This window comes from Dryobates pubescens, chromosome 27 (assembly GCF_014839835.1).
Source record: "Dryobates pubescens isolate bDryPub1 chromosome 27, bDryPub1.pri, whole genome shotgun sequence".
In the NCBI taxonomy this organism is placed as follows: Eukaryota; Metazoa; Chordata; class Aves; order Piciformes; family Picidae; genus Dryobates; species Dryobates pubescens.
This window is the reverse complement of record NC_071638.1, coordinates 1,967,463-2,039,551: the sequence shown is the minus strand read 5'-3', so window position 1 is coordinate 2,039,551 and position 72,089 is coordinate 1,967,463. Positions and strand designations below refer to the sequence as shown.

Below are 72,089 nucleotides of genomic sequence, written 5' to 3'. Positions count from 1 at the left end.
ATTCCTAATGCAGGCCAGGATGTCATTGGCCCTCTTGGCCACCTGGGCACACTGCTGGGTCATGTTTAGGCGGCTGTCAATCAGCACCCCCAGGTCCCTCTCTGGCAGCTCTCCATCCACTCTGACCCCAGCCTGTAGCTCTGCATGGGGTTGCTGTGGCCAAAGTGCAGCACCTGGCACTTGGACTTGTTGAATGCCATCCTGTTGGACTCTGCCCACCTGTCCAGTCGGTCGAGTTCTCTCTGCAGAGACTTTCTACCCTCTAACTGACCAACATCTGCTCCTAGCTTGGTGTCATCTGCAAACCCTCATCCAGATCATCAATGAAGATGTTAAAGAGGATGGGGCCCAGCACTGATCCCTGGGGGACGCCACTGGTGACTGGCCACCAGCTGGATGTGGCACCATTCACCACCACTCTCTGGGCTCAGCCTCCAGCCAGTTCCTAACCCAGCACAGAGTGTTGCTGTCCAAGCCACGAGCTGACAGCTTATACAGCAGTTTACTGTGGGGGACGGTGTCAAGGGCCTTGTTGAAGTCCAGGTAGACCACATCCACAGGCCTCCCCATGTCCACCAGATGGGTCACCTGATTATAGAAGGAGATCAGGTTGGAGAGGCAGGACCTGCCCTTCCTAAATCCATGTTGGCTGGACCTGAGCCCTTGGCCATCCTTCAGGTGCAGTTATTGCCCCCAGGATAATCTGCTCCATCACTTTCCCTGGCACTGAGGTCAGGCTGCCAGGCCTGGAGTTTCCAGGTTCCTCCATCCGTCCCTTCTTGTGGATGGGGACCACCTTGGCCAGTTTCAGTCATCTGGGACCTCTCCAGTGAGCCAGGACTGGAGGAAAATGATGGAGAGCGGCTTGGCAGCTCATCTGCCAGCTCTCTCAGCACCCTAGGATGGATCCCATCCGGTCCCATGGACTTGTGAGTGTCCAAGTGGCTCAGCAGGTCCCGAACTAATTCCTCATGGATTACCAGGGCATCACACTGCTCTCTGACCCCATCACCCAGCTCAGGAGGCCACTCGTCCCGAACTCCTGCCTTGCTGTTAAACATCGAGGCAAAGAAGGTGTTCAGGACCTCAGCCTTTTCCTCGTCTTCAGTCACCGTGTTCCCCTCCAGGCCCAGTAAGGAGTGCAGGTTCTTCTTGTGACAGGTTAGGCTCTGCCTTTAAAAAAATTCTGAGCAAATCTACAGTTGGGTGTAAAAAGGAAACCAAAGATTAATTCTACATTCATTTCATTGGTCAGATGTGAGATGTACCATACCAGTATCTCTCACATTCCTTTCTGTCAGTTTCACTCCATCTCTCTCTGCTGCCATGTGTGCTTTGCAAGGGGACTTTGAGATAGGCAATACTAACTTCTTAACAATGCTTTGAGCTAACTGAAATTCTCCTAATGCTTTTCTCTTTTTATCTTTCCTTCTAATTAACCAGAGGAAAAAGGGAGGGGAGGAGATGGGGGGAGGCGAGGCAGAATCCTCCTCCCAAGGAGGATTTCTGGGTTGGGTTGGGTTTTTCTTGTGCAAATACTGTATATTTTTTATATATTCATTGCATTCCATTATTGCTTGTACAATACAGCTCCATTCGCTTCCCTGACTGGCCTCAGCTGAGCTTTTGTAATGTGGCTGGGTTAAACCACCACACCAACACCAGCTCCCTCAGCCTATCCTCATACCAGATGTGTTCCAGCCCTTGGATCATTTGTGGCCCTTATCTGGGCCCACTCCAGCAGCTCTGTGTCCTTCTTATGATGGACAGGAATTGGATGAATTTTTTGAGGTGGGGTCTCACAAGAGCAGAATGAAGGGCAAGAATCACTTCACTTGACCTACTGGCCAGACTCCTTTTCATAGAATCATAGAATCAGTAAGGTTGGAAAATACCTCAGAGGTCATCAAGTCCAACTGATCACCCAAAACATCATGACTAACTTAACCACGGTGCCAAGTGCCACATCCAATCCTCTCTTGAACACCTCCAGCGATGGTGACTCCACCACCTCCCTGGGCAGCACATTCCAATGGCCAATCTCTCTTTCTGTGAAGAACTTCTTCCTAACATCCAGCCTAAACTTCCCCTGGTGCAACTTGAGACTGTGTTCTCTTGTTCTGGTGCTGGTTGCCTGGGAGAAGAGACCAACATCCGTCTGTCTACAACCTCCCTTCAGGTAGTTGTAGAGAGCAATAAGGTAACCCCTGAGTCTCCTCTTCTCCAGGCTAAGCAACCCCAGCTCCCTCAGCCTCTCCTCACAGGGAAGTGTTCCAAACCCCTCCCCAGCTTTGTTGCCCTTCTCTGGACTCGTTCCAGCAAGTCAACCTCCTTCCTAAACTGAGGGGCCCAGAACTGGACACAGGACTCAAGGTGTGGCCTAACCAGTGCTGAGTACAAGGGCAGAATGACCTCCCTGCTCCTGCTGGCCACACTGTTCCTGATGCAGGCCAGGATGCCATTGACCCTCTTGGCTGCCTGGGCACACTGCAGGCTCATGTTCAGCCTACCATCCACCAGCATCCCCAGGTCCTTCTCTGCCTGGCTGCTCTCCAGCCACTCTGACCCCAGCTTGTAGCACTGCATGGGGTTGCTGTGGCCAATGTGTAGAACCTGGCACTTGGATGTGTTCAATCTCCTGCCCTTGGACTCTGCCCATCTGCCCAGCCTGTCGAGGTCCCTCTGCAGAGCCTCTCTACCCTCCAGCAGATCAGCTCCTGAAGCTGATAAAGTCCATGAAGATGCCCATGAGTGTGCCCCACTTGTGCCTGTAAAACTACAAGTCAATTAAGTGTACAGTTAAGTATGAGGCCACACCACCACATTACCCACTGGGAATGCCAGCAAGTGGAACAGGCTGCCCAGGGGGTTGTGGAGTCTCCCCCTCTGGAGATATTCAAGACCCACCTAGATGTGTTCCTGTGTGACCTGGTATAGGCGACCCTGCTCTGGCAGGGGGGTGGGACTGGAAGATCTTTCGAGGTCCCTTCCAGCCGCTAATACTCTGTGGGTGAAACACTCAGTTAAATACTTAACAGATTCAGTCATTTTACCAGTGCTATCCTAGAAACGGCCATCAAACATTTAGAAACATCTTCCTTATGCAAAGGAACCTGAGGTCAGATACACAAAGACCTCTGCTATGATTTAGCACACTCTTTGTTTCCTGTTTTCAACTCACTACCCAGGACAGAATCCTTAAGTCATTTGGTATTATTTCTCCTCCCAGAGAGCTTTCCAAATGGCTGAGTAGCATTTATGGGAGAAATATTTTGGGAACCACTCCATTGCCTGGATATTTGCTGGCCATTATTTTTTAGTATAAACACTAGTCCTTTCTACATACCTAGGAATAAAAGAATGAGAAAGATAAGGAAATAGCTTCAAATGTAGCAGGTCAGGATGACATCTTGATTTGATTTCAAGTAATAACTGCAATGGATTAGTAACAACAGCATGAACGTAAGAGTCGTAGAAATGAATGTGATGGTTGTGGGACAATGTGAACTACCAGTGGAGAGTGAGGGTATATTGTGGAAAAAAATACTGTTTTAAGAAGAATTTGGTTCATATGTTATTTTACACTTATTGGGTTGGGAGAAAGTAAGGGGCAGAAACCCCCAAACCCCACCAACAAATAAACAACACCCCTCCCCCCCCCCCAATAAAACCCCAGAAACAAACCAACAACCCAAACAAACCAACCCCAAAGAAAACAAAACCCAAACACTGATCTCAATCCTTCCTTGTTTTTATTCTCCCCTGCTGAGCTCAAAAACTGTCTCCTTAGTAGGAACATTAATTTCATCCAAAGGGATGCTGTGTTTTAAATAAGGATGATTTAAAAAACCAAAGCCTCAGCTGAGCTTTATGAAGTCAGACAAGATATTAATTAAAGATTACATTCTGCTAGCAATCCATCATGCTGCCTGCAAGGTGATTTTGAACTGAATTATTAGACTTAGGGAACACATATTTCTAACCAGTTCACAGTGCCATTTTTCAGCTGAACTGAAGAGAAACATCCCAGCCGTAGTGGGAATTAAAATCACTTTAAAAGTCATGACTTTGGGAGTATCAGTGTTTCAGCTCCTTCACTGCAAAATGGGACCAACTGCAGGCTGTTCAAGACAGCACCTAAAAAATAAAGCAGAAGAATGACACAACATAAAATGATGTAAAGAAAAAGGGGGGGAAAAGGGGAAAAGAGGACAAAAAGGGGGGGGGGGGGGGGAAGAAGGGAAAAAAAGAGTCAGAATGTGTAACTTGGCTCAGTTCAGCCAACCTGGGAACTGGCAGCAGAAAGCAGATCTCCTGGCCTTAATTTTGAAAATACCTGTCTCTAGCCCTACCTTTTCCAAATGAGAACTGACAGAAAAACAGCTGTTTGGTTTCTTCTTCCTCCTAAGGAAAATCTCACTGTAAACAAGATGATAAAGCAAAGCAGGATCTCATCAGGACTGAGACCACATAGTATCATAGTTTCAGTCAGGGTTGGAAGGGACCACAAGGATCATCTAGTTCCAACCCCCCTGCCATGGGCAGGGACACCCCACACTAGATCAGGCTGCCCAGAGCCTCATCCAGCCTGGGCTTAAACACCTCCGGGGGAGGGCCTCAACCACCTCCCTGGACAACCCATTCCAGGGCTTCACCACTCTCATGGGGAAGAACTTCCTCCTCACCTCCAGCCTGAATCTCCCCACCTCCAGCTTCATTCCATTCCCCCTAGTCCTATCACTCCCTGAGATCCTGAGCAGTCCCTCCCCAGCCTTCTTGTAGCCCCCTTCAGATACTGGAAGGCCACAATGAGGTCACCTCGGAGCCTTCTCTTCTCCAGACTGAACAGCCCCAACTCCTTCAGTCTGTCCTCACAGGAGAGGTGCTCCAGCCCTCTGATCATCTTTGTGGCCTTTCTCTGGACACCTTCCAGCACATCCATTGTGATATCACTTCTAAAACTCATTCTCCCCTATACACACTTATAATTAGAACTCATAAATATATCAGTTAGTTTGGACCCACAGGGCCTAAACAAGCAGCAGCAACAAGAATGAATTTCCATCATTAACACCAGAAGACAACACAACAGTCATGAGTGGAGGGAATGCCCTGTCTTACCATCCAGCCTATAGACTTTAAAATACCATGCTGATGACAGACTTCAACCAAAAGAAACAAGAGAAGTTAAATTCTCCAGGTATTGAATGGTGTCTCCTGGCTGCCAGGTAGCCACTGCTTACTTTCAGCTTACTAGACTCAGGCATCCAACCGCTTGAGAAAACCAAAGGAAACAAAGTGTGTCCAGCAGATGACTGAAGGAAACGTGCATGTTGCCAATTTTAACTCATTTCTTTGCACCTTCCAGCACCTCCAGATCCCTCTTGTAATAGGGGCTCCAGAACTGGACTCCAGGTGGGCAGGGCTATCAGTCTTGGTGCTCCAAGAGCTCATCTAGGACTCAAATGAAGATATTTCCTTCACAGTCCTTGATCCTGTCTCAAGGGCTTGCATTGCCCAGCATGTGGTAATTGGATGAAATAATCCCCAGGGAAGCAGGAAAGGTGTGTCTGAGTGTGGGTGGCAGGGAACGATTTAGGTTCAGTAGCAGCCAATGCAGCTGGGCTTGAAATGCCATGCTAATCTTCACAGAAAAGCTAAAACAAAACCCAAAAGCTTTGATGAGAAAATAAGTGTACATTTTGAAAAACAAACAAACCAACCAACCCAACCCACATAAAGGATGTCCAGTCAGTTTAAAGCAATATGGTTTTGATGAGCTTAGAGACACCCTGCATCCTAAACCAGTAAGAAGCCCAGCCCAGTGACAGCAAAAGCCCTTCATTCCTGTGATGTTCCAGCAGAATTACACAATCACTGCCGTTATGATCTCACTCGAACAAAGCTACATCTGCCAGCTATGACACAATGAATCATGAGTCTGGAACAAATCAAGGTGCAGTCTGACTATTTGCAGTGAAACTCTATTATCATACAGAGACCTTCACACAGATTACCCCCTACTATAGCTCCTGCAACCAGCCTATATAGCCACACTGCTTCAGTGTCCAGATGTTTTCAGATGCTTCTGGTCCCTTCACCAGAGCCTGTTTTTCCCACGATGACCTCATAGTCAAAAGAGTGAGTATTAATGAAACAGTCTGTAGTTAAGTAGAGGGGAAAAGGCATTAATAAAATAGTCTGTAGTTAAGTAGAGGGGGAAAGGCATTAATAAAATAGTCTGTAGTTAAGTAGAGGGGAAAAGGCAGGTAGGTGGCATCTATTCATCCTGTAAGGTGCAGCACTGTACAGAGTGATCCAAGCTCACTTTAAAGGAGTAAGTAAGCAAGCCCTCTGCCTACCTGGTGCATAGCACAGAGTAATTCCCCTGCTGGCAGCAGAATCAGAACCAATCTGCTTTGAGATCCCCTTTACTTCATTCAGGCTTGGAGGTAATAAACTGCCCTAGCCGTCCATGGTCTGAGTTAACTGCAGGTTAAACTCAGTGGTCTTAGGGTGGTTGTGGGTTTTGTTTGTTTGTGTTGTGGGGTTTGGGGTTTTTTGCTTTTAGTGTGAACAATGATGGATGACCAGTTGGGCAGGTGATCAGATAATCCACTGAGTTGGTGGAAACAAGAGGCTGATGATGTCCACCAGTGTTGAGGGGGAATTTCCTTGCTGTTTACAAGCAGTGGGAGATGTTTTCTCCCAGCTCAGCATCAGCTGGAGCTTTTTGACCTTGTTCTCAATTAAAGCTTGTCATCTCTAGGTTATATCACACAGGACACTTGCCCCAACACTTCATTACGCAAAACCCTCTGTACTTTCAAAAGCAAAAGTTAGCTGGCAATATTTCTTGAGTGTTAATGTTAATTAAAATATCATCTTTAACCTAAACCTGCATTTTTCCTTTCAGATCTGTGCTAAGGGCTCATGGGCGACCTTTTGCTCCTTCTCGTCTGCAGTGGGCTAGGTACTCTCCAGGGTTTGCCCTTTCATAGCCTCAGTGACACAGACTGAAGCAGGCACTCATTCCACATGGAAGAGAACATTGGCAGGTTGGATCACACTTCCTCTATCACACCCCCACAAAATCTCTGTTCTGAGCTGAACTACTGAAGTTTTCTTTTTTTCTTACAGAAAATCTGTGACATTGTTTTCCAAGCAGCTGTAAAAGCTCTGTGTTCCTTCGGAGGGCTCAAAGCATATTCAGTCAGCCCTGGCATACTTTAATCAGTATATCCATGGAAGAAGAATGTCCTATTTAGACTAAAAAAATGGCCATAACCTGCAGACACAGCTCAGAAAAAAATAAGAGTAGTGTTGAAACAATTGTTACAGGATAGCATTTTGGCTAAGGTTATAAAATGCTGGTGCCACAACTCAAAGTATTCTCTCATCCCTGGCTGTACCATTAAGGATGAGAAATGAAGAAGAAAATCTAACAAAAGCTGCTGGTTTAGAAGGCTGAGATGTACAGAAACTGCTAAAAACTCTAGTCCCTTATCCTCTCCTGTTGAAGGAGCAAAACATTGAACTTGTAGTGACCTGTGGTGTTCTGGTGGGGGAAAAGGAAATAATAAGAAAAGAAAAGGTCTAGAAATAAACTCTGGACTGGGTCAGGCTGACAAGGAGCTTCAGTAACATATCATATTCTGGAGACCAGCTAATCTCTGCTGGTAAACCTGAGAAGGCTGATTAAGTAGTTTTGGTGAACAGTGATGAAGTGGGTTCACTGCTGCCCAGCTCAGAGGTCTTTCCTAGCATTTGGATGTTTTCTACCTTTTTCTAGCTATTCTGATTTTAGATCTGATGTCTCTACCTCAGTGAAGCCAAGGGTTTCTTCATGTTTTAGTCATTTCTGCTCCACCTAAACCAAAGCCACTCAGCACAGTCCCTGAGCCAAGAACCTTTTTCCTCCTTCAGCTCTATCCAGCTCTATCTTACTTCAAAAATTGGTTTCATCAATATTTGTCATAGCAGATATCATTTGGATCATGCAAAGAATAACAGATCCTGTATGTTACAGTGGCCTTCAGTGTGCCATGACAAATTATCAGAGGATACAATGCAATACAATACAATACAATACAAACCTCTAACTGTTTTTCCTTCTGATTTTCTCTTCTTGTCCTACACAGGTCTTTTAACTTGCCCAAGCTCATTTATCACTCCTTTGATCTTCAAATCAACAAACCACCAAACTTTGGTTCTGTCCCAGTTCAACCAGGGATATATATATACTGCATTACTGTTTTGCTTCCATCCTGTAGGCCTCAGTCCCTTCAGAATGTGTTAGACAAGCAATAAGGGCTTAATGTTTTTCCTTATTAATGACAGAGCACTGATAAAAGATAATAACTAGTAAAATAAATGCAGGGCAAAAATTCTTCCTCTTTTAATCAATACTAGGAGTGATGATGCCTGACTCTCCTTACTAAAAGGCTTTCCCTGAGAGTGAGCATAGGGCACAGGAGTGCAAGCTTCTGGATTGCTTTTTGGCTGTGACAATAATGGTGTCCTTTAGCATAAGTCCTAACATTACTTTGTGATTTGAAGTTTGGAAGAATTGCTTTACTGAGGAAGCACTGAGATTCCATGATATCACACATAGCTTGAAGGATGTCCAGTATTTGGCCTTGCTAATGCCCCTGCCACTCTAGCAAAACATTTTCATGATCTTGGCTAATAACACATCTTTTGATACAAATAACTTAAGACACATTGTATATAGAGAGAGGGTTTGACATCTACGTTCCCTAAGCCTGTTATTTACTCTTGGCTTACTCTGTTACAGGCTTGCAAAGGAGAATCCAGCTTTCCTGCTTGTGTTTATTCTTGAAAGCACAGTATTGTGTAGTTTCATGGGGAGCTGGGAGAACCTAACTAGGAAGACAGGCATGGAGGAAGCAGGAAGTGTCTCCAGCATCATTAAGGCTATCACTGCCAGGCAATGGTATAAACACTTTTGTAGCTGACCAAGATCTATCTCAGCAATAGTTTTTCCTCCACTATGCTTACAGGAAGATAACTTCAAAATCTTGGGTTTCTGACAGCAGGATACCTTCTAATTTTCACCCAGAGTACATGTGTAGCTAACAAACACCCATTGCTTTTCCCATTACTCCTCTGTTAGTGCAAGCAGTACTCCTCTACTACTGCAAACAGCTCTTATCCATCCTGCTGCCTGTTACTCCACCATCCACAGACAGATAAATACTCCAAACTTTGTGCCAGCAGCAAATTCCATTAATGCATTCTCACTTTTCCTGCCTATATCACTAAGCAATTGGATAAACAGATGAAAGTAATTACAAAAGCAACAAATGGAGTTAAATTAGCACATTTTCTTTCAAAACATCTTGTCCCCTCCTCACTCCTGTTTCCTTCAGGACAACATCACATCAACATACCCAGACCGCTTCCCCCCTTGCATCTGTGCACCAACCTTTAAGGCTCATTTGTATCCTGGTGGTTCCTCCTAGCAGTGAAATTACACAACACTGCTGAGTGTTATACAAGTGTTTTGAGCATCCACTGACTCCACTGCACAATCTTGCTGATAAATTGTAGTGGCTCTGGGAAGAAACGCATCTTTGGCACTGCAAGGCATCCTTTATAAACTTCAAACCTTTCCTTAGAGAGAAGCAATTGTTTGTGTCTGCATGCATTCCCTCCTTAGGCCAAGAAATCAGAGACTTTTCCAAGTGTCACTGATTACATACACATACATCAGTCCAAGATTTATTCATCACACTATACCTATAGTTTCGGGAATGTCATCAACTAGCTACCTAGCAACTGAAAATCACAGGGCCAGATAATTTGTGCTGATCAGACACACAATCAGTTGATTAGCTCCAATTCATCTGGAGTTTTATTTCTTAATTTTTCAGCCACCTGTTCCCAGGAAGACTTCAACACTCCTCACATTCCTCAACAAGAAATAGCTCAGCTCATACCACTGAAATGTGCATAAATCTCTCTCTCTCAGGAGTGAAGATCTGTTCTGCTCATTACATATACAGGAGGAAGAGAAAAATATGAAAATCCATGCAGGAGTATCCTTGGGCACATAAAAGCTTCTTGAAGGACATGCAATATCCAGTGAACTCTGCAGCAGCACACGCCATGCCTGTGCACAGCAAGTACAAATGCTCATCACCATACTGTTTTCATCAATCGTTTTTCATCCTCTGCACTTGACCAGGCAGAAAAAGCCAAAGCACTGTATTTATAATTTTACCAAAAGGCTTTTCCCCATGCTTTGCATTCAGAAACAAAAACCCATTTAATTCTCTTTGTACTTTCCTTATTGCTGCCTCTTTTTCCAGTGGAAATAATACCTAATTTCTGCAGGCAAAGTTTCAGAGCTACAGCAGAAAAATGAAAATGGACAAAGAAGCCAGAGAAGCATTAGAAGGTTGGCATTCTTGATCCTCTTCTCCAAACACTTGAAAAGGAGTGTGATCAGTTCACAGTCTCACAGTATCACCAAGGTTGGAAGAGACCTCAAAGATCATCAAGTCCAACCTATCACCGCAGACCTCATGACTAGACCATGGCACCAAGTGCCACATCCAATCCCCTCTTGAACACCTCCAGGGACGGTGACTCCACCACCTCCCTGGGCAGCACATTCCAATGACGAACAACTCACTCAGTGAAGAACTTTCTCCTCACCTCAAGTCTAAACCTCCCCTGCTGCAGCTTGAGACTGTGTCCCCTTGTTCTGGTGCTGGTTGCCTGGGAGAAGAGACCAACCCCCACCTGGCTACAACCACCTTTCAGGTAGTTGTAGAGGGCAATGAGGTCACCCCTGAGCCTCCTCTTCTCCAGGCTAAGCAACCCCAGCTCCCTCAGCCTCTCCTCATAGGGCTGTGCTCAAGGCCTCTCCCCAACCTGGTGCCCTTCTCTGGACACCTTCAAACTACCAAGAATAAAATAGTCCCAAACTCCTACCATTACAGTTCCAAATTTTGCATGACTCCCTCTCTAACACATTATGGTCCTACAGCAAAAGGAGATCATATAGGAGAAGTTCATTTCTTTGGGTCATATCTATACAAGTTTCTTAAAATCATTACACTGGAAGAGATTAAAGTTGTGTCAGTCACACATGCAGCAAGTTTTAAACACTAAGTCATAGAGAAAGCAGCAATGGTTTACAGAGTTGCAGAATTGATTAGGTTAGAAGAGACCTTTAAAGTCGTTGCGTCCAACTCTAAACCTGACACTTCCAAGCTACCACTAAACCACATCTCTCAGCACCACATCTGTACATCCCTTTTAAATACCTCCAGGGGTGGTGACTCAACCCAATCACTCCCCTGGACAGCCTGTTCCAGTGCTCCACAAACCTTTCTTCTAATGTCCAGTTTGAACCTCCCCTGGTGCAACACATATTCATAGGTCATCAGGGAGAAATGCTCTCAAATGCAGCCTTGTATGGAGAATGTAGGGCACAGCTAGCCCTGGAATTGCACAATTAGCTGGGATACAGTTGCTTATCTATGAGGTCTGGTTTGCAGCTCCTCAACTCACAGTGATGAAGAGCCACTTACAGAGACTCCCACTGAGCTCAGTATTGCCTTTTGGAAACAGGTCACCTGACTGAGGAAGCAGAGATGTTTCATTGCACTGAATTCATTCAGGACTCAGAGAATGCATCTGTCAACCTTGATCAGCCTCTGCTGATAATCTGCAGACTGCAACAGAGCCAGGACAATCTCCAAGCTCAACCTTGGTACAGCACTGCCTTAGCATTAAATCACTTCATGCTGCATGAGGCTTGAGTGTCTTGATTAAACAGATACAAGGCTGCCACCATGGGTAAAACCAAGACAGTTTCCTCTTACCACATTCTGGAAGGCAGGCTTTGCCAACAGAGCCCCAGTAGTGAAAGTATCTAAGGTGCCTTAAGCCTCCTGATAATTTTTCTCAGGATTGTGCCTCACTTGTCAGTGCCAACTGTTTGCTGTCTTTGTAACAGCAGCCCTGTGCTAACACCTAGCTTTCCATGGCACCCAGCATGGAAGCACCAAGACCCCCCAACTTTCCACCTACTGCCAGAGAAGTCAAAAGGTGGCTGCAGACTGCAAGAAGAAACACCAAAAAAAGAGTAGATAAAAATAGACCTTACTGCCAACATTGCCCTTGCCTTGTAAGGAACCAGTGCTCAAAGCTCCTGCTTCTTGCAGTCAACAAACATTGGTCTTGAAATTTATATGGGAAAATGGAGGGACATTTATTTAATTCTCTGAGTGGCAGCAGAAGGGCTAAATAATGCCCTTCAAAAAGCAGGGGTATCAAGGGAACATAAGGGTATGAAGGCCATACTCATACAAAATATAAATGCTTACAAACCTATATACAAATCTTTCATATCATTTCAGTCATGGGGAATTCAGAGTTTGGCAGAAGCTGGGATCTGGAAGCCACTGTTCCTCACAGACAGGAAATGCCACTAACTGCCTGGCTGCATCCTGCTTCATGATCCTCTCTCTACATTACAAATAACAGCCCTCAATCATTTTCTTCTGTTACCTGAAACAGCAGTCTGATGTTCACAGCATAGCTCCACAGAGCATCTTGTTTTCAGCTGTGTGTACCTATAGATGAAGATAAAAATAGCTCAGGAGAGCAGAGCGAAGGAATGTTTCACTGAAACTTGTTGGCCTTATTAACATGACTCAAGCTACAATTTTCTGCAGAGCAAAAGCTCAGGCACCTAAATACACACCAAAATACCACCTACAGGTGAAGACCACCAGCTGCAGGCTGTTAATAGACTCTTGGAGGTATATACAGCTGGAAAGAGAGGATTTTCTCCTGCTAGCTCAGGGACAAAAAGGATGCGTTAAGGAGAGCGTGGGCAGCCATTTGAGGGAAATCATCCTCCCCCTCTATGCTCCCCTGGTGAGGCCACACCTGGAGTATTGTGCCCAGTTCTCAGCTGCCCAGTTCAAGCGGGACAGGGAACTACTGGAGAGTCCAACAGTGTGCCACAAAGGTGATTGAGAGACTGGAGCACTTCAACACAAGGAGAAAACTTTGTTACAGTGAGGGTGACAGCACTGGAACAGGCTGCCCAGAGAGGTCCTGGAGTCTCCTTCTCTGAAGGCTTTCAAAACCCACCTGGATGTGTTCCTGTGTGGCCTGCAGTGATTCTCTGATTCCATGAAAAGTGTCTGTGATTTGGCACTGAAAGAAATTATGCACAAAAACGTACACTAAGAAGTCCCAGCTCTGTTGAGTTCCTGTATGAAGAAATCATGGTACTCCAATTCTCCCAAATACCCCCTCAAGCTGTGCAACAGCACGGCGATGGAAGCTGGTCTCGGGCAATAGGCACCAGCCCCATGTGTCCAGTGGCTTTTGCAAATGGGAGACTGAGCCAGGATGTCACAGAAACTTCTCACACCTAAAACTCCTGCTTACAGTGCTGGCTGGAAGGACACCTCTAATGCCACAAGTCCCCTCCAGACACCAAGAGAAGCTTGTCAGGGGCACAGTTCCTCTTGGGACCCTTCTCAGCTTCAGCTCTTCAAAGTGCCCAAGCAAAGCTGTGAAAGAAGCAGGCAGTTCCTAAGGCTGTGACAGCATGAAATTGAACATTGCTGTTCATTAAGTGCTTTCAGGTGTCTGGGGGCATCACCCAGCCAAGGCTGCATTCTCTCTAAGACAGAAGCACTATCAGCACCCCAGGCAAACTCCTGCCCCTTTGTACTTCCATTAGAAAGGAAGTTAAGAAAAAGATACAGAAATGCAGATATTTTCTGACTTCCTGCAAACCAAATGCAAGAGGATGTCTCAAAGAATGTTTTGGAAGAGAATTCCTGTGGTACTGTGGGAGGACTTGCAGCAGGATGACTGCTACCTTATATTTCATTTTAGGACAAAAAAAGCTATATGTTAAACTGTAGGCATTCATGTTCTCAGGTAATATATTGACATTTCTACAATATATTTAAATTAAAATGGTAATAAATGTGTTTGGCTTGTTTGTCCTGAATGATATCTGAATGTGTGCTGGCAGGAAGAGCGTGCCTATGTTAATTAGCGTTAATTTGCATGAGATGAAAGCAGCAGTTGCTTAGCAGCCGTGAGATACAGGTTAGAATCTTATCAGTCTGATTTTTAATTCACACAGATTAACTAATAGTTGTGTGTGTGTCACCAAGACACTGCCTGAAAGTATAACAACTCCATCTGCATGCGGAGGTACACCAGCTCACTTTGGGGTTGCAAACAAACACACATCTGGTGAGGAAACACGGCTCCACACCCTGACAGCAGCTAGAGCTCAATAAAGGGAGCTAACACAGAATCATAGAATCAATAAGGTTGGAAGAGACCTCAAAGATCATCGAGTCCAACCTGTCACCACAGACCTCATGACTCCTAAACCATGGCACCAAGTGCCACATCCAATCTCCTCTTGAACTCCTCCAGGGATGGTGACTCCACCACCTCCCTGGGCAGCACATTCCAACGGGTAACAACTCTTTCTGTGAAGAACTTTCTCCTCACCTCCAGCCTAAACTTCCCCTGGTGCACCTTGAGACTGTATCCTCTTGTTCTGGTGCTGGTTGCCTGGAAGAAGAGACCAACCCCCTCCTGACTACAACCTGCCTTCAAGTAGTTGTAGAGGGCAATGAGGTCAGCCCTGAGCCTCCTCTTCTCCAGACTAAGCAACCCCAGCTCCCTCAGCCTCTCCTCTCAGGGCTGTGCTCAAGGCCTCTCCCCAGCCTTGTTGCCCTTCTCTGGACACCTTCAAGTGTCTCAATGTCCTTCCTAAACTGAGGGGCCCAGAGCTGGACACAGGACTCAAGGTGTGGCCTAACCAATGCAGAGTCCAGGGGCACAATGACTTCCCTGTTCCTGCTGGCCACACTATTCCTAATGCAGGCCAGGATGCCATTGGCCTTCTTGGTTACCTGGGCACACTGCTGGCTCATGTTTAGGTGGCTGTCAATCAGCACCCCCAGGTCCCTCTCTGTTTGGCAGCTCTCAGCCACTCTGACCCCAGCCTGTAGCTCTGCATGGGGTTGCTGTGGCCAAAGTGCAGCACTTGGCACTTGGACTTGTTGAATGCCATCCCGTTGGACTCTGCCTGTCCAGGTTCCTCTGCAGAGCCTTTCTACCCTCTAACAGATCAACACCTGTTCCCAACTTGGTGTCATCTGCAAATTTACTGATGATGGACTCAATCCCGTTGTCCAGATCATCAACAAAGATATTGAACAGGATGGGGCCCAGCACTGATCCCTGTGGCACCATTCACCACCACTCTCTGGGCTCAGCCTCCAGCCAGTTCCTAACCCAGCACAGAGTGCTGCTGTCCAAGCCATGGGCTGACAGCTTGGCCAGCAGTTTGCTGTGGGGGACAGTGTCAAAGACCTTGCTGAGGTCCAGGTAGACCACATCCACAGCCTGCCCCACATCCACCAGACAGTAACCTGATCATAGAAGGAGATCAGGTTGGAGAGGCAGGACCTGCCCTTCCTAAATCCATGTTGGCTGGACCTGAGCCCTTGGCCATCCTTCAGGTGCGCAGTTATTGCCTCCAGGATAATCTGCTCCATCACTTTCCCTGGCACTGAGGTCAGGCTGCCAGGCCTGGAGTTTCCAGGTTCCTCCATCCGACCCTTCTTGTGGATGGGGACCACCTTGGCCAGTTTCAGTCATCTGGGACCTCTCCAGTGAGCCAGGACTGGAGGAAAATGATGGAGAGCGGCTTGTCAGCTCATCTGCTAGCTCTCTCAGCACCCTAGGATGGATCCCATCCGGTCCCATGGACTTGTGAGTGTCCAAGTGGCTCAGCAGGTCCTGAACTAATTCCTCATGAATTTCAGGGGTACTACACTACTCCCTGACCCCATCTACCAGTGCCGGAGGCCACTTGTCCTGAACTCCTCCTGCCGTACTGTTGAAAATTGAGGCAAAGAAGGTATTTAGAACCTCAGCCTTTTCCTCATCTCTAGTTACATTACCCTCCAGGTCCAACAAGGAGTGGAGGTTCTTGGCTCTCTTTTTAACATTAATATATTTATAAAAATGCTTTTTATTATCCTTCACAGCAATGCCCAGTTTAAGTTCCAGCTGGGCTTTGGCCTCTCTAATTTTTCTCCTACATGATCTAACAACCTTCCTTAATCATATCACGAGTTGCCTTCCTTTCCAAAGGCAATACAGCCTCTTTTTTCCCCCCAAAATATACCTCTATAAGCAAAAATACCTCTACAAGCACTGATGCTTTTCCTTCTGAAGCCAACAGAAATGCTGAAATGAGTACCCAGAGCTATTGCAAACATTACAGAAAACCAGTTTCCCAGGTATGTTTCCCTTCACTAAAGGGCTGCTGAAACAGCATGACTGAAATAGTGTTAGATCCTATAGGTCTGAGTGGTGTGAGATGTGTTGTCTCCCACACAGACACCTGTACAGTGTCTGGAAGAGATTATCACCTTTTTTTTTAGGAAACTTGCAGGCCTGGCTGCCCAAGTTTAGACTAAACTAGACTAGACCAGACCAGACCAGACCAGACCAGACCAGGTTGGAAGAGACCTTCAAGATCATCATGTCCAACCTATCATCCAACACCACCTAATCAACTAAACCATGGCACCAAGCACCCTATCAAGTCTCCTCCTGAACACTTCCAGTGATGGTGACTCCACCACCTCCCTGGGCAGCACATTCCAATGGGCAATCACTCTCTCTGTGTAGAACTTCTTCCTAACATCCAGCCTAAACCTCCCCTGGTGCAGCCTGAGGCTGTGTCCTCTTGTTCTGATGCTGGTTGCCTGGGAGAAGAGACCAACATCCGCCTGGCTTCAACCTCCCTTCAGGGAGTTGTAGAGAGCAATAAGGTCACCCCTGAGCCTCCTCTTCTCCAGGCTAAGCAACCCCAGCTCCCTCAGTCTCTCCTCATAGGGCTTATGTTCCAAACCCCTCACCAACTTCGTTGCCCTTCTCTGGACATGCTCCAGCAAGTCAACCTGTTCCTAAACTGAGGGGGCCAGAAATGGACACAGTACTGAAGGAACGATGCATCAGTGCTAAGGATGCCAAGACTGTTAATTACAGACAAACTGCTGGGATGGCACAAACTGCCCCAGCCCAGCACAATTAGACAACGTTTTCCACCATCGCTCCCTTTTGTGCCCTTCGCTGATTCCTAGTTTTGTTTTTATTATTTCAAGCTGCACATTGGAATGTCTCTGTTTGTAAATGTATCTCTCTATCCCATCAGGTTGAAACCTGAGTACTGCGGGGAGCAAAATAGCTGTGGTGCCGAGAAAGGAGTCTGTGTCCCCTTACTCACTCCGTTAATTTTGCTTTGGGTTTTTCTTTCTTAGACACACAAAAAAATGTCATTTAAAAAGAAACATACAGGTCTGAGGCCCATCCCAATATCTTCCAAAATAGCAACCCTACACCTGACCACCACAGTCTGTTTTCTGTCTAGCCTCACCCCATATCAAAGGTTTTTGTCAGCACAAGTGTGATTAGCACTACTGGATAATGGTTGTAATCTGATGGCCACTCACTTTGCTTGTAAAGATCATAGTATCATAGTATCAGTCAGGGTTGGAAGGGACCACAAGGATCATCTAGTTCCAACCCCCCTGCCATGGGCAGGGACACCCCACACTAGATCAGGCTGGCCACAGCCTCATCCAGCCTGGGCTTAAACACCTCCAGGGACAGGGCCCCAACCACCTCCCTGGACAACCCATTCCAGGGCTTCACCACTCTCATGGGGAAGAACTTCCTCCTCACCTCCAGCCTGAATCTCCCCACCTCCAGCTTCATTCCATTCCCCCTAGTCCTATCATTCCCTGAGATCCTGAGCAGTCCCTCCCCAGCCTTCTTGTAGCCCCCTGCAGATACTGGAAGGCCACCTCAGAGCCTTCTCTTCTCCAGACTGAACAGCCCCAACTCCTTCAGTCTGTCCTCACAGGAGAGGTGCTCCAGCCCTCTGCTCATCCTCGTGGCCTTTCTCTGGACATGTTGCAGCACATCCATTGTGATATCACTTCTAAAACTCATTCTCCCCTATACACACTTATAATTAGGTCACCAACCTGGTCTATTCTATTCTATTCTATTCTATTCTATTCTATTCCATTCCATTCCATTCCATTCCATTCCATTCCATTCTATAAGGTTAGAACTCATAAATATATCAGGTAACTCACTTTCTTCAGTTAGTTTGGACCCACAGGGTCTAAACAACCAGCAGCAACAAGAATGAATTTCCATCATTAACACCAGAAGACAACACAACAGTCATGAATGGAGGGAATGCCCTGTCTTACCATCCAGCCTATAGACTTTAAAATACCATGCAGATGACAGACTTCAACCAAAAGAAACAAGAGAAGTTAAATTCTCCAGGTATTGAATGGTGTCTCCTGGCTGCCAGGTAGCCACTGCTTACTTTCAGCTTACTAGACTCAGGCATCCAACTGCTTGAGAAAACCAAAGGAAACAAAGTGTGTCCAGCAGATGACTGAAGGAAATGTGCATGTTGTGAATTTTAACTCATTTCTTTGCAAGTGGCTTTAAAGGCATTTCACACTTTGCTCAAGCATTCAGAGGATGCACACATTTTTCAGTCATTATCCCACACCCTTTCAAACCATAAGAACAGCTGCAGCGTGTCATAACCACTCTTTAAGTTAAATAGACACCAAGAAACAAAGGGTAGTTCAGAGCACGACAGCACATTGCAAATGAGATTCTAAACTGGCAACTGGCAATTAACAATTCATAGAACACATTTCAATATACCATCAGATTGACCTGAATGATTCACAGGGACCTGGAAGCATGTTAACTGCAATGTTTTCTCATCTGATTTGAAATACCAACTTTTCTTTTTTCCTTCCACTGATTTAGGCCCCATCCTTTAAAAAGGATTATCAAGTGATGACCTTATTGCTCTCTACAACTACCTGAAGGGAGGTTGTAGACAGGCAGAGGATGGTCTCTTCTCCCAGGCAACCAGCACCAGAACAAGGGGACACAGTCTCAGGCTGTGCCAGGGGAGGTTTAGGCTGGAGGTTCGGAAGAAGTTCTTCTCAGAAAGAGAGATTGGCCATTGGAATGTGCTGCCCAGGGAGGTGGTGGAGTCACCATCACTGGAGGGGTTTAGGAAGAGACTGGATGGGGTGCTTGGTGCCATGGTTTAGTTGATTAGGTGGTGTTGGATGATAGGTTGGACACGATGATCTTGAAGGTCTCTTCCAACCTGGTTTATTCTATTCTATTCTATTCTATTCTATTCTATTCTATTCTATTCTATTCTATTCTAAATACCATGTAAGGGCATGAACCCAGGTGGATGCAAGTCAAGGTTTCCCCTTTCTAAAGATTTCTGGCCACAGTAGTTCTTTCTGCTGGCAAAAATGTCCTCCTTTAGCAGATCATTTACCAACAGCCTAGCAGGGAACTAACTATGCCTAGGGCAGAAAATTATGATTTATTTTTTTTTGCTTTCCATAAAGTTAAAAGGAAACATTAAATCCAGGTAATTCCTTTTAAAAGTATTAAGCTCACAATGACCTCTGATTTAGTGTCTCAGGTAGATTCTCCCTGTATGGAATTTAAATTCGCTTTCATTTAAAAATTGCTGTAAATATTTTCCATATTTCCTCAAGCTAAAACTTTCCTGCTTTAGTGACAGCCTTCTTTCCAGAGCATGAAAGAAATACCAGGATATATGCTCCTGCTCCTTCTCCCTCATTATCTCTTGGTAGTGTGATGGTTAAGCAACTCCAAGACATTTTAAAAGCTGCACTACCCACAGGCATCTGGGGTGAAGGAAGCTTTTAAACTGGGTCAGAGCCTTTTAAAAGACATTATCTCAAATCATTGAAGGGCTGGCCAAAGCATGCTTTAGGACAGCATTTTAACACTTCCACTCTTGCCATAGTGCATTTTTACTTTTAACTCTGACATTTTAAATCAGGCAGGGACAGAGTTTTAGATGGCACAAACCCAAGCATGGTCTGAGTGGCCAGGCATAGATTTGTATGAGAGATCTTAGTATTAGGACCACAGACTGCAGAGGCAAAGGAAACTAAAAGAGTCATCATACAACTCTGAGGGGTAAGGAAACAAACTGATTCCTCTGGGAAAGTGGTTGAGTACGTGTCCAGAGAAGGGCAACAAAGCTGGGGAGGGGTTTGGAGCACAGCCCTGTGAGGAGAGGCTGAGGGAGCTGGGGTTGCTTAGCCTGCAGAAGAGGAGGCTCAGGGGAGACCTTATTGCTGTCTACAACTACCTGAAGGAAGGTTGTAGCCAGGTGGGGGTTGGTCTCATCTCCCAGGCAACCAGCACCAGAACAAGAGGACACAGTCTCAAGCTGTGCCAGGGGAAGTTTAGGCTGGAGGTTAGGAAGAAGTTCTCCTCAGAAAGAGAGCTTGGCCATTGGAATGTGCTGCCCAGGGAGGTGGTGGAGTCACCATCACTGGAGGGGTTTAGGAAGAGACTGGATGGGGTGCTTGGTGCCATGGGTTAGTTGATTAGATGGTGTTGGGTGATAGGTTGGACTTGATGACCTCGAAGGTCTTTTCCACACTGGTTAATTCTATTCTATTCTATTCTATTCTATTCTATTCTATTCTATTCTATTCTATTCTATTCTATTCTACTCTACTCTACTCTACTCTACTCTATTCTATGCAGCAGACTCAACAGCATCCAAAGCAATGCAAGTGACAACAAAGGGCTGTCCACCATCAGTACCCCAGGTAAACCTGGCCACAGAGAGCAGAACAGGGTAAAACAAAAAGAATTCAAAAGGAAAAGATCAGATCTGAGGAAAACACAGTAACATCTAAAGCAATTTTTTTTTCTTATGAGATGCATCATGAGCAGCAGGCAACTCATTATATTTGTTTTAAAAGTATAAAAGCATAAAGCAGCATATTTCTGCTAGCCTTCACTCAACTGAGCAATCCTTATGCCAGTGAAATTCATTATTCTTTTCAGAGCACAAGATATTTCTTACAGGAAAGCCAGAATGAAAGCTCCAGGAATTTTCAACCACTATATGCAGACACAGACTATTTGCCCTGGCATTTAAAAAAAGAACAAAACAAAAATACAGTGAGATTAATGAGAAAATGCTTCTTTGCAACAGACAACACAATCAGAGGAGAAGGAAGGAGGAAACCACCAATACTTCCCAGCTGCATTACAAGGTGAAAAAATACCTGCCAGCAGAACGCTGCACTGTGACAGTCAAAGCAGTAATTATCTATCTTCCAGGCAAAAAAAAAACCCATGAAAATAATCCATTTGCCCTAAGGAATGAAGCAAACATAGCAAGAGATGATAATGCTAAGGTGAGGATTACCAAGAAGGCAGAGCAGCCTGCAGAGAGTGCTCATAGCTTGTCTCTAACTGCAAGCTAAAGAACGCTGGCTAGCCCCCAAGCTCTGCCATGTCCGTAAGAGCTGCTCATTGTGAATGCTAACTGACAGAAATTTTGGACAAAGGGGCAGCAGAGGTTCACAGAAGCAGAAACTTTCTCTGTATTAGATGCATTTCAGCAAGGAAAATTATATGAGTCAACACCTAATGTAGTATTTAATATATCATTTGAACTGTATAAATATAAGAGGCTGTTGGCGTTCGAGGATGACGGTGGCGAATGAAAGCACAAATTACTCGCAGCAGAATGCTGCTAATTTGCACATCATTAATCTTCCTGCCCCATAATTCAAACACATAATAACAGTAGTCTCTCCTGTGTTTCAGCAGCAGCTGAACAATGCTGCTGTACTCTCACATTATGCATTCAATTCCCTCGGAGGCAGGGCTGATAATACCAACCATTATTGAAATTGCTTATCTTTGCCTCCTTGGAGTTCTTATAGAGCTGTGTCTGGTATTAGCCATCCAGATGAATACTCTGTGCCGTCCTTAAAGGAGGGTTGTGGGGGTTTGGGGTTTTTTTTTTCAAATGAAAAGCTTGAGACAAGATAATTCCCTTCATTCCAAAAATATGGGCTTGTGAATGGGAAATGTATTTGTCTCTGTTGAGCAGCTTTCTGTGTTAGGGTAGCAGCTTGAACAGGGCAGTAAATGCCTCTTCGTGTATTGTTCTTGCTATCAGTAGAACAACTATGATGGGAGAGCTAAACAATTTCCAAAGCTTTGCCTCATCACATCTTGTGGAGTTTTCAGGGCTGAGCAGCCGGTGCACGTACTCCCTGCTTGGTGCTACAAAGCATGTTCCCACCTCAGGAAGGTTTTACACCTGTTGATGGAGCAAAGCCAAGCTGTGTAGATCCTGAATGTGATATTTGGGATGTGGAGCCTGGGGTGGGCTAGGTAGGAGTGAGAGTGCCATTAGGAAGGCTGAGATGGACCAAAAGAGGGATGAGTGGAAAGTAATGGCAGAGGTGAGGGCTGGAAGTCCCAGGCTCACTGTTTACCAGTGGGCACAGTATCACAGTATCACTAAGGTTGGAAGAGACCTTGAGGATTGAGTCCAACCTGTCTCCACAGACCTCATGACTAGACCATGGCACCAAGTGCCACATCCAATCCCCGCTTGAACACCTCCAGGGATGGGGACTCCACCACCTCCCTGGGCAGCACATTCCAATGGCGAATGACTCTCTCAGTGAAGAACTTTCTCCTCACTTCGAGTCTAAACCTCCCCTGCTGCAGCTGGAGACTGTGTCCCCTTGTTCTGGTGCTGGTTGCCTGGGAGAAGAGACCAAGCCCTTCCTGGCTACAACCACCTTTCAGGTAGTTGTAGAGGGCAATGAGGTCACCCCTGAGCCTCCTCTTCTCCAGGCTAAACAATCCCAACAAACAAACCGGATCCCTCACTGGTTTTGCTTCACAGAGAGAGTAACAACCCACAGATGTTACCTTTCATTACTACTGCATCATTATCCCTGGAGATCTCTGTGGTGGACCCACAGCTCTGCCCTGAGGCTGCACAAAGGAAACAGATTCATTGTCTTTTCCATAACTTCAGATAATACACACATATGTACTAATAAGAATATCATGAAAGTCATAGAAGCAGGCAGCAGCTGGGATGTGTAAAACTGAAGGCATAGAGATCTGAATTCATCTTTCTTACACATACACACAAAGTGGCAGCCTTTAAAGATCTGATCACATGCAGGTTTTCCACAGGGAGCCTCTGAGGATCTCCATATGCAGGACATCTTGCATGGACAGCCCTCTTGCTTCTGCTGCTACTGTCCCCAGCTCTTTTTGCTCCCCACTGGTCACAGTTTCTTCTGAAAACAGAGCAATTAGCTTTCATATAGGGTCTCCAGGGCATTATTGGCAATGATCATTTTAAATAGCCTCTAGCTGGTGAACAAATACAAAAATCAATATATGCACAGAACAGCCTCTGACTCCAGCTGTGCTCAGCCTAGTGCAAAACCAGAGAGCAGCGTGTCAGATGAGCACACCTAGTGATCACCTGTGACAAGCTGGCTTTACATGGCCAAGTAACAGAGAGCAACAGACCTGGGAAAGGAATGGTTGCTTGTTGTTTATTACTATTACATCATCATCATCATCATCATCATCATCATAAATAAACAACCAGGTTGGAAGAGACCTTCAAGATCATCGCATCCAACCCCTCAACCAATCCAACCCACCTAAACAACTAACCCATGGCACCAAGCACCCCAACAAGTCTCCTCCTGAACACCTCCAATGATGATGACTCCACCACCTCCCCAGGCAGCCCATTCCAACGGGCAATCACTCTCTCTGTGAAGAACTTCTTCCTAACATCCACCCTAAACCTCCCCTGGTGCAGCCTGAGACTGTGTCCTCTTGTTCTGGTGCTGGTTGCTTGTGAGAAGAGACCATCATCTGCCTGTCTACAACCTCCCTTCAGGTAGTTGTAGAGAGCAATAAGGTCACCCCTGAGTCTCCCCTTCTCCAGGCTAAGCAACCCCAGCTCCCTCAGCCTCTCCTCATAGGGCTTATGCTCAAGGCCTCTCCCCAGCCTCATTGCCCTTCTCTGGGCACGCTGAAGCAGTTTCTGATTCTGTGGGTAAAATTTAAATAGGAAAGTCTCAGGATGAAAGAAAAAAAATCTATTGCCACAGTTCCAAACTAAACCATGACAAGAAAGGCAACATCTCTTGAGACAGTCATCAAAGGACACTCCTCACCCTTCAGCACAGGTTTCAGATACATGGTCTCTTCTCTGTGCCTCAGGTGACCACAGACTCCATGTGAAGGCAGCTGAGGGAAAGAAGAGTTAGATGCCACTCTAACCACTGAAGCCAAGAGACTCTTGCATTCCTAACTTGTTAAACATCACTGCATCTTTTCAAACCTCTGTAACCAAACACACTCCCCTGGTTCCAATATTTCACTACTTTCACTGAGAACCTTTTCAGAGGGGAAAAACAATGAATCACACTAATTGTATTTATACAATACCTATTTTATGTATTTACACATACATAGATACAAACTATAGGCATGCATGGATGTATGAACAAATATATAACCATGTTTGGTCACACATAAAGTGCATGCCATGGACTGGGTGCCCCAGCCTCTAGATGAGGAACATGGTCATCTGAATGACTGTCAGGACTCACTGAACAAACTGCCACAATGGTCAGAGAGCCTGAGATTTCTACCAGTCATTACTGGTGTGGAGCTTGAGAATTTAGGGGGAGAAAGACCCCCCTCCCCATACCTACCCTCTGATGTGTGGGGCTCCCAGTTTAGAGTTCCTGAGATTGCAGTGACATGTTGCAGTATTCAGAAACATCATGCCTCCTTCCAAGCCATTTCTATGCACAATTGGATCAGGATCAGAAGCTAAACCAAGATATTATCTCTGCAGCATGTTCATAAATACTTAATTCTATAAGATAGCAGATTCATAAAGCACTCCAAAGGATTGTCCCTGTTAAGACATCATTGTGGAATTAGTAGTTTCTCTGGATTACAACTGAGTGCATGCCAGCAAGTTAGAGGAATTCCCATATCACAGTATCACCAAGGTTGGAAGAGACCTCAAAGATCATCCAGTCCAACCTGTCACCACAGACCTCACGACTAGACCATGGCACCAAGTGCCATGTCCAATCCCCTCTTGAACACCTCCAGGGACAGTGACTCCACCACCTCCCTGGGCAGCACATTCCAGTGACGAACGACTCTCTCAGTGAAGAACTTTCTCCTCACCTCCAGCCTAAACCTCCCCTGGCACAGCTTGAGACTGTGTCCAGAAACCTAAGATGGCTAACTGCAAGTTCAGCTTCGAACTGTTCTGTGGCTGGGTTATCTACATATTGGCTGGCTTGTCCAAAACAGCTTCTCTGCAGACAATTTATATTTAATTTGGAATTTAACTGTCAGCTCAGCTCTAAGTAGGTTCTTTTTTTCACTAGCACACTCATCATAGCAACACTGAGGCCTTCCACCAAGTGACGCTATAGGTGTTGCGGTGTTACATGGCAGCTGAGTCAGGACTATGAAATCCAGCCCTATTCATTCTTGAAGAAATGAAGCAGGAAAATAGTGATCTAAGGGAAAGGTCCAATTGCCCACAAATGACTGAGCTCAGTTTGGCAGTAGTGCCTGCCAGCAAATTCAAAGTTTGCCTACCACCCAAGAAACAAATCTATCCTGGAAACTGACACTGGCCCTGAAAAATCTCTATTCCCACGAGAGCAGACTCAAGAGTCCCCGAACTGGCAATGCAGTGTCAGGAAGATAACATGTCCTCTGTGAAGGTTTTCAGTGATGCTGGCAGTTCATGGCAGCACACAAGCGTGCTCGCTAAACTGCCTTACCCCGGGTAGCACCAGGGACCCGGAGATGAAGCTTAAGCTTGTACAACCAGGAGAGCCCCCTAAACATACACAGCCCTCCACTTGTAGTAAGCTGCCTCTTTCAAGTAACTGTCTTTTGTTGTTTGCACCCTCTTTTTGCAATAGCTTCAGGGCAGTCCTCTTGCTGAAGTTATGACTTTCGCTCCTTCACCCCCAGTTTCAACTCCTGTATATGGAAGCTGATTGGTTTTGCAATTCCCAGGGCTCAGCACAAACTGTTATCTTCACTTCAACTGCTCTCAACTGTAGCACAACGGTATTCCTCATGAGCGGTATTCTGCTACAGTGGCTCAGAAAAAGGGCCCTAAACCAAACACTTCCCTCTAGGAAGGTACCCACTAAAGTTTTGTTTATCTAGAGGCTGGGGTTTTTTGCTCTTATTTCACTACAAGGAGATTCCATAGAATCATGGAATGGTCTGAGTTGGAAGGGACCCACTTGGATGCATTCCTGTGTAATCTGGGATAGGTGATCCTGCTCTGGCAGGAGGGCATAGGAGTGAAGCGTTTGAGGCATCTAAAGTTATGCTTTAGCACATGTTCCTTCTTAAATATAGTCAAAAGGGAATCCTTCTAGAGATGGATAGAGAGCATTATTGATAGCACTGCAGGGATAGTAGGAAACCATCATTTGATAACTACCAGAAACACCTTTCACTCTTACTCAAGTGATACGGGGTTTGAAGGCACCTCTTGAGGTCATCTAGTCCAAGCTCCTTGCCAGAGAAGGCTCACCTAGAGCAGGCTGCACAGGACTGTGTCCAGGCAAATTTTGAATGACTCTAGAGATGAAGACTCCACCACCACCTCTCTGGGCAGCCTATTCCAGTGCTCTACCATCCTCAAAGTAAATAAATTTCTCCTCATGTTTAGATGGAACTTTGCATGTTCAAGTTTGTGCCCATTAATTACCTCTTGTCCTGTCACTGGGCATCACTGAAATAAAGAGCAAGCCCATCCTCCTGACACCCACCATTTAAGCATGGATAAGATCCCCTGTCAGTCTTCTCTCTTCCAGGGTAAAAAGCCCCAAGTTCCTCAGCATTTCTTCATAAGTTCTTGTCCTCTAATCAACTTCATAACCCTTTGCTGTATTGTCTCAATCAGCTCCTTGACCTTCTTGAACTGGGGAGCCCAAAAAGGAACACAGCACTCCAGATAAGGTCTCACCAGCACAGAACAGAGGAAAGGAGAACCTCCCTTGACTGATTGTTATACTCTTCTTGATGCCATTATCCTTGGCCACCAGGGCACATCGCTGGCTCATAGTTGTCTTGTTGTCCACCAGGACTCCCAGGTCTTTTTCCACAGAGCTGCTTTCCACACACCCTCTATACACAGTGTCTGACACTACAGACCCAGCGAAAGAGAGGTTATCTGACCTGTTTCTCTGTGCACTCATCAAGACTCCAGAGGTGGTGGATGTCTCCCACACTGTGTAGCAGGAAAACTCCCATCCTGCCCAGATAAACCCCCCAGGCTCTGTGGAGTGTGCTTTATGTGCAGATGCATAGCAGCTCTGTCCAGGAGGGGTTGCTTATGTACTGAAATGTCTTCATGTTCACTGTGCTCCTGGGATATGCCAATAGCTTTCTAGTAGATGCCTTCAGTCCAGCCGAGCCTCAGGATGCATCTGAGCCTCACAGCCACTTGCTGCTAATCAAGCCAAACACCATCCTGTATGCTTAAGGTGAAGACTTCTGGGAAAGACAAAGATAAAATAAATGTAAAGATCAACCAAGGAGAAAACCAGAACCATTTCAGAGGTGGAGAGAGTTGCAGGCATTTTACACCAGGTGTTCAGAGCAGCAAGAGCTGCTCCTCAGTGTAGGTGGGATGTTGTGAAGCAGTGGGCTGGTCCTGGCATCTTCCCTACCAGCAGATCAAACAATGTTAACCACATACCTTCATGAACATATGCCTGGTCAGAAGTGAGCCTGCTCACACAAGGAAGATGATGATGGCTGCTCAGGGAGGCAGGTGGTTAGGAAACAGGGGCAGGAGGGCTCCCAAATGCCACCATTAATTAGTTCCCGAGTCAGGAAGCCACAGCAGTCCATCCCAGTCAAACTCAAATAAGGATTTGGGCAGCACAGAGCCTGAGTGACATGTTAACCATATTCACACCTCTCCAGCACCTCTCTTCTTTCCACATCCCCACCCACAGCTGGGCCCACAGGGACCTCCCTCACAGTAGCATCTTCCCAGTCACTGTGTTCCCTGAAGGAGCGATGGCTGGCCCCAAGCAGGGGCTGTGAGAGCATGCTTGCTTGAAGAGCCCACCTCCAACTGTACCTGCTTGCACAGGGCACTCCCCACCATCACTTCCCAGCAGTGAATGAGGATCACCTCATCCAGAAACACGAACTTTCCTTGCTGTGAAATCAATGTAGCATGCAAAGCACCTTCCTTTTTCGTTTTTTAAATCCTCTGCAGGGGGCAGCAAGCCAAAGCAATCAGTGAAACACATCCTCACAGAAAGATAAACATGAAATCAAACTCACTGAAATCACAGAAAGAATAAACTGGGAGAGGAGCATACCTCCACCTGTTAGTTAATTTTCCAGTACACTAAGTCAGGCTATTTGCTGATGGATTTTGCTGTGTTTGATTCAGTTAACAAGCAGCCCCCTTCTTCAGGACGGACTGGCCTGCCACAGCCACTTCCCCAAAGATAATGTGAGCAGAATTTCCATACACCAACTGCTTTAGCTCCTCAATAGACAACTAATTCTTAAACCACTAATACTGGATTTGCTTCTGTGCTTGGATGAGAGGAAATCCAAGATAGTGGAAAGTAATAAGGAAAGATCCATGTTCAGGCTCAAATACCCTTAGCTGCATGCAAATATGACTAAGCATGCAAAAAGGCTGCTGCTGAAAAGTCACCACAAAGGTCTGCAGTTAATCATAAATAGCTTATGAGCAAAATTGAAGTGAATATTTCACACTGCTAGCAGGATTGCAAAGGAGCATGTCTTGATTGGACTGGCTCCAGGCCAGGATTTTCTAGAGCCACCAAGATGATAATGATTTTGTTGCAGAGCAAGGGTGTGAGCAGGAGGTGGGATCGCTTCCAACCTGCACCTCCAAAGCTCTCCCTGCAGCACGTCAGCACTCAAGTACCCACACTCATCTCACCCTTCCTTCCATTTGCATCCCACGAGTGGAGTCTGTTACTCTCACAAGCACTCAGCAAGACTCCTGCTTGGCCTGGGAGATGCTCTGGAAGGCATTCAGGCAACATCCCATGAATGGCAGACTACATGTTTCGCAAACGATGGTCTGAAATGCTCTAATTCGACTCAGCTCCCATGGGATTCACAGCTCAGTCACTGGTGGGTGTCTTGAAGAAAACCATCCATGGGACCCAGAATGCACAAGTTTTGGACAGTGTCAATGCTTCTTCTGGGCAGGGGGGAGAGAAGGGAAGGTATTGCCTGCCCCAGCACACACTCCTTTTCCTCCTCCTCACCTGAGAGATTTTCTTCTCTTCTGCCTCCAGTGCTGTGTGGTCATTTCCCCGTGCAAAGCTGCCCGTTATGTGCTGGAAACATTTCAAATCCAATTTCTGCAGGAATAAACTCAGCAGGAGCAAGGAAGTGAGAAGTTAGAGAGCAGAGCACTTTCCAGCATGCTCAGTAAAGTGGCTTGTGATGGATTTTTACATTCTCAGTTACTGGTCCATCAAACAATTTCTTCAGAAGCACTGGTTGCTCACCATCCTTTCCCCAAATGACATCATCATGAGCACATTGTGTAAGCTCCAGCTTTGCTGGTAGGGCCCCAGCAAAGGCTCAGGTCTGAGAACACCTTTCTCAGGCTATGCACCAGAAGAAGCAGCACAAGATTAGGACCTTAGTAGCTAGTATAAGCTGATATGAAATCAAACTGTACCCAACCTGCTGGTCACTAAACCCATTCCTCTAAGGGACCCAAACTTCAAAGTTCTTCGGCACACAGCTTGTTTCTGCTGGGTCAAGGTTTGGGCAGATTTCTTGCCTGTGGCCTCCTGCAGTCATGATCTCTTTTGAAAGTAAGACGTGAAGAAGTGTGACTCTGCTGAGAAAATTCAAAACTTCCTTATGAACCTTCCAGCTTTCCCCTTCCCAGAGAAGTCCCTTCCTCTTTCAGACTACCTGTGCCCTTTTACCTTCCTTCCTCTGTGATGTCTTGAACTTCTAAGTCCACTCACCTCTCTTTCCTGCCTTGACTCATATCTATCATGGGGCTTTTGCTATACCTCACATGTTACAGCCTCACAGACACGACTTCCCTTCACCCACAGAGCTGTAGACTCCAGGCAGGATTCCCTCACCCTAGAATCCCTGAGAGACAGCAATATCTGTGGCAAAGAGGAACAGACAATGACAGTACCCTCACCCCACTGGGTGCACCAGCAGACCACTGGTAATAATGACAAAGGAGAGTCAGGCTGAGCTAGAGCAAAGTGGCAAAACACAATTAATAACAAAGTCATAATAAAAGCAAGCCAGATGGCAACAGCATCATCCACCAGCAAGCAGGATTTGTGGGGAGGGAACCTGCTGTCATCTGTGCCTTGAAAAACACAAAGGCTTGTAGGAATTGTGTACAGTGAGGATGCCAGTGCACCTCCTTCTTCCCTAGCCCTTGTCCACAGGTCTTACCTTGCACCTACAAATAACAGCATCTGACACAATGCTGACCACCACTTTGGGCACAGTGGTGACTGAACTAGCATTCTGCAGAGGCTAAACCTTGAGATGTAGGGCTCACACTGAAGAACTCAGTAATACTGCTGACATTTGCCCTCTGAGTTTGGCACAGATGAGTTCACAAAAGACACACCTTGGTAAAGAGATTTCACGTGCAAGATGTTGCACAAGGGAATGAAATGTGAAACATGCCTAGGGATTCACAGCTATAGATATGGCTCTTGTCTTTACAAAGTACCATTTTAAAGACATTACCACCCCCTGGACCACATTACCACATACAACCCCAGTCTGCAGTACCTCGAGCTCCTCAGATATCACCTCTGAACACCATCCTGCAACATGGTCTTTGGGATGCTCAGCATGCAAGTAGTTTGCCAATAGTTTTACATCGTCAGCCCTTCATCAGAGCTAGAAAAGCACTGCAAGAGCAACTCACTTAAATGTAAAAGCCTTGACCTGCTTGCTGAGCATACCAGATCAGTCCAGGTGACAGCAACCTCAGCTAAGCATTTTTGCCTGGGTTACTCTGTGATATTTCCAAGAAATCGTTGCAGAGATGAGAAAAATATGCAGTGCCATAGAGAGAGAGATCTGAAGGAGCTAATCCTTGCTAACCCTTTGTAATGGGTTGGGGCAGATCCCCTCCCCACCACAGGCAGAAATAACGACTCAGGCAAACGGATTGCAAAGGTGATGAAAGTTTAAATAGAAAGCGGTGAATGTTACAGAAAACCCAAAGCGCAGTGACAAAGAAAGATCCCATCCCCACCTGAGGGTGCATGCAAAACCCCCAGGGCTCCTTCTTCCCCCTCCCTCTGCTGGGGGAGAGACCCTTCACAATATGATTATGGTTACTGTGATCCAGATGTAGTTTAACATCCCTGTTGGGGTATGCTTAGCTCTTATTGTTAAGATTAAACAATACTTCATTGTACTGAATCTGGCTGGTCATAGCTGGAACCATCCTAAGAGGCTGTTCCACGTAGACACCAAAATTGTGTAGGGATGTTTTGTTTTCTCCCAATAAACTCTGAGAATTTCATGTTTCTCCCATTTCAAAACAAAGGGAGGCCCTGCAGAGGGACCTCAACAGGCTGGACAGATGGGCAGAGTCCAAGGGCAGGAGATTGAACACATCCAAGTGCCAGGTTCTGCACATTGGCCACAACAACCCCAGGCAGTGCTACAGGCTGGGGTCAGAGTGGCTGGAGAGCAGCCAGGTGGAAAGGGACCTGGGGGTGCTGGTTGATGGTAGGCTGAACATGAGCCTGCAGTGTGCCCAGGCAGCCAGGAGGGCCAATGGCATCCTGGCCTGCATCAGGAACAGTGTGGCCAGCAGGAGCAGGGAGGTCATTCTGCCCCTTTACACTGCACTGGTTAGGCCACACCTCGAGTCCTGTGTCCAGTTCTGGGCCCCTCAGTTTAGGAAGGAGGTTGACTTGCTGGAACGAGTCCAGAGAAGGGCAACAAACTTGATGAGGGGCTTGGAGCACAGCCCTGTGAGGAGAGGCTGAGGGAGCTGGGGTTGCTTAGCCTGGAGAAGAGGAGACTCAGGGGTGACCTTATTGCCCTCTACAACTACCTGAAGGGGGGTTGTAGTGAGGCAGAGGTTGGTCTCTTCTCCCAGGCAACCAGCACCAGAACAAGAGGACACAGTCTCAGGCTGCACCAGGGGAGGTTTAGGCTGGAGGTTAGGAGGAAGTTTTACACAGAGAGAGTGATTGCCCATTGGAATGGGCTGCCTGGGGAGGTGGTGGGGTCGCCTTCGCTGGGGGTGTTCAGGATGAGGCTTGACAGGATGCTTGGTGCCATGGTTTAGTTGATTAGGTGGTGTTGGATGATAGGTTGGACATGATGACCTGGAAGGTCTCTTCCAACCTGGTTTATTCTATTCTATCCTATTCTATTCTATTCTATTCTATTCTGAATTAGTTCAAAAAGTATATTAGAAAGAGAATGCAATGGTAAATTTGTACCAAGTGGAAAGGGGCTGCAGCTTTAGAATATAGAATAGAATAGAATATGAATCAAGCCCATGAATTTCAGCCTGTTTTTTTCAAGCCATACTCTCAAGCCTCCTTCCCCCACCTCCGCTCAGAGGAACAAGCAGGGATACAATTTCTAACACCTTTTTTTTATTATTATTTAAGAAACTTTTGGCATAGCAGATGACATCAAATGTGTTAGCTGCCTACGTTTGCAGAGATGCCCAATGAACTTCAGTACCATGCTCGGAGCCGAATTAAATTGTCTGCGACAAGCAAGCAAACTTTTCTAGGCAATCTGTTATTTGACACACTCCAACCAGTAAAGCCTGCTGTGCCATCTGCTCTGTATAAAGTGCACAGTACATGTTTTACATGTTCTAAACTTAGCAGTGAGCCACAGTCAACATTTCTAGAGTGGGGATCCCCAATAAGAAATGATATCAACAGCTCTTGCCCTTTGGGCTTCCTGTTCAAGATCTTAGAAAATCCCTATCACAGTCTCACAGTATCACCAAGGTTGGAAGAGACCTCAAAGATCATCGAGTCCAACCTGTCACCACAGACCCCATGACTAGACCATATCACTACATACTTCATTGCCCTTCCAGACAGACTCAGTGTCAGGAAGAAAAACTAAATGAAAAAAAGTGTCTTCTCAAAGTATGTCTTGCTGGTGAACTCAGGAGTAACTTTAAGGACTGTCCAGTTCTGGGCCCCTCAGTTTATGAAGGACATTGAGACACTTGAAGGTGTCCAGAGAAGGGCAACAAGGCTGGGGAGAGGCCTTGAGCACAGCCCTGTGAGGAGAGGCTGAGGGAGCTGGGGTTGTTTAGCCTGGAGAAGAGGAGGCTCAGGGGAGACCTCATTGCCCTCTACAACTACCTGAAAGGTGGTTGTAGCCAGGAAGGGGTTGGTCTCTTCTCCCAGGCAACCAGCACCAGAACAAGAGGACACAGTCTCAAGCTGTGCCAGGGGAGGTTTAGACTCGAGGTGAGGAGAAAGTTCTTCACTGAGAGAGTCATTCACCATTGGAATGTGCTGCCCAGGGAGGTGGTGGAGTCACCATCCCTGGAGGTGTTCAAGAGGAGATTGGATGTGGCACTTGGTGCCATGGTCTAGTCATGAGGTCTGTGGAGACAGGTTGGACTTAATGATCTCTGAGGTCTCTTCCAACCTTAGTTATACTGTGAGACTGTGACTAAGACAGCACCAGGGTCAAACCTGGGGCTTTTCGAGTTCCCTAACACTACTATAGGATAGAAGCTTTACACACAGAAATTACAGGCTTTAATTTCTCTTACCTAAGGTATGTTATTTGGAAGAGTCTTGGTGTGAGAGCTGTATTTCTCTTCTCTATGCTGTAATTGTCCCCAAAACGGCCTCCAAGCTCTGCCTTAGATGCCCAGCTTTCTGTCACTCTGTGCTATTGAGAAAGGCCATCGCTGTGACAGAAGTATGTGCACAAAACCTGCAGAGTGCATGTAGAGCAAACCTGAAGTCTACCTAATTCTACTTGCCTCCTGTAAACCTCAGCCATCCCGCATTCACTCCGCTGCACTCAACAGCTCAGCAGCAGGTGCATTCCCACCCCTACCAACTGGCATCCAGAAACCCCACTCCAGTCCACAAAAGCATCCCAGTGCACAACAACTGCATCAGAGGAGTCTGATCTGCTGGAGTTCTCAAACACCCAGAAATTTTCAGAACCTCCCTGTTCAACATTTTCCTGCCAAAGGACACATCCAGGGAAGCTACCTGCAGAGATGGAGACACCCATGTCCTGTCTGCCTTGCGTCCCAGGGTAAAACGAGAACAGCAGATCATCTCATTACTGTGATCTGCACATACTTCTGCACCCCCAACGTACTGGGTCACTCAAAACAGCACTTTATCTTCTTTTTTCCCCCCTTTTTTATGTTGAAGGAAGGAGAAAGGAATTCTTCTTGCATACTGCTGAGAAACGTTTTAAACTTTTACACACAGTATCCAGCTGGTGTCTCCAGATTTTTTCACAGCTTTTTTGCATTGCAAATGTAACTTCTCTAGAAGATTCTCAGTGACAGCCCAACAGCTCTGAGCACAGAGAAGGAGGAGCTGGCACTGCAGAAGGGCAGCTGTTTGGCCACCTGGGCCAGCATCACAAAGGGGGCACAAGAGGGAGGAAAATTGAGGCTGGGAGAACAAGGAGTCAGGATGCCAAAGTACTGATTTATGCAGGGGAAAGAATGCATGGAAAAGACAGATGCTAGGAGGATTCTGTAAATTGAGGCTGACTCATATTTTTGTGTCATTTTAGTTGCTGTGGCTGTAGAGTAACCTGACAAAATGCATAGATCTGATGCCACTAAAGCTTCTTTATAGTATTATGACAGTATCAGAACACAATGTGGTCTAAACTGCCTAAACTATCTCCTATTTCATAACAGAACTGCATCCTTCAGATGCATTCAGGGTCATATCATATGCTTCCAATAGCCTTTCTTGCAAACCCATCCACAACCAGAACTGCTTTGAAACTTGTGGCTTTTTTTCACTCCTATACATTTTATTTTTCCTGGCTTTTGGTTCCTAAAACTCTGGTTAATGTTTACAGGCTTTCAAATATGTTATGTTATGTTCTCTCACCTAGGGTTGAGCTGTCATGGTCTGACAGGTGGTCCTGAGAGACATCCAAGCCCAGGAACAACCCAGACCCTGCACATTACACCAAAAGCAGGCCCTGCAGTTTATGTCCCGAAGACGTAGGCTGCCCTTGCATGAAAGTGATAACTGAATGTGGTGCCTCACAGTTTTCATTAAAATCAAATGCTTCTCCCATGGGAAAAGTGTGTTATAGACAGAAAAAAAAATAAAGGCAGAAAGCAGAATGAAGTGCAGAAAAGGTGGAAAGAGATGGGGAAAGTACCATATTTGCATTACACCATTGGTGTTTCAGCCTATAGATACCAACTTTCCATTGGGGTTGTGCCCACAGCAGGAAGAGTCTGCCTCCATTAGCCAAAAGAAACACAACCACACAGCTGCCTTGGAGCTCCTATGGCATGAGAACAAGCCCAGCACAGGCTGCAGCTCTCCACAGGAAATCAAGCCCTAAATGGGCACCCAGAATACAAGTGCAGGGGACCCCATGAACACCTGCACTGCTGTTCCCCAGCATTTCATGACCACAAGCTTTTAGAACCCAAAAGTAGCTGCTAGTTCCCATCCAAACATCCAGCCACTGTTCTACAGACAAAATTAATCTGGTTTTGACCAAGCCATTCCCTTTCCATAGAATCATTCCGGCTAGAAAAGACCTTCAGGATAGTTGACTCCAACCGCTAGCCCTACTCTCCCACGTCTGCCACAAAATCATATCCCCAGGCACCACATCTACACAGCTTTAAAACACCTCCAGGAATGATGACTCAACCACCTCCCCCTAGGCAGCCTGTTCCAATGCCTGACAACCCTTTCAGTGAATGTCCAGCCCAAACCTTCCCTGGCACAGCTTGAGGCCATTCCTTCTTGTGCTATCACTATTTACCTGGGAGAAGAGACCAACACCCACCCCTCTTCAACCTCCCTTCAGATAGTTGTAGAGAGCAAGGTGGTCTCCTCCTCAGCCTCCTTTTCTTCAGGACTAAACAACTCCAGTTCCCTCAGCCACTTCTCATGACACTTGTTCTCTAGGCCCTTCACCAGCCTAGTTGCTGCTCTCTGGACATGCTCCAGCACCTCAACATCTTCCTTGTACTAAGGTGCCCCAAACTGAACACAACACTCAAGGTGTGGCCTCACCAATGAAGAGGGATACTCACCTCCCTGTTCCTGCTGGCCACACTGTTCTTGATGCAGGCCAGGCCAGGATGCCATTCTTGTTCCTCTAACATTTATCTGTATCTCATGTTATTCTATTGACTTTATGGCAGTATTTGTGAAATTCAGTGAATACAGCCTGAGAAAGGACATCTGTGGGTAAGTCCTTAAAAATTGTAATTCCTGCCAGTAGCCAGAGCAGACTGGCTCAGGGAATTCCAGTTGTAATGGAACGGCCTGGAGGGGAAAGGCTTAGAAATCTGGAGGCTCCAAAGGGAAAAGCCAACAGCAAAGGTGCCCTGATGTGCTTTGTCCAAATCAAAATGCCAAAGAAGACGCTTTGTTGTGAGGTTTTTTTCATTTCCAGAGCCTACAACTGACTGATGGAGACACCAGAAGCACAGGCACATTCCAGTCTACACTACCCCCCACTTGATTTCATTCATTCTAGTCTCTAAACTCACTTCTCCCTAGCTGACTCTGTGTCCTGGCTCACCTTGTCACCACCCTAGACAACTTCGAGTAGCACAGGGAGCCCATCCATCCCCACAGCAAGTAGAAGGGCTCATGTACACTATCTAGTTTGCTCAAAAGTAACACTTTCAAACCATTGTTTGTTAAGGTATTAGTTGACAGCAACAACAAACCCAAATAAATTTCATTTGATTTAAAAAAATATCCATTAATTTTATTCTGTGGGGAAACTTCAGAAGCCTGAAACAGGAAGAACAGCAAGATCTGGTCACACAGAGTGAAAACCACCCATGCCCTTTGGTCTTATGGAGAGGAAGAATTTGAATCAGCTATTTTCGTGGTTTGAAAGCCTAATTGCCAAAGAGACTTTTGGAAGGTACTGAGAGGCTATTTCCCTGCAAGAAGCAACAGAAAAGAATCCATAGAAAAAGAAGAAAAGGGGGAAAGGAATAAGGAAAGAAAAGGATAGTCACCCAGAATAGCCTCCAACTCATAGGTGCTGCTCCCACCTGTCACGTGCATTTGGGGGCTGCCAGCATTTTCCATCTGACGTCTACCTGTCCAGTTCCCAACGAGGCACAGCAGCAGAGTTCCAGCTTTGCTGGAGGTCTGTATCCACACATGGTCATAAAGAAAACAGCAATGTAATCCCAGAAGAGGTAGCTCCGGAGAAGTGGGGTTTGACAGCACTGACAGATTCCCTGTTTGCTTTCCCAGGCTTCACAGCCGGTACCTGTGCCAGTCCTTTGATCCCATTAACAAAACCTCTGTGCATCTGCCACTTGCCTGGAAGTGATTGTGGTAACTCTGCCCCTTCCACCCACACTTCTCTCCACACAGGTCCTTGCCATTCCACCTCTGGAAAGACAGCTTTCTAGTCAAAAGGCTGTGTCGTTTGGAAAGACAGGAGAAGAGAAAGATGATAGGAAGCAGGAGTTAGAAACATTCCAGCCCTGTTCCACATCCCAGCTGTTGCCTGTAGACTCTGCACCATGTATTTTTGAGACAAAGAAAACAACAGAAGCAGCAGTAGGACTCTTCTCTGCCTCAGAAATTCTTGTACCATGTGCTGGTTATTTAAAAGATAAACAGACTGCATGTTCTTTCTTGGAAACAGAGCATGGCACACTCAGACAATGACTTGGAAAACTGAACAGTCACCACAGTTAAACTTGCATATCTGGCTACACAGCACTGTAGAGTAGAGTAGAGTAGAGTAGAGTAGAGTAGAGTAGAGTAGAGTAGAGTAGAATAGAAGAGTAGAGTAGTGTAGAGTAGAGTAGAGTAGAGTAGACCAGACCAGACCAGACCAGACCAGGTTGGAAGAGACCTTCAAGATCATCGCCTCCAACCTATCATCCAACACCATCAAATAGAATAGAATAGACCAGGTTGGAAGAGACCTTCAAGATCATCGTGTCCAACCTATCATCCAACACCACCTAATCAACTAAACCATGGCACCAAGCACCCCATCAAGTCTCCTCCTGAACGCCTCCAGTGATGGTGACTCCACCACCTCCCCAGGCAGCCCATTCCAATGGGCAATCACTCTCTCTGTGTAGAACTTCCTCCTAACCTCGAGTCTAAACCTCCCCTGGCACAGCTTGAGACTGTGTCCTCTTGTTCTGGTGCTGGTTGCCTGGGAGAAGAGACCAACCTCTGCCTGTCTACAACCTCCCTTCAGGTAGTTGTAGAGAGCAATAAGGTCTCCCCTGAGCCTCCTCCTCTCCAGGCTAAGCAACCCCAGCTCCCTCAGCCTCTCCTCATAGGAGAGACCCTAACCCTAGCACCTCAACAGTCCACCATGCTCTTCCATCACAAACACCTTACTACCTAGGTCCTACACATGCAAATGGTAAAATTAATTGCATCAACCACAGGATCACATAGAGAGAGGTTAGTTTGATCACAGTATTATAACTGGCCAGCTTAGAGCAGCTTTGTTTTTCATTATGTTATATTTATAAGAGAGGAAAAAAAAAGAGAAACTGCAAGGGGAAAGCAACACCTGAAACCAGCCATGTAGATGTCTTTTTTACCCCAGCATCTAACTGTCAGAATATTCTTTTCACCTTTTTACTATGGAAAGTATGCCAAGGCCCTGACTCCACCTCAGCTGCAAATAGTGCACTCGCATATTGTTCACCAATTTCTGGTGTGATGGATTAGGAAAATCCTGCAGTAGCACATTGTGGGACTCAAACCCAGGCTCCTGAAGTGTCCAGAGGCATGAAGCATGTTAGAAACTGGCTGGCCATATTAAAAAAATAGATACAAATGTAAAACTTTCATTTTAGGGCTTGATGTATTTTTTATTTCAGCACATTAGCTGCCACTTTTTCCCCCTGTGTGTTTCCAGAAGAATGACTTTGCCATAACAGGTTTAGGCAAGCTGGTGCTGGGAAAGGAACAGGATACTTTCATTTATTCTATAGCCAAAACTAGCCTTTCCCTGCCAGGACTCTGCAGAAGGACAAGCAGTGGATTTACTTATGCCAGAGGAGTGGACCACAAAACTCACAGGAAGCAGAGAAAAATTCAGCTGTTTCCTTCAGCAGTAATAGCCATCTGACCAGGGCAGCACCACCTAATCCCCACCCACTGAATTTTTCATAGCCTCTAGGTTATGCCTAAAGTCACACACTGGGACTGACTTTTCAGAAAGACCAGCAGCAGGGAAGAGATTTAGGTGGATGTCCTTGGTGCAAAAGGACATGCTTCCATTGGATTGCCACCAAATGCCTTCCCACTCCCTCGCCCTTGCTCTCCACAAGGCACATCCTGGTTTTATTGTATTTGAGTCCTGTGTCCAGTTCTGGGCCCCTCAGTTTAGGAAGGACATTGAGACACTTGAACGTGCTCAGAGAAGGGCAACAAGGCTGGGGAGAGGCCTTGAGCACAGCCCTGTGAGGAGAGGCTGAGGGAGCTGGGGTTGCTTAGCCTGGAGAAGAGGAGGCTCAGGGGAGACCTCATTGCTCTCTACAACTACCTGAAAGGAGGCTGTAGCCAGGAAGGGGCTGTAAGAGTCTAAACTCCTGGTGTGACTCAACAAAGATAAAATCACTTGCTGCTTGCCCAGACAGTACCAATCCTGGATGCAAATCACCTTGCAATTGCATCGTGATAACACTGGCTGCAGCTGGCCTATAACAATGGCCCAAGGACCCAGCCATCACGCCTTCAGGACAAGATCATTTCCAGCTATCAGATACCCCCAGGAAGGGAGGGTGTCAAGACAATGGACTCACCACCTGTTTCCTGATGTGTAATGGGTGTGTGGGCAGGTTAGATGGAGAAGGGGAAGGTGGAGGCTGTCGCCCCCTCCATCTAGACCCCTGCCTAAACACACAGGAATGCACAGAAAGATTTCCTGGGGAACGATACCTGGATATTTACCTAAGGAGGATTTCCTGGCTCCTGAATTCCTGAGGGACAATGCTTGGACACAAACCTAAGGACTGAAAACTGTATAAAAGACTTGACCACTACTGGCTCAGGAGGAAGAAAACCGCAGAGGAAGAAAAACGCTGAAGGAGGACCATGCTGCTGAGAAGGAAGGAAGCAGACTGAACCCTCTCTCCGTGTCCTAAGTCCCGCTTGCTGCCACTCATGGAGCTGACCCGCGCTGCCCAGTGGACCTCATCTCTTCTCCAGCCAAAGCCTCAGCACCCTTTCTCTACAGACCCAGGCTGCCCAGTGGACCACATCTCTTCTCCAGCCAAAGCCTCAGCACCCTTTCTCTACAAACCCAGCACCTTCTGCAGCACCTTTCCTCCACAGACTCAAACTGCTTTGGGGGGGGGGGGAGGAGGGGAGGGGTGTGGTAATATAACTCCTTTCCTCTTCTCTCTCTCTTCTTTCTCTCCCTCTCTATCTTCTCCCTCTCCCCTTCTTATTTCCATTTTCTCTATGTAATAAATAGTCTAGCTGTTGATATTTTGGCCTCGTTTGTGCCTATTAATTTCACAACACGGGAATAATAAGAAGAACTCAGTCTCCTTCCCTCTCTGGACTGAAACAGGGGTTGGTCTCTTCTCCCAGGCAACCAGCACCAGAACAAGAGAACACAGTCTCAAGCTGTGCCAGGGGAGGTTTAGACTCGAGGTGAGGAAAAAGTTCTTCACTGAGCGAGTCGTTCGTCATTGGAATGTGCTGCCCAGGGAGGTGGTGGAGTCACTGTCCCTGGAGGTGTTCAAGAGGGGATTGGATGTGGCACTTGGTGCCATGGTCTAGTCATGAAGTCTGGTGACAGGCTGGACTCGATGATCTTTGAGGTCTCTTCCAACCTTGGTGATACTGTGACACTGTGATATCTACTCGGTGATGCTTTATTCCACAATCTGTAATAGCAACAGAGATTTGTGAAGCAAGAACAAACTTCCCAGGTCTCTCAGTCAATCATTGGAAGCCCACTAAGGAATAAAGCAAGATACCTACAGAGACTTGCACATGACAAACCACACATTCTTCACTTACATGATTCCAAACAGCACATACAAGCAGCATCTGCTAGTCAAGCAAGCTGACCATCTTCCAGCTCACTGGCACCACATGCTGGATTTTCTTCCATAAAAGCATATAGAGGTAATTATTGATGCCAAAAGATTGAGGCTCAGGGCAGTTCACAGAACTCCATCCTCCAGCAGCTGCTTAGTATCACCATTTTCAAAGGCAGAGCTGGAAGGCTTCTCAGCATTGCTGTCTAAGGATCTTTCTTAGGCTGTGTGATCCAGATGTCGACACAACAAATCCTCATCTGTAAATGCCACTCCCCACATGAGGAGAGCTTTGGTTTCCCATTAACATGTAGATGGAAGATCAGACTGGAGACCAAATGTTGAAGTCACTGATGACAGAAAGTTAAATCATAGAATCACAGAATGGTAGGGGTTGGAAGGGACCTTTGGAGATCATCTAGTACAATCCACCTGCCAAAGCAGGATCGCTTAGGGCAGGCTAAATAGGAACACATCCAGGCAGGTTTTGAAAAACCACCAGTGAAGTATAATCCAAAGCTTCTCTGGGCAGCCTGTTCCAGTGCTCCATCACCCTGACAGTAAAGAACTTTTTCTTTATGCTGAGGTAGAACTTCTTGTGTTTCAGTTTGTGCCTCTTACCCCTTCACAGTATCACTAAGGTTGGAAGAGACCTCGAGGATCATCGAGTCCAACCTGTCTCTACAGACCTCATGACTAGACCATGGCACCAAGGGCCACATCCAATCCCCTCTTGAACACCTCCAGGGATGGTGACTCCACCACCTCCCTGGGCAGCACATTCCAATGACAAATAACTCTCTCAGTGAAGAACTTTCTCCTCACCTCCAGCCTAAACTTCCCCTGGCACAGCTTGAGACTGTGTCCTCTTGTTCTGCTGCTGGTTGCCTGGGAGAAGAGACCAACACCTTCCTGGCTACAACCTCCCTTCAGGTAGTTGTAGAGGGCAAGAAGGTCTCCCCTGAGCCTCCTCTTCTCCAGGCTAAACAACCCCAGCTTCCTCAGCCTCTCCTCACAGGGCTGTGCTCAAGGCCCCTCCCCAGCCTTGTTGCCCTTCTCTGGACACCTTCAAGTGTCTCAATGTCCTTCTTAAACTGAGGGGCCCAGAACTGGACACAGGACTCAAGGTGCAGCCTATCACAGGGCACCACTGAAAAAAGACTAGCACCTTCTTCTTTGGTACCCAACCTTCATATTTGTAAACACTAATACAATCCCCTCTCAGTTGTCCAGGTCTCTCAGCCTTTCTTCATACAAGAGATGTTCTACTGCCATTATCATCCTTATAGGCTTATGTTGGCCAATCTCTAGTGTTTTCCTGTCCCTCTTTGAACTGGGGAGCCCAAAACTGGACATAATACTCCAGACTTGGTCTCACCAGAGCAGAAGGAGAGAAGAACTTCTCACAGCCTGCTAGACACACTCCTCTTAATGCACCCCAGGATACTACTAGCCTTTATGGCCACAAGGGCACATTGCTGTCCCATGGACACCAGGACTCCAAGGTCGTCCTTCACAGAGCTGCGCTCCAGCAGGTCAACCCCTAACCCACACTGGTGCATGGTGTTATGCCTTCCCAGGTACAGGACTCAAAAAAAAAAGGCAAAATAATATCAAAACATCTCTTTTAAAAGTTACATCTCAAGCTTTATACAAGACAAACATGACAGAGTTTTCAGGTCAAGTGGAGGTTTTGAAGGAATTCTGATTTAAACCCCTGTGAAAGACCAAGAGTGACAGCTTACATAAACTGCAGCTAGCCTCACTGCATCCAGAGGGAGTTGCTGGGATGCCTGGGACAGTTGTTAGACAAATTCAGCAAGAAGTCTTAGAGGCCTTTGAGAGTCCCCACAGCACAAGCATGCTGTCAGAAGTGACAGAAGCTGAGAGTTTCACTACTACTGCCCATGATGGCCTCTACTACCAGCTGCAGAAGTCAGGATCTAGCTACCTCTTACCAGAGAGAAAGCATAGCAGTGTTAGTTACTCCTACAACATGCTTGACACAGGAATCACCATTCTTATCAGACAGACATTACACTAGGGATGAACAGGCTGAAGCTGGCCATAGTTTGGCATTAGCTTAGCAAGGAAATAACAGCAATTTCCCATAGCTATGCAGGAGATTCCTCTATTACTGCACAGTCTCACATCAGCATCGTTATTCTGGATCCCTTTTCCATAGCTGAGCAGGCAAATTGTGAAACTTTTAACAAACAACTGATGAGCTCAGGTTTCATTTCAGTTATCCATTCATTTGATGACCAGTCCAAACACACTTGCCTGACAACAGCTGGCCACCTGTGCAAAATAGGTTTTGAACTTGACCTTCAAGCATGTCCACAATCTTCCCAAAGACGCTGTGGAGGGTCCTTCACCTCTCTAGTTTCCAGTGTGAATCAGAAGCTGGGAAGGAGAGTGGTTGCAAAAGCAGCTTCCAACTTAATTTCCAGAAGCAAATAATCCACAAGGCAGATGAAAAAAGCATTGTACTTCACTGCAGCATTAGGGAGGCTCAGAGAGAACAAAAGACAGAGCTGGAGCAAGAGCTCCAGCCAGAGAATTACACAGTACACTGTGTAACTCAGCTGGTGTGTGTAAAACTTCACATGGCTACATACTTGTATATAGCATGTAATACAGCAAGTGTCAAACAAGTTTGTGCACACAAACAGAGCTGGAAACTGAAAAGTCAGATCATGATTTAAAAAATATATATATAAAACTCAAAATAAGAGGGAGAAATAAAATAAACCCCGGCCCAAGATCTCTGCCTTGCTCTTCATGTTCCTTTGGTCTTGTATTTGGAGTACAAGCAATAGAGAATCCGCATGGTAGACTTCAGGTCTCCCTTCACAACATCTGTAAGACCCAGAAGAAACAACAAAACCAGATAGGAAGCATGAGCAATCACTGGAACAGAAAGACACTGCAACTGCCAAAGACAATCTTCCACCTCCTTCCCCAGTTATAACGTGAACTTAGACAGTCTAACCAGAAGCAACACAGGAACTACAGAGTAGTAAATGATGCACTTATTAAATTAAGGCAAAGGCGGGGGAAGGGATGCTTGCTGGAAGCCTGGATAAATAACACCTGGCAAGAAATAATTATTCACTAGCAGGGAACAGATTAGATAATTTAATAGGTCTATTACAGATTTACTTTGTAATGGTTCTTCTGTGGCAGGAATCATGTTGGTAATTACTCAGTTGTATCATTTCTTTAATTCTTTTTGTGGTGGTTGCTGCAATGTTTCCAGCACATTATGCTGCTCTTGGATGCTTTTCATTTCTTTGGGTTGGGGTTGTTTTTTTTTCCATTTAGGTTTTAGCTTCTGTGCTCTTGGCTAAACAAACTGCCCTTGTATTTCATAACTGCAATAAGAGAGGCTAACTGATTTAGAAGGTTTACTGTTGTCCTTACAGGGCTGTAAATCACTGCAAGAAAGACTACCAATTAAGTACTAGTAAATTAGATCCTTGAACTGTCTAAATAGTGCAGCTGTATAAAGTACCCCTAAATCATACTAAATTCAATCACTATCTGAGGATTATCCTGGTGAACCTAAAGGACCTGTGGATGCTGGCACCAATACTTCCTACACTGATCAGCTCTGTGTCTGAGGCAGTGCAGAATAGCCAGAAGAAAGGAAAGACAGAATGGTTTTAACTCCTTTCTTACAAAAGGTGGATCTCAGCACAGAGTATTCTTTTCAAAGGGAGCATAAATTAGCTTTCCAAAATTCTAGCTCTGTGTAGTATGGCAAAACCCCACAGTTCATGCATGCCCATTGTGTCAACATCATCAAAGCCTCAGCAGAAAAAGAAAACAAAGAAAAACCAAAGTCCTAAACTGTATCCTTGCCTCTCTTATGGTGCCATGGGTTATGGACTAAACACATGCAAGAGAGAGGAACATGAATGTACATTGACTCGGCAAGGGGAGCAGTCGCTTGGGTGTAGGAGATCAACGTTCAGCTCTCAGGTCTGAACTAGGCAGAAGAGCAACTTAAAAACTCTGTGTTTTACATTCAGGAGACCGACCCACCAACTCTTCTGGGTTACAGTGCTTCTGCATTTCAGAACACATTCTGCAAGATGTCTCCCCACACTAAATAACCTTGGGCTTAATGTGTTAAAACTGTTTAGGAGATAGGAGAACAGCCTTCCTTCCCGTTCAGCTGCTGCAAGTTCTCTTGGAGTCGCCACTGTTTGAAATCTTTAACAAATACCAACTACTTGTAAAGCTTAAGTTTATTGTAATGTTGCTAAGATTAGAGCAATACAACATTTGCAGTATAGAAACCTTGCTGAAAATAATTCTCAGCTTTATCACTATTCATTCTCACTGAGCTGCTGTAAGACAACTGTATTATTAACTGTGTCACTGTCACACTGCAGAACCTACTTGGATTACTCCACCATTTGCTAAGCCAGGATGTCAGCAATTCTATTCCAGACAAGTTTCATGTCATGACTCACCTTCAGAGTTCACAGGGAAGTCCAGAAGACCTCCATCTGCCAGCAAGTCCAGTGCAAGGTTAACATTGTGAAGCTGTTGATGAGAGAGAGATTGACTAATACAGCAGGATATATTTTTCACCCAACAGTACAGTGGCCTGAAGATTTTGCAAAGTATTTCTCTAGTGGCTGAAGATACTCATTCATATAATATATACTCATATTCATCTGCTCAGTCTTGATGGAGTGCTTTTCAGGATTTAGAATAGAATAGAATAGAATAGAATAGAATAGAATAGAATAGAATAGAATAGAATAGAATAGAATAGAATAGACCAGGTTGGAAGAGACCTTCAAGATCATCGTGTCCAACCCATCAACCAATCCAACACCACCTAAACAACTAACCCATGGCACCAAGCACACCATCAAGTCTCCTCCTGAACACCTCCAGTGATGGTGACTCCACCACCTCCCCGGGCAGCCCATTCCAATGGGCAATCACTCTCTCTGTATAGAACTTCTTCCTAACATCCAACCTAAACCTCCCCTGGCACAGCCTGAGACTGTGTCCTCTTGTTCTGGTGCTGGCTGCCTGGGAGAAGAGACCAACCTCTGCCTTTCTACAACCTCCCTTCAGGTAGTTGTAGACAGCAATAAGGTCACCCCTGAGTCTCCTCTTCTCCAGGCTACAAATTATCATTTAAAATTGGATGCAAAAAATCCATCTCCCAACAACACCTAACCCATGAGGTGAGCAGAAGAATCCATATATTTTAAACCAGACTTTGCATGTGAACACCTTGTGGTAATAGATGTTTCCACAGGGAAAACAGGCTGGACTCATAACTGGATCTAATAGATGCAAGGAATTTATTTCCATATTTGCTCACCACGTTTGGAACACATTAAAAAACCCCAAACAAACCAAAGTACAAACAGGAAAAGAATTGCAAAGATCAGAAATCTTCCAATCAGCTCTACTTGTGAGCTAGAATTTCATGCTTTAACACACAAAAATGTTTGTAGACAGTAACAGAAGTGATAATACCTTAAACATTCGCAGAATGGCTTGGGTTGGAAGGGACCTTAAAGATCATGTTCATCCTCTTTAACATCGTCATTGATGATCTGGATGAGGGGGTTGAGTCAGTCATCAGCAAGTTTGCAGATGACACCAAGTTAGGAGCAGATGTTGGTCAGTCAGAGGGTGGAAAGGCTCTGCAGAGGGACCTCGACCGACTGGACAGATGGGCAGAGCCCAACAGGATGGCATTCAACAAGTCCAAGTGCCAGGTGCTGCACTTTGGCCACAGCAACCCCATGCAGAGCTACAGGCTGGGGTCAGAGTGGCTGAGAGCAGCCAAACAGAGAGGGACCTGGGGGTGCTGATTGACAGCCACCTGAACATGAGCCAGCAGTGTGCCCAGGCGGCCAAGAAGGCCAACGGCATCCTGGCCTGCATTAGGAATAGTGTGGCCAGCAGGAGCAGGGAGGTCATTGTGCCCCTGGACTCTGCATTGGTTAGGCCACACCTTGAGTCCTGTGTCCAGTTCTGGGCCCCTCAGTTTAGGAAGGACATTGAGACAATTGAAGGTGTCCAGAGAAAGGCAACAAGGCTGGGGAGAGGCCTTGAGCACAGCCCTGTGAGGAGAGGCTGAGGGAGCTGGGGTTGTTTAGCCTGGAGAAGAGGAGGCTCAGGGGTGACCTCATTGCCCTCTACAACTACCTGACAGGTGGTTGTAGCCAGGAAGGGGTTGGTCTTTTCTCCCAGGCAACCAGCACCAGAACAAGAGGACACAGTCTCAAGCTGTGCCAAGGGAAGTTTAGACTCGAAGTGAGGAGAAAGTTCTTCACCGAGCGAGTCGTTCGTCATTGGAATGTGCTGCCCAGGGAGGTGGTGGAGTCACCGTCCCTGGAGGTGTTCAAGAGGGGATTGGATGTGGCACTTGGTGCCATGGTCTAGTCGTAAGGTCTGTCGAGACAGGTTGGACTCTATGATCCTTGGGGTCTCTTCCAACCTTAGTGATGCTGTGATACTGTGATCATCTAGCTCCAACTCTGCCAGCATTGGCAGGAACAGCTTCCACTAGACCAGACCGCTCAAGGCCTCATCCAACCTGGTCTTAAGCACCTCCAGGGAGGGCGCATCCTTGGGCAACCTGTTCCAGTGTCTCACCATCCTCACCATAAAGAATTTCTTCCTGATATCTAGTCTAAATCTGCCCTCCTAAAGCTTAAATCCACTCCCTCTTGTCCTACAAGCCCTTGTAAAAAGTCCCTGCCTGGCTTTCTTGTAGGCCCCCTCCCAGTAGTGGAAGAGCACTAGAAGGTCTCCCAGGAGCCTTTTCCCCCCAGGCTATATTACTCCTGATAAATTAAGCACACATGTATGAATGAAGGCTGAAGGGTTGGGGTTTTCTTCTGATTTTTCCTCACTGTTTCTCTCTACATTCCCCACATCAAAGCAATACCACAGAAATATGCTGTAGTTATAAATTACTTGAGGGTGGTGGAGCAATGGAACAGGCTGCCAGAGAGGTTGCAGTCTCCACCTCTGGAGGCATCCCAAACCCACCTGAATGAATTCCTGGATGATTTACTCTAGGTGATCCCGCTCTAGCAGGGGAGTGGAACTAGGTGATCTATGATTCTATGATCTTTAGAGGTCCCTTTCAATGACACTCTTCTGTGATGTCATTATTAGCTTCTAACAGCTGAAGGGTAGTGGTTTGCTTGGCTAGCAATTAGCAATCTCCCTTCCTCTAATGAAGTTACTAGGTCTAGACAAACTTCAGATTGTCTCTTCGTGCATTCCTTTGGCTACTGAGCACTTTATGCTTTCAGAGGTACATCAGAACTGCTGCCATGCTATCCCCTGTGATTCTTCTGACAATAAGCACAGGAATCCTCCATAGGTAAGCTAAGGAAAAGCTGTGTGTTCCAAAGTAATGCAACAGGTTTATGTTTTACCTAGTCCTCTGGTTTATGATTAACTGAGACTGGCAGTTTGGATTCAGGCTTGTTTGCTTCCTTTGGCAGTCAGGAGACCTTAAGCTCATACAAATCTACCAAGGACCCTCCATACTTTTCATCTCCTGTCTGCACAAAGTTCACCTCTAATTTCAGCCTGATCTATTTGGTGACTACATTCCTTGTCTCAAAGTACATGTCTTTCTAAACATGAGTGCCCACAGTGGGGCTTTCTTTACAGTTACTTGTCAACCCATCCATATGCAGTGCTGTCACCTGGAGCTGGTGGGTGGGTCACATCCCAAACTTCTGCTCCTGCTTTACTCACCCCCCGTGCTCCTCTAACGCAGACTCCTGCCCTCGCTATTTCTTCCTCCTATTTCCACTTCAGTGTCACTGTTTCCATCCCAACTTCCTCTCCTTGTGATTCATTAAGTCTGTGCACCACTCTGACACACCAGGTTTCAGCATCAATGAAAGTTGATGCAACACACTGATCCTAACAGCACCCTTTTTACAACACAAATAATAACGTCTCAGATCTCTCAGATTGCATTCTTATGCTGTATTATACCAATTAATGTCTAAAGTGACAAGGAGTTAGAAAGCACAGGGGAACTGGAAGACATATTTTATGTACAAATGACAGTCAAACTATGGTGACTCAGAATTTTAAGTTGTACTGTCATCCCACTTTTCATCTTGAGATGAGTATCACAGGAGAAACAAATGGTAAATACCACTTTGGCAAACTCCTCAACAGTAAGTCCAGCACTTGGAAGTAACCTTGCTAAAATGAAATTACTAGGATGCAGGGAACTGCACTGAGCCAGGGTCCAAACCCATTATAATAATAAACCAGGTTGGAAGAGACCTTCAAGATCATCGTGTCCAACACCTCAACCAATCCAACCCACCTAAACAACTAACCCATGGCATCAAGCACACCATCAAGTCTCCTCCTGAACACCTCCAATGATGGTGACTCCACCACCTCCCCAGGCAGCCCATTCCAATGGGCAGTCACTCTCTCTGTGTAGAACTTCCTCCTAACCTCCAGCCTAAACCTCCCCTGGCGCAGCCTGAGACTGTGTCCTCTTGTTCTGGTACTGACTGCCTGGGAGAAGAGACCAACCTCTGCCTGTCTACAACTTCCCTTCAGGTAGAGAGCAATAAGGTCACCCCTGAGTCTCCTCTTCTCCAGGCTAAGCAACCCCAGCTCCCTCAGCCTCTCTTCACAGGGCTGTGTTCCAAGCCCCTCACCAACTTCGTTGCCCTTCTCTGGACACCTTCCAGCAAGTCAACCTCCTTCCTAAACTGAGGGGCCCAGAACTGGACACAGGACTCAAGGTGTGGCCTAACCAGTGCTGAGTACAGGGACAGACCTCCCTGCTCCTGCTGGCCACACTGTTCTTGATGCAGGCCAGGATGCTATTGGCCCTCCTGGCTGCCTGGGCACACTGCAGGCTCATGTTCAGCCTACCATCGACCAGCACCCCCAGGTCCCTCTCTGCCTGGCCACTCACCAGCCACTCTGACCCCAGCCTGTAGCTCTGCATGGGGTTGCTGTGGCCAGTGTGCAGAACCTGGCACTTGGATGTGTTCAATCTCCTGCCCTTGGACTCTGCCCATCTGTCCAGCCTGTCGGGGGAGTGGTGTGGCTCAGTTGGTAGCACATAAGACCTTTAATGGGGAAGGTCATGAGTTCAAGCCTGCAGTGGGCACTAGTGTCCTCCCTACTCTAGTCATGAGGTCTGTGGTGACAGGTTGGACTCGATGATCTTTGAGGTCTCTTCCAACCTTAGTGATACTGAATACTGAATACTGTCCAGGTCCCTCTGCAGAGCCTCTCCACCCTCCAGCAGATCAACTCCTGCCCCCAGCTCGGTGTCATCTGCAAATTTACTGATGATGGACTCAATGTCCTCATCCAGATCATCAATAAAGATTTCAAAGAGCATGGGGCCCAGCACTGATCCCTGGGGCACACCACTGGTGCCTGGCTGCCAGCTGGCTGTGGCACCATTCACCACCACTCTCTGGGCTCAGCCTCCAGCCAGTTCCTAACCCATCGCAGTGTGCTCCCATCCAAGCCAGGGGCTGACAGCTTGGCCAGGAGTTTGCTGTGGGGGACAGTGTCAAAGGCCTTGCTGAGATCCAGGCAGACTACATCCACAGCCTCCCCACATCCACCAGGCAGTCACCTGAGCATAGAAGGAGATCAGGTTGGTCAGGCAGGACCTGCCCTTCCTAAACCCATGCTGGCTGGGCCTGAGCCCTTGGCCATCCTGTAAGTGCTGTGTGATTCTTCTCTGAGGCCAGTGACCAGCATGTGCAAGGTAAGCAGTGGAAAGTCTGAGCCCTGATTTGTACCTGAACTGTAGGGGTAATAATTTCTTTAAGAGATCTGTGAGCCTTGAACAGGGCTGGTGCAAAAAAGAGAAAGGTTGTCTATGAAATTTTAAATTAGAAAAAAAAAACCCCAACCACTTTCTCTGAATAAAGGCAATGGAAATATTGAACATTCATTTCCAAGGCAATGGACCAGAGCAAACAAATTTAAAACTGAGGGGAGAAGGAGAAAGGCAAGAAAAACAATTTATAGGAAATGCTTTGATTTTGTTGGATTCAACCCTTCAAAATATATTTCCTTTGTTCCTAGATTGAAGGGGGGGTGGGGGGGAGGAATCTGAATGCTCCTCATACCTTAAAGAGTCATCAACTGACAGCAGAGAATTTTGGACAAGATTTGAACCTACATCTCAGACAATTGTGATTTTAGTAGTTTGGGTGGATGAAAAGCTCCACAAGAGCATTTAGTAATTAGCATGGCATCTGAGAGAACTTTCATTACAAAGAAATGTTGTCCAGGGAGATTAGCTGCAGTGAGGCTGGGAATGAAATGAAAGCTTCACCTGTACGGAAGCGAGGGAAGGAAGGAAGGGGGGGGGGGGGGGAAGGAAGGAAGGGGGGGGGGGGGAAAGGAAGGAAGAGGGGGGGAAAGGAAGGAAGAGGGGGGGAAAGGAAGGAAGAGGGGGGGAAAGGAAGGAAGAGGGGGGGAAAGGAAGGAAGAGGGGGGGAAAGGAAGGAAGAGGGGGGGAAAGGAAGGAAGAGGGGGGGAAAGGAAGGACGAGGGGGGGAAAGGACGGAAGAGGGGGGGAAAGGAAGGAAGAGGGGGGGAAGGAAGGGGAGGGGGGGAAAGGAAGGAAGGGGGGGGGACAGGAAGGAAGGGGGGGGAAAGGAAGGAAGGGGGGGGAAAGGAAGGAAGGGGGGGGGAAGGAAGGAAGGGGGGGAAGGAAGGAAGGGGGGGAAGGAAGGAAGGGGGGGGGGTGGAAGGAAGGGGGGGAAAGGAAGGAAGGGGGAGGAAAGGAAGGAAGGGGAGGGAAAGGAAGGAAGGGGGGGAAAGGAAGGAAGGGGGAAAAGAAGGGGGAAAAGAAGGGGGAAAAGAAGGGGGAAAAGAAGGGGGAAAAGAAGGGGGAAAAGAAGGGGGAAAAGAAGGGGGAAAAGAAGGGGGGAAAGAAGGGGGAAAAGAAGGGGGAAAAGAAGGGGGAAAAGAAGGGGGAAAAGAAGGGGGAAAAGAAGGGGGGAAAGAAGGGGGGAAAGAAGGGGGAAAAGAAGGGGGAAAAGAAGGGGGAAAAGAAGGGGGAAAAGAAGGGGGAAAAGAAGGGGGAAAAGAAGGGGGAAAAGAAGGGGGAAAAGAAGGGGGAAAAGAAGGGGGAACAAGCACCAAACAAAAACCTGCCACTTTTTACCTTCAACAATCTGAAGGTGAAATGTAGCTACAGCTGCAGCTGACCCAAATGAAAAAACCCTACCCATGCCAGCGAGAATTTGAAAACAGATAAAGTATTTCAACATCTTAGATCTGTGGAGGAGGCATTTACACAGGCAGCCCAGCATGCACTACCTCTGGGCTGATGCTACCTTTTGCTTTTAAAGAACAGATGAAATCTGCCTGGCAGAGGCTGAAAAAAAAGGAGCCAAGTAAGTCTGGATGTGTAGATTACAGCCTGAGGGAAGGAAAAGATGTAAATTCTCAAGAGCCTCCTGAGCACAGAAGGAGTTTTCCAAACGTTCTGGTCACGTCTTGATGGAGGTATATTTTTAGGACAGCATAAGGAAACCTATAGGGATCCAGTTCTGCTGTGTAAGGGGTGTCATCCACTTAGAAATATGGTTTGCAGGACAGCCTTGTAAGAGATTGCATACCAATTCCTCATCACACAGAGCCTCTATATTTCACTAGAAGGCTTCAGAGGCATGTATCTGTCAAATAAATGCAAGCAATAATAGCTTGCCTCCCCTGAGATAACACATTTGAAGAAGACACCAACCTGTTCCAGGATATTTTAACATCAAGTACCTGCATTTGTACTGTCCCAAACCACTACCCTGTAAATCCTGTGCACACACATGGCTGACTTCATACACAGCAGCAGTTAAAGCAAGAGGCAGAGCTCTTCACTGGCATATGGAAGACGTTTGAAGCCTCAAGCCCAAAGTAATTAAATAACAACCTACCATCTCCACAGTGCTGGCTGGAGTCAGGAAGAAATCCCTTAAATTCAAAAAGTAACCCTCCAGTTGTCCAATTAACAGAAGTAAGATAACACCATCTGCAAACTAGAGGAAGAACAATCTGTGTATTATTTATGACGTTGGCTTTCAGTGAGGCACTCCAAGAAACGCCATTCTCCTGACAAAAGAACTTCAGTGGCACTCTGGCAAGCAGACAGCCCAATGACTCAAGCCCCTCAAACTTTTTTGACAGTGAACTCTGTATTTAATTACACAGGACTCCCAAGTTCATGTTAGTGAAAATATGACCTTGTAAAAGGACAGCTATTAAAGCACACAGTTGCAGATGTGAAGAAACTTCAGGCGACCACGAGCAGCAAACACATGCCTATGAATAAAAAAGAATTGTGCCTGATGCCTGAGATTTATGACAAAACACTTGCAAAACTTCCTTTCTCTCAGCTGCCAACTGGTAAAACCTAGAAGAGCACTGGAGCACAGCTCTGCTTTTCATCCTCCCAGCATAAATCACAGGGACTGTCACTGCACAGAGGTTTTGAATGCCTGGAGCAAAGCAAGAACAGTGGGCTGATTTCTGCATGAGGGTTTGCAGAAGCATGGACTAAAATGGCACAAGGGACATCCCCAAGCTCATTGCCCACCACTCATTCACCCTTGGGAGAGGTGTGGGAAGGATGTTGCAGTTCCCTGGCTCCATGCAAGCAGCTGTCCACCCTCCCCATAGACACTGGCAGTGGAGGAGGATGATAGAGGAGTGGCTGGTGCCTCTCTTCACTGATGCCCAGGGAGGTGATCTTGAGGTGCCTAATGAGAGCTTCTTGTGCAATTTCATGAGCATTAAAGGAGCTCAGCATCCAGAGGATTTTGGAACTTTGAAATATAATGAAAATTAGACCTTCCCACCATGAAGCAAATCTAGAATTAAAAATCTCTAAGCACCAGCAGTCAACTTGGCTTTTGGTTGAATTGTCAGAGCATCTTTATTTCTATCCCAGTGGAATGAGCATCCAAAGGAGGTGGGCAGACTCTGAAAATTACTTCCTGTAGCATTATGAGGGCAGCATTCAACACAAAGTCAGAGACTAAAGTCTGATACCTGTTGCATGAAGTGAAGGGTAAATGAAGGAAGAGATTAATCCCTTTACATTCCAGCCAGGTCTCAAAGATCAGAGCACTAGGGGCAGCTGGAATTATCTCTTAATAGGGATGCCAATGAAGATGTGTGGCTGCAGGTCTGACACCACACACACTAACAGCCTAGTTTTGCAGTAGGACAAGCATAATTACCTGGGGTAAAATGCACACTCAGTTGTAGGTGAGGCTGCAAATCCTACCAAAAGGTGTCTTTTCTTGGATGGGCAGGGAGGAAAAAGCCCCTCAAGCTGCCCCTATGGCTTTGATGTTGAATTCTCATCTATAAATTGGGTCCAAAAGGGCTAACATTTATACTTCAGTTTTCTATTATTATGTGAAGTGTGGGAGTTGCACAGATATTCCTTGATGGGCCTTTCAGCCTTGATGTCTTCTGCTAGGAACAGTTAACTGTGGCCAGGAATAGTTAACTGCTACAATAAGCAGGAGAAAGGGAAAACCAGGACCATACTTGGCCCCAATCCACATTTCTCCTCAACGTCATCACACCATGGACCCCTGGAACTTCACCCAGCCTCAGTGCCTGTTCTGGCAGGAAACAGCAAAGCTCATCACAATTGTCTGTTTCCAACAATCTGAAGCTAGAAATAATGGTTGCTGTGCCACGTTTCAAATGGCTACAACCGAAAGGAGGAATCCTGACGGTGAAGTGAAACGCTCAAGTGGCTGACAAAGCATGGTGAACGTGCGGCTTAGAGCAGGGTACCTGAGATTCGAGGTCTTTCAGATTTAATCCTAATTTTCCAATGTGCTGGTTGACAAACTGCAAAAATACCTAAAGAAAACAGAAGAGGAGGAGAGGGTGGAAGAAAAATATCCATTTATTTTTTATTTTCGCCAGTGCAGTCACAAATTGCTTTGCTTCACAAATTTTGGTGTGTGTTAGAAAAGTAAATTACCTTTTTTACAGCATCCAGTTTATCTGGAGCACGGCTAAATAATTCATCGAAGGCATCGTCCTCTGTATCAAAACAACATTGATTAGTATTTGGAAGGACTGTCAGATCAGAGTTGCCCCAGAAGGATGAAGCTGCTCATACCTTACAAACCAAGGAGGAAAAAAGGCACAGGGAGATGGGGGGAAAATTCTGATTTTCTATTTATCAGAGGACAGAGCGAGAAGCTTCCCTTCAGCCTGGCTACATCAGAGAAAACAATTTACTTCGTTCACCTCAGAAATTTTTGCCTGCAGAGGCTCTCAAGAGTCATGCTGCCACCAGAATGAGCAATGGCTGAGTTTCACATCTCCCCAGTCTGCCTCTTCTCAGTTATGCTTTTTAACCTTGAACCTCTGAGCTAAAAGATTGTGTCCTGGGTTGAGCCTCCGGCTCAGGACAGAGCGCAGGATTTACCCCAGAGGAGTTAACAGTAACACTTGTACACAACTGGAAGTTAAATAGAAGTCATATTTACAAAAGTAAACAAAGTACAAAAGATATTGAGGGAAAAGGATGCATACAACCAGGCAGGCCTCGTGAGGCAGCAAACAACAGCTTCCTGCCAGCCAGCCTCCCTCCCACACAGCCAGAAGAGAACGCAGCAGCTAAGAGCCAAAATGCCCAGAGCCAAGAGAGACCTGGCCAGAAGGTCTGCTCTTCATATAGGGATAACACAGGAAGAGGAATGGAATAACATCACACAGTATCTGATGCCTCCCTCTGGGGACTTCCCACCCCCACGGGGGAGTTCCATCTCTCCGGCATAACAGTTAATCCTTAACCTACAACGTATGGTAATCAGAGAAGAAGAGCTCTACATTGTACTGCTCTCCCCCAACAGAAGTGTCAGCTACATCAAATTCACAGGAAACCAGTCCCCCTCCCATACAAAGATCCACAAAGTGTATTTGGGTTTGGCAACACTGTCCTTCCTCTGAAAATTCACAGACCTCAACAGCAACTGGTGCCGCCAGCCAGCTTAAAGGCAGGCACCCAGCCAGGGCCAGAGAGCTAGCATGAGTGTAGAGATTGCCAAGGAGATGAGATTGACTCTGCAAATGCCCACCCTCGCCTTCGTTTTCAGAATCCTGGAATTATTGAGGCTGAAAAAGATCTCTGAGATCATCAAGTCCAGCCTATGACCCAAAACCATGACACTGGCTAAACCATGCCACCAAGTGCCACATCCAACCTTGTCTTAAAGACCTCCAGTGATGGCAATTCCACCACCTCCCTGGGCAGTCCATCCCAGAGCCTAATCAGCATTTCTGTGGAGAGGCTGAGGGAGCTGGGGTTGCTTAGCCTGGAGAAGAGGAGACTCAGGGGTGACCTTATTGCTCTCTACAACTACCTGAAGGGAGGTTGTAGACAGGCAGATGTTGGTCTCTTCTCCCAGGCAACCAGTACCAGAACAAGAGGACACAGTCTCAAGTTGCGCCAGGGGAGGTTTAGGCTGGAGGTTAGGAAGAAGTTCTATACAGAGAGAGTGATTGCCCATTGGAATGGGCTGCCTGGGGAGGTGGTGGAGTCACCGTCACTGGAAGTGTTTAGGAGGAGACCTGATGGGGTGCTTGGTGCCATGGGTTAGTTGTTTAGGTGGGTTGGATGCTATGATCTTGAAGGTCTCTTCCAACCTGGTTTATTCTATTCTAGTCTAGTCTAGTCTAGTCTAGTCCCTAACCTAAACCTCCCCAGCACAGATCGTACCACGCCCTCTTGTCCTGTCACTGGTTGCCTGTGAGAAGAGCCTGACCCCCACCTGACTACAACTTCCTTTTAGGTCTCCTCTTCTTCAGGCTGACCAACCCCAGCCCCCTCAGCCTTTCCTCATACGACTTTCCCTCCAGCCCCCTCATCAGCCCGGTCACTCTCAGCACAGGATTAGTGAGAGCAGACCACTTCACCTCACTATCCCAGCCACAAGACTGCTCTGATTCAAGAATGAACAATGAAACACACTTAACAATCAAGGGCACTCTGGCAGCACAACTAAATAGGGAACTGATTTTTATAGTGCAGGAAAGCAAAAGGTAGCTTTGCTTGTGGAAGATTCCTCTCGGAAGGCTCCACTGTGAAAGGGTTTTCACTGGTTACTCCATTCTCCCCATCAAGGGACTGCCACAGGAGCAATGTCAAGGAAAAGGTGATTCTATCAAATAAATCACTGAGGAGCAATCTGAAACCCATGACAGTCTCACATCCTAGAGTACCCTCTTCTGGAGGTGGACATGTTTCACACCCTACAAACACCAAGGGTAAGAACTCTGGGGACACTGTTTATACCGAGCTGACATCCATAACTGAGTACCAACAGGCTTCAAAACGCTCATTTGCAAACTGTGGAAAGGAAAATGCCTTGAAACTGGCATCAACAAAAAGCTCAGTTCTCAAGCCATTATGCTCACAAATAGTTCCAAGAGTGAAAGAGGTCAAGGTGTAAACCCAAGACAGATTTATTTCAGTTAGCAAAGATCTTCAAAGATCGAGTGCAACCGTTATCTAACTCTGCCACGTCTGGCACCAAACCACATCCCTCAGCACCTCATCTCTGCATCGTTTAAACACCTCCAGGGAGGGGATTCAACCACCACTCTAGGAGTCTTTTTCAGTCTTTGAGAATCTTTTCAAGGAAGAATTTTCTTCTAGTAGCCTACCTAAACCTCCCCTTTTACTGGGCCCCTCAGTTTGGGAAGGAGGTTGACTTGCTGGAGAGTGTCCAGAGAAGAGCAACAAAGTTGGTGAGGGGTTTGGAACACAGCCCTGTGAGGAGAGGCTGAGGGAGCTGGGGTTGCTTAGCCTGGAGAAAAGGAGACTCAGGGGTGACCTTATTGCTCTCTACAACTACCTGAAGGGAGGTTGTAGCCAGGTGGGGGTTGGTCTCTTCTCCCAGGCAGCCAGCACCAGAACAAGAGGACACAGTCTCAGGCTGCACCAGGGGGAGTTTTAGGCTGGAGGTTAGGAGGAAATTCTACACAGAGAGAGTGACTGGCCATTGGAATGGGCTGCCTGGGGAGGTGGTGGAGTCACCATCATTGGAGGTGTTCAGGAGGAGACTTGATAGGGCGCTTGGTGCCATGGTTTGGTTGATTAGGTGGTGTTGGATGATAGGTTGGACGCGATGATCTTGAAGGTCTCTTCCAACCTGGTCTATTCTATTCTAGTCTATTCTACTCTACTCTACTCTACTACTTGAGGCCATTTGCCCCTCTCAGGTTTTCTCTGTTGGTTCATCAACCCAATGCTTCATTTCTCGTTTCACCTCCCATCTGCTGCCCGCAATCCATAGACAAAGTCACCACCGCATTTCCAAGCCCTATTGTGCCGATATGAACAGACATCAGCAGAGTACACTTGGAGAAAAACAGCGAGAGAAATGCATGAATCTCCATTACCTCTAGTGGGAGCCCACAGATTTTATCAGGAGGTAGAAATGGGTTAGAGTATGGGGTATAATAGCGAAACACTGAACGTGGCAAAGGCAGTACTTACCTGACTGAGCTCCTAAATTCTTTCTAAAAGTGCAATAAAAAGCAAGAATTAGAAAAAGCATTCAGTAGAACTAATCTTATTCATAAGCAAGGCTTATCTGGGGCCCCAGCTCTCTCGTAACGCAGGAGACAAGGCACAAAGCACCATTAACTGTGGGCCAGAGTAACTTTTCAGGAGAGATTTTTAAGTGCTGTGTATATCTGCATAAGCTCCCAGAATTGTCTATATGAGAGTTTAACTGCCCCACAGACCAAGGAGCATTTCTTTTATAAGCACAGTTCACAACATCCTCTTCCAATAAGCTGCTCATGATATTAGAGTTTGAAGACACTCTAGCATATAAAAGATGAGAGTAGGAAAATTACTTTCTAGTTTCTGAAATGATGTCCATATTTTGTCAGTATGTAAATGGCATCCTACTACTTACCTCCTTTATAATCATGGCAGTATATCACAAACTCAGCAAGGTCAAACCTTGCTTTCACAGTAAAATGAGAGCAGAACTGCCTCACGACTCTTTGTTGTGACACAAGAGAAATTAAAGTAGTTTTAAAAGCACTGTGACTTTGGAAAGTTTCCAGGTGAGTCCGGGAAAGGCACATTTCCAGCACTCAGTTTTTAATATTATATTTGCCATTGCACTCCACAGCAATGACAAACAATCAGCCCCTGAAACAGCCATACATATCATTACAAGAAAGAATAAATTATATATGCATATAACAAGTCAAGAAGGGCATTATCCCATCATCACAGGATGTTAGGGGTTGGAAGAGACCTCCACGGAGATCAAGGAGTCCAACCCCCCTCCCAGAGCAGGACCATAGAATCTAGCACAGGTCACACAGGAATGCATCCAGATGGGTCTTGAAAGTCTCCAGAGAAGGAGACTCCACAACCTCTCTGGGCAGCCTGTTCCAGTGCTCTGTGAAACTCACAGTGAAGGAGTTCTTCCTCATGTTGAGGTGGAACCTCCTGTGCTGGAGTTTATATCCATTGCCCCTTGTCCTATCACAGGGTTCAACTGAGCAGAGCCTGTCCCCTCTCTCCAGCCCCCAGATATTTACATACATTTATTAAATCCCCTCTCAGTCTTTTCTTCTCCAGACTAAAAAGCCTCAGGTCTCTAAGCCTCTCCTCATAGGGCAGTACTCCAGTCCCTTAATCATCCTGGTAGCTCTCCTTTGGACTCTCTTGAGTAGATCCCTGTCCCTCTTGAACTGGGGAGCCCAAAACTGAATGCAATATTCCAGGTGAGGTCTCACCAGGGCAGAGTAGAGGGAGAGGAGAACCTCCCTTGATCTGCTGGACACACTCCTCAATGCACCCCAGGATCCCATTGGCCCTCTTGCCCACAAGGGCACGTTGCTGACCCATGGATATCTTGTTATCCACCAGGACTCCCAGGTTCCTTCTCCATGGGGCTGCTCTCTAGCAGATCACCTCCCCACCTGTACTGATGCAGTTTGTTATTCCTTCCCAGATCTGCACCTATCATTAGGTTACTCTTTGAAAAGGGGGAAAAAACCACCAAAACAAAACAAAGAAACCAACAGCCAGTTGTCATGCATATGCATGCCTGAGCTTTATGTTTTTTGTCATCATCATGATCCCAGCTACTTTTTCTCAGGCAGAAAACACCCACAGTATTTCCTTTCTGATTGACAGTGTAAACCCCAGCTATAACCCCTCTTACTTGTTTTCTGTGATGCATTCCACCGCATTTGCTGTCTTCAATCCTCTGGAGGTGTTCTGTTGAAAACACAGGAAGTATTTTTGGTTCTGTTACCCAAAAAAACCCACAATAAAATAAATCTCCAAGCATTAATAAGATTTGCATTGCTTATTTGTTGCCTTAATATGAATACCAAAGGGCATTTTTTCAGCAAGTCCTCTACAATTAGCACAGGTGCTCTGAGATGCTGCTGCTCGCTTCTGCTTTCTTCACTTTCCAGCCAGAAGTTACAAACTTCCCCCATCAGAGGAAGTCAAATGAAAAAGCAGAGAGTCCCTTCAGCTGGTGAAGTTCAGAGGCTGGCATGTTCACCTGGAGACCTGATGAGACAGCATCAGGCTTCTCTGGGCAGGCAACAATTTCCTTGCACACCTCAGTGCATTAAGAAGCCTTCAGCTTTACAGCACTGGAGATGGTCACCTCTGCTTATAACCACCTGTTGTAGTTTGAGCTGGGTGCCCCCCTGGTGCATTCACTTCCTGTGTCCAGAAGTCCAGCCCAGAGGGATGGACACAGGAAATTGTGTATTCCCTACCATAATTCTTTGCACCACTATAAGATCCAGTGCGGGGTCTGGCACTTCCTCTTTCCTTCCCTCTCCGAGACTTGGTAACTGGGGGAGAGATCTCCCGGCCATGGGCCTGATTGGGCCCAAGGCCACAGGGGGATGGGCAGTCTCAGGCCTGGCCAGCTGAGACTAGCCCAGCAGAGGGAGGGGGAAGAAGGAGCCCTGGGGGTTTTGGATGCACCCTCAGGTGGGGATGGGATCTTTCTTTGTCACTGCGCTTTGGGTTTTCTGTAACATTCACTGCTTTCTATTTAAACTTTCATCACCTTTGCAATCCGTTTGTCTGAGTCGTTATTTCTGCCTGTGGTGGGGAGGGGACCTGCCCCAACCCATTACACCACCTCACACCATGGTCTGCCACCCATGATGAACCTCCCTGCAGAGGGCTTAGGTTTTTTGGGCCACTTAGATATAGATTAACAATTCTTACTATTTCTGGAGCGCTTTGGGGCGTGGTGGTGTTGGCTTAACCTTTGCACTCCACCTTAAAGCGCTTTTCCAGCTGAAACGATTCTATAGTATGCCACAAAACATCAAAAAGCCTCCTAGTGCTTCAACCCAGCTTGCAGTCCAAAGAAACAGCAGAGCCTGGGTACGCCTGCTGCTTTATTCAGGCACCTGCCAAGCATATCTCGCCAAAGAAAAGTCCTCAGTGTTTGCCACTGTCATCTTTCAGGCAGCAAAAAATGGCAAGTCCTTCCTGAAGTCACATTTTGCAAGAAGACCAGGCCTCCTCTGGTCTCCCTTGGGCTGCCTGAACATTTCCCCCTTCCTGCCTTTGACCCTTTCTCCAAGCTATGCCTTCATGGGTTTTCCTCACCTTTCACCTAATGATTACCATTCCCATGAGGGGCATTGATTTCTCCTACAGGGATTCAGTTCACTACCCCAGCCCCATCATATCCTTTGCATCTCTTCTTTCTCAGGGTTAACAGCTTTAGCCAATGCTGCGGTTTCATAGATAATGCCTCCAAGTTCTGTGCAGCCCAGGCACTCACAAGCCACATGGACTAGACACTAGAATGAGGGCTGCTTACTTCAGGTCTGGGTTGTCACTGACCATAGGCAACAAGGCACAGCATGGACTTCCATTACAGTATCACAGCATAACTAAGGTTGGAAGAGACCTCGAGGATCATCGAGTCCAACCTGTCTCCACAGACTTCATGACTAGACCATGGCACCAAGTGCCACATCCAATCCCCTCTTGAACCCCTCCAGGGATGGTGACTCCACCACCTCCCTGGGCAGCACATTCCAATGACGAACGACTCTCTCCATGAAGAACTTTCTCCTCACCTCCAGCCTAAACCTCCCCTGGTGCAGCTTGAGACTGTGTCCTCTTGTTCTGGTGCTGGTTGCCTGGGAGAAGAGACCAACCCCTTCCTGGCTACAACCACCTTGCAGGTAGTTGTAGAGGGCAATGAGGTCACCCCTGAGCCTCCTCTTCTCCAGGCTAAACAACCCCAGCTCCCTCAGCCTCTCCTCACAGGGCTGTGCTCAAGGCCTCTCCCCAGCCTTGTTGCCCTTCTCTGGACACCTTCAAGTGTCTCGATGTCCTTCCTAAACTGAGGGGCCCAGAACTGGACACAGGACTCAAGGTGTGGCCTAACCAATGCAGAGTCCAGGGGCACAATGACTTCCCTGCTCCTGCTGGCCACACTATTCCTAATGCAGGCCAGGATGCCATTGGCCTTCTTGGCCACCTGGGCACACTGCTGGCTCATGTTTAGGCAGCTGTCAGTCAGTACCCCCAGGTCCCTCTCTGTTTGGCAGCTCATTAGGTACCAGAGAAACCACTCCTGAAGTTCTCAGGTGGGACAGAGCCACAATGGCTACCATTGCAGAACCAAAGCCAAGCTGTCTCTCCATGGCACTTTTAAACCTCCTAATGTGACACACATAGCTCAAGGGCATGCCTTGTTTCAGTTCCAGTTATGATCCTCCAAGTTAGCTCATGCCATACAGACCACATGCTGGACTCCCAACACCACCGAATTGCAAACCCTCTGTTAAAACTGTAAACACAGCAGTGCTAACCTTTGCAATATATCCCAAACCGAGACATTTGATGTCGTCCTGAAGTACCGGAGCAAAACCAAAGAGGAAGAAAGCACACAGATCTTGGCTCAAAGAGAAAACCACCAAAATGGGACCCCAAAGGAAGAGAGGTAAGAAATCCCTCCCCCTAAAGAAATAAATCCCCAGAAGGTTTCTATTTTAATACACTCAGGCAGTAGAAAAGAATAGAATAGAGTAGAGTACAGTAGAGTAAAGTAGAGTAGAGTAGAATAGAATAGACCAGACCAGGTTGGAAGAGACCTTCAAGATCGTCGTATCCAACCTATCAACCAATCCAACACCACCTAAACAACTAACCCATGGCACCAAGCACCCCATCAAGTCTCCTCCTGAACACCTCCAGTGATGGTGACTCTACCACCTCCCCAGGCAGCCCATTCCAATGGGCAATCACTCTCTCTGTATAGAACTTCTTCCTAACCTCCAGTCTAAACCTCCCCTGGTGCAGCCTGAGACTGTGTCCTCTTGTTCTGGTGCTGGCTGCCTGGGAGAAGAGACCAACCTCTGCCTGTCTACAACCTCCCTTCAGGTAGTTGTAGAGAGCAATAAGGTCACCCCTGAGTCTCCTCTTCTCCAGGCTAAGCAACCTCAGCTCCCTCAGCCTCTCCTCATAGGGCTTGTGTTCCAAACCCCTCACCAACTTTGTTGCCCTTCTCTGGACTCACTCCAGCAAGTCAATATCCTTGCTGGAACGAGTCCAGAGAAGGGCAACAAAGTTGGCAAAAAAGCAGAACGTCTCTTTGCTTCTTTGCAAAGGTCAACAGCTGTTTCCAGTTTGGACTGTTCCTTTTTTTTTCTGATGAAGAAAACCCAGCAGAGTTTTTCTACCCTTTTAAAGACACAAGATCTGAACTATGCACAAGCAGCAGTCAAGTCCAGCAAACTCAGAAATGAAACGTCACAGTTCACAGGTAATCCAAGCATCTCTTTCACAGCTGAGCACACATTGCTCCCTAATTCTAAGCACAAATAACAAATACTGAAATTATAGTTACCTCAATGGTGATTGTTTCCACTTGAACACCTGAAGGTATGGGCAGGTTGGGTTCAAAGTGCTTTGCTATTGCAACCAGAAGATGCAATGTGCTCAGCAGGTCCTTTGTCAAGATAGCTGTGCCATGTGAAAAGAGAAAACAACCTTTGATGTGCAAAGCAAGTAAACCTTACTCTGACAACATGAACTCTCCCTATGCAGAGGAGAACCTGGAAGTCATGCAGGGCCGTAACAGAGGTGGGACATCTGATTGGGGTTTCTATATGTCCACAGTTCAGCAATGCCACACTTTGCAAGTCCTTTCTATGAGACACAGATGCTAAGAACTGTTAAGTGGTGCACAAGACACACATTTACACAGTGCAGCTTGCACAACCCAGTCAGGATCAGATATTCCCATCTCACTTCTGATTCAAGCCTGAAAACAGGCTGCTCAGTTACATTTCTGGCACCTTTTTGCCTCATAGCAGCCTTACAGCAGAGGAGGCCCCCCGACAGATAGTTTCCTCCACTGTCACTTTCTGCACCTACATTCCACACTCCATTTCAGCTGGCTTTCTTCTAGTTGCAAAGACTTCGCCACAGCTTCCAGAATCACAGAGAGTTTCTGTCGCTGCTTTGTTTCTGTTAACGCGATCTCATCAACATCCAGCTTGAGAGACCCTAGGTTTTCTGTTGACAGAAAGAAGATGGAGGTGTTTGAGCACCACCAGAGGAGAAAAATTAAAACCAAATCAGAAACACAACATGGCAGCAAAGCACAAAGTCTTGCTTTAAACATTCGATACCGCTTAACAGCTTCCACATGCCCATACACCCTGAGCGCTCTGAAAGCCTCAGTAAAAGCAGTGAAGCTCTGCAAAAGGGAAAGGACTCAAGACATCCCCTGCAGCATCATCCCCCAACCCTAGCAATCCATGTCCCTCCTTTTTCTGGTGTAAGCTACAGGAACCCAACAAGAGAATCTTTTCTGTGGGTACAAAGCTCAAATAAACTCACACATACAGAATAAATCCCGGCTCATTTCTTAGGCAAGTAAGCCACAAAAATAAGCCAATCCTGTTCACAGTGCTGCCTTCAACCTTGGTGAAAAAGATACCATCTGGAAGGCATCCCCAAAGAAAGTGGAAAAAAAAAAGACAAAATAAGGAGGGACAGGAGAGATGGAGAAATAAAACTAGATCAATAGGCTTGTCCATGAGGTAACATCTTTATACAAGCACTTCATAGTGCAGAGAGCCTCCTAGATGTTCATCAGTTCCAGTCTAGTGCTTTAGAGGCCTGTAATATCACACTTCAGAGTTCACCTTTCTATTATGTTAACCATCAGGCAAAAAGACTTTCTTAGAAGAATCTTATAAAAACCCTAGTAGCTCATCAGGCATTTGTTCAGAATGACAGCTGTCACAGATGGCTCACAGCTTTCTCTTCTAGCAGGAAGCAAGACAGCTCACAGCTACCGTGATCCAGGAGGGTTTATTCTATCATCTGGAAGCTCCTCCATGATGTGTTTGTGAGATACACTCAAAGCAGCAGCTTACCCAGAAGATGATGAAGTACAATTCCATCATACAGATCTTCTTCCAAACTTTTAACTACTATGTGCTCCTCTTTCAGAGTTGTGTTGATCCAGTCAATCAACAACTGCAGAGAAAACAAAGCGGCCACTAATTATATTCTCCCTGTAATTACACTTGATCCTGTTCCCACAGTATAGCACTCAGTGCTCTGCTGCATTTCACCTACTCTTCAGTCCCTTATCTCACACCTTGGGTTGTTCTCTGCCTCCACTTCCCTCCTTGTGCTCTTTGGTTGCTGTTTGAAAGGGAAATGAAGTACTAGTTCTCCCGAGCTGTGAAGTGAAATAGATGCCTCATGTAATATGTCTCTGACTTTTGTAGGAATAGTTATACATGCAGAGAGACTCTGTGCCCATTGCCATAAAGAAAAAGGCTTCAGAGTAGACTTCCAAACCCCTGCTTTTGTTAACCATCACAGAGTTCACACAAATTCAGTGGTCAAACAGAATCCTGTAAGAATGTATTGGTTGTTTCTCACAGGACTCCATGTTACCAGCCCTCCTCCCCCTCCTCTCCTAGTTTTGCTCTCATTTTCGTTCTGCAATTCCCTACTAATCTGTCCCAAATACCTTTCCTGGGAGGAAAGCAAAAGAAACCAGCACAGCACTCTGTTTGTGTTGCTTTCTGATGTGGCAGCCGCCCTTTCCAATATCCTTCCTGCCTTTGCAAAGGGAAATTGCTCAGGAAGCCAAAGCCTGGCTACAGCTGGAAATGAACCACATTCCCAGTGACATCCCTTGGCCCTGCAGTCGTTTTCTTGACCACTGTGCTCCTACACAGGTGACCAAATTTGCTCCTCATCACTTTCCCAAGCATGTGTTTCACCCACATATGATGATGATAGAAACAGAAGATGAACTGCTGAAACAGAACTGGAAAGCAGTAGCCCCAGCTGGCTGCTACAAAGAGCCTTTAAAAGAGGGATGAGTATTGCTTGCATTGCTACAAGTGGAGGTTCTTGTGTGGATAATATCCTTCTCACTTGCTGTAAATGGGAAAAATTAATAGCAGGTCCCTAGAAGTTGCCCAACAGCAGCAAAAATGTAAAAAGAAATTTGGGGAAGAAAAAATAATAATAATAAAAAGAGAAATCTCTGAGCTGCTCAAAACCACCCCAAGAAACAAGATTGCCTGGAACCAGCACCTGCCCAAACTAAGAATCTGTCAAGGTGTTTGTAATATACTTCCTCAGCTAAGAAGTAAAACAGTTTCTGGGGCAGAAAGCTGTGCTCCTCAGCTAGTGCTTGGAAGTCAAGATCTGGCAGTGCCTGAGATGTGTGAGTGATAAAGCAGTAGCCCAGACCTAATGGTGCCAGCAGGTGAGGGTGGAAAAGCCAAGAATTCTGCTGAGCACAGATGTAGAAGACCCCTTGTTTGCTGTCTGGGCTCTAAACAGCCCCAGCCTGCAGCTCACACAACTCTGCATCCTGTCCTGTGGTCGGGGCCCTGCTCAGCTGCACAGCAGGGCACTGTGTCTGAAAATGAGGAGAGAGGGAAAGGAGAAAATTAATACTTCAAGATGTTTGCTATGGGCCTCTAAATGTAACCATTTTCTATTCTCACATGCAACTGATGCTTTAATAAGTACAGCAATACATTTCAGATTCCTTGGTTTCCCAAAGTCACCTGAAAATGAAAGAGCAGTGGAACAGATTCTTTCTCCCAAGCAAGCTTCTTTGTTTTCCTTCCTTTTCCCTTGATAATACCTCCCTGACCCCTCCTCCACCCCAGCCCCTTCTCTAGAGGAACTATGACGTCTTTAGGTTAATGGGCACACAGGGGACCCTTGGAACCCAATTTCCACCTCCTCATGATCTGAAGAAATTAGATGGCAAACAACATTGTTTGAAGAGATTGACAGGAGTTGGAGTAAGCACTGAACCTGACAGAAACCTTCATAAACTAAGAAAAGCTCTTCACTTTTGACAGTCTGCAAAGAATAAATTCAGTGTCTCTGCAGACAGCATAATTGCTTTTTGCAGCACCACCACCTCCCAGATTTTCTCCTTTGTATCAAAACACTGTGAAAGCCTGGCCAAAAAAAATTAAACCTCTGTGCTCCAGTGTGCATGGAAAGTAAAGGAAATGCAATACAGAAATGCCACATAATGCACACACCAGCACAGAGCCTAAAATGGCTTTTATTCTATTTACAGCAACTTTACCCTCTCCATAATGCAAGAAGTGCTGGTCTCTTCTTGCATGCCACTTTTCTTCCTGGAATGTCACCCTTCTAGGCTTTCCCTGGCCCAGGCCAGCAGGGAAATGCAGTGAGTGAGCACACAGGGGAGGCTTTCAAAATTACTTGGACATAAAACCACAAAATAGCATTCTTCCTTCAAAGTTACCTCAAGCAGACAATTACAATGAAGTAGCAACTGGGTACTTCTGGTGTGGCTCATCCATATGTCCCAAGTTAGGAGAGGTCTCACGTAAGAAGAAACTCAATTTTTAACTCTACACTTCATTTTACACACAGCAGTGACCACTCTTGGGTGGTGCAGGCATTTGAAGCTCAGTCCTGTATGGCTCCAGCCACCCTGGCACTGTGCTTGAGCAAAAGCTCTTGCTTGCTTGTGTGGAGCCCAAGTACCAAAAGCAGAGTTTGTCCTGATCTGTAGAGTGGAGGACTGGAGCCAAAGAGTTGGGCGATTTGCAGGGCTGAGCATTACTCAACAAGTTAAAGCAACTTGAGGTGAGGCTTAAGCAATATAGTAAAAGAAGCAGTACCAGCTTTAATTCTTCCAATTTGGGGTTTTTGCTTGAGGTTGGTTTTATGAATTTCTTCTTCTCACCTATGAAAGGAAGCAAACAAGATACATTACAAATATTAGGTGTGACTAATGCACGCTTGCTGTGAAATCTGCTATCATTTTACTATTACTCAGTATCACCCATTCCCACGTGCAGAAACACTTCTTTTCTTCATATAATTGCTTCCTTATGGGTGAGAAAATGGTATAACAGAGGACCAAGACTGCTGTTCAAATTAGCTGATTGGAATTACATTGAAGCAGAAGATCTGGATGGATAATTAATGAGACAGGCAAACATACTTGTATGACATTTGAATTTCAGTTAAAGAACCAGCTAGAATTTGTGTTGCTTCGTGACCTGTCTCTAGAGAGCCAGCAGCCAAATTGCACTCCCAAAGCTTCCTCACTGCTGGTACAATCGTGGGACCACTGCAGAAGAGTACACAATTATATACAGAGCACATTTGCTGCTTGGTTCTTCAGGTCATTCTTTGGACCTTTTTCTGTCCTGACTCGTACAGTCCATACCTTGAGCGATGACATTCTCAGCTAGCAATTCATGAAGTTCAGGAGGCTGTATAAATGCATTTAAGAAGTCTGGGTCCATTGTCTGTTCTCACTCCTGGTAAACTGCTGAAAAACAAAATAATAAACATATATATATGGAAAAGGAACATGAGCAAAGGCATGTAAAGACCAAAACCATGAAGAACACAAAGCAAAGCAAATGGACTGGGTTTTTTTCAGCTACTATTTCATGAGGGATGGATTGCTCATCAAAAAGAAATCTGAACAGTTATTTAAATGTACCTAAACAAAAAAAAAGACAAAAAGAACTTTCCTTTGTTTTCTGTTAATTGCCAAAACATAGGGAAAAGCCCTGAAGTATTAAAACTTGCCTTGAATCCATCTCATTCTGTTTTATCTGGATTAGACCTGCCTGGAGGATGTGGGGCAGGCTGTGGATGTAGTCTACCTGGACCTTAGCAAGGCCTTTGACACCGTCCCCCACAGCAAACTCCTGGCCAAGCTGTCAGCCCATGGCTTGGATGGGAGCACACTGCAATGGGTTAGGAACTGGCTGGAGGCTGAGCCCAGAGAGTGGTGGTGAATGGTGCCACAGCCAGATGGCAGCCAGGCACCAGTGGTGTGCCCCAGGGATCAGTGCTGGGCCCCATGCTCTTTAACATCTTTATTGATGATCTGGGTGAGGGCATTGAGTCCATCATCAGTAAATTTGCAGATGACACCAAGCTGGGGGCAGGAGTTGATCTGCTGGAGGACAGAGAGGCTCTGCAGAGGGACCTGGACAGGCTGGACAGATGGGCAGAGTCCAAGGGCAGGAGATTGAACACATCCAAGTGCCAGGTTCTGCACATTGGCCACAACAACCCCATGCAGAGCTACAGGCTGGGGTCAGAGTGGCTGAGAGCAGCCAGGTAGAGAGGGACCTGGGGGTGCTGGTGGAGTGTAGGCTGAACATGAGCCTGCAGTGTGCCCAGGCAGCCAAGAGGGCCAATGGCATCCTGGCCTGCATCAGGAACAGTGTGGCCAGCAGGAGCAGGGAGGTCATTCTGCCCCTGTACACTGCACTGGTTAGGCCACACCTTGAGTCCTGTGTCCAGTTCTGGGCCCCTCAGTTTAGGAAGGAGGTTGACTTGCTGGAGTGTGTCCAGAGAAGGGCAACAAAGTTGGTGAAGGGTTTGGAACACAGCCCTGTGAGGAGAGGCTGAGGGAGCTGGGGTTGCTTAGCCTGGAGAGGAGGAGGCTCAGGGGTGACCTTATTGCTCTCTACAACTACCTGAAGGGAGGTTGTAGACAGGCAGAGGTTGGTCTCTTCTCCCAGGCAGCCAGCACCAGAACAAGAGGACACAGTCTCAAGCTGCTCCAAGGGAGGTTTAGGCTGGAGGTTAGGAGGAAGTTCTCCACAGAGAGAGTGATTGCCCATTGGAATGGGCTGCCTGGGGAGGTGGTGGAGTCACCATCACTGGAGGTGTTCAGGAGGAGACTTGATGGGGTGCTTGGTGCCATGGGTTAGTTGATTAGGTGGTGATGGATTGGTTGAGGGGTTGGACACGATGATCTTGAAGGTCTCTTCCAACCTGGTTTATTATTATTATTATTATATGGAGTAAAACCCTATTTCAAGTGACACAGCTTCAGTTTCCAAGGTATCAATAGATTGCTGCTAGACTTGTGACCAATACTTAAGCAGCATTAAATCAAATTAAATTACTGAGATGTATTTATACATCTAAGCTGTGCCCTTTATTAGGCCAGCTCATACAGCTGTTGGGAAACAAAGGCTTATACTGGGGTTGCCAACACCATCTTCATGTTAGATTAAACTGAATGGCAGATGTGACTGTTTCATTTTAAACACATATTGGAGAATGACTTCCTTTCCCAATCCAGATGTCCTCAAGTGAAAGCAGAATGACAGTACACAATCTACCTCATCAAAACCCCCAAAAGTATGGGTGAAGTTTTCCAGCAGAGCTAAGAGGCTGTGTTAGAGGACAACAGATATTAGAGAAAGGAATGGGGTTGTCAGACCTCAGTGGAGAGGCTACATAGCCATAGAATAGTCTGGGTTGGAAGGGACCTCCAAAGGTATCACTTTGAGAATAGAATAGAGCAATAAGGTCACCCCTGAGTCTCCTCTTCTCCAGGCTAAGCAACCCCAGCTCCCTCAGTCTCTCCTCATAGGGCTTCTGTTCCAAACTCCTCACCAACTTTGTTGCCCTTCTCTGGACACCTTCCAGCAAGTCAACCTCCTTCCTAAACTGAGGGGCCCAGAACTGGACACAGAACTCAAGGTGTGGCCTAATCAGTGCAGCATACAGGGGCAGAATGACCTCCCTGCTCCTGGCCATACTGTTCCTGATGCAGGCCAGGATGCCATTGGCCCTCCTGGCTGCCTGGGCACACTGCAGGCTCATGTTCAGCCTACCATCAACCAGCACCCCCAGGTCCCTCTCTGTCTGGCTGCTCTCCAGCCACTCTGACCCCAGCCTGTGGCACTGCATGGGGTTGTTGTGGCCAATGTGCAGAACCTGGCACTTGAGATGGAAGACAACCACGCTTCACCTGGTAATCAGAGAAACTGGTATTGCAACCACCACAAACTGAAAACTGTGTGAAGCAACAGCCCTGGAAAGCTCATGTTTGGGACTGCAACATGAACAGCAAAGCACCATCTATGCAGCTCAAGCACAGTACATTAGAGGTTGGAAGGGACCTCCAGAAATCATCAGGTCCAACCCCCCTGCCAAAGCAGGATCACCCAGGGTAGTTGTGCACCACCAAAATGAGACTGGGCCCCTCCACTTGACACCCACCCCTCAGAGATCTATGCACACTGATGAGATCCCCCTCTGTGTTCTCAAGACTAATCAGTGCCAGGGCTCTTAGTCTCTCTTGATAAGGCAACTGCTCAAGTCCCCTAATCATCCTCATGACTCTTTGCTGGATTCTCTCCAGGAGGTCCCTGTCTC

At 46.5% G+C, this 72,089-nt stretch overlaps 1 protein-coding gene across 1 annotated transcript; it reads right to left on the bottom strand.

Annotated features, from left to right (window-relative positions):
- Window positions 1–44,105: 44,105 nt before the first annotated feature.
- Window positions 44,106–69,219, bottom strand: PARVG (parvin gamma). The gene is made up of 12 exons (XM_009909151.2): window positions 69,121–69,219; window positions 68,567–68,631; window positions 65,798–65,900; window positions 64,788–64,928; window positions 64,258–64,373; window positions 60,574–60,629; window positions 58,878–58,900; window positions 55,350–55,411; window positions 55,157–55,225; window positions 53,281–53,382; window positions 45,808–45,880; window positions 44,106–44,185 (listed from the first exon to the last, which is right to left on the bottom strand). The coding sequence occupies exons 1-12, from the start codon at window positions 69,197–69,199 to the stop codon at window positions 44,106–44,108; spliced, it is 969 nt and encodes a 322-aa protein (XP_009907453.2). The 5' UTR covers window positions 69,200–69,219.
- Window positions 69,220–72,089: the final 2,870 nt, after the last annotated feature.

Coding starts and splice junctions, on each gene's coding strand:
- PARVG (XM_009909151.2), bottom strand. CDS start 69,199: ATGGACCCAGACTTCTTAAATGCATTTATACAGCCTCCTGAACTTCAT. Junction 65,901..68,566: donor AATTGGAAGAATTAAAGCTG/GTACTGCTTCTT, acceptor TTTTCTCTGCAG/TTGTTGATTGACTGGATCAA. Junction 44,186..45,807: donor CTTCCCTGTGAACTCTGAAG/GTGAGTCATGAC, acceptor TGGGTCTTACAG/ATGTTGTGAAGGGAGACCTG.